The sequence below is a fragment of the Musca vetustissima genome, unplaced genomic scaffold (assembly GCF_032173495.1).
Source record: "Musca vetustissima isolate MV318-11 ecotype Yass unplaced genomic scaffold, APGP_CSIRO_Mvet_v1 utg4443, whole genome shotgun sequence".
Lineage (NCBI taxonomy): Eukaryota > Metazoa > Arthropoda > Insecta > Diptera > Muscidae > Musca > Musca vetustissima.
Window position 1 is genome coordinate 96,925 of NW_026876823.1, and position 72,089 is coordinate 169,013.

The following is a 72,089-nucleotide window of genomic DNA, read 5'->3' on the forward strand; positions in this document are numbered from 1 at the left end:
GAATTTTGGCATAGCGTAATGAATTAAGTCTAGAATGATGTGTGTAAAGTTTCGTGAAAATCGGTTCAGATTTAGATATAGCTCCCATATATAGTTTCGCCCGATTTTAGGTAAATGGGGCAACAAAGTCTCTATATATCTTTCGATTTGCTCAAAATTTGGCATAGCGTCCTGAATTGGGTATAGAATGATGAGTGGTGAGTTTCGGGAAAATCGGTTCAGATTTAGATGTAGCTCCCATATATAGTTTCGCCCGATTTTAGTTAAATGATGCACCAAAGTCCCTATATATCTTTCGATTTGCACGAAATTTGGCATAGCGTACTGACTTAAGTCTAGAATGATGTGTGCAAAGTTTCGTGAAAATCAATTCAGATTTAGATATAGCTCCCATATATATTTTTGTCCGATTTTAGGTAAATTGTCCACCAAATTCCCCATATATCCTTCGATTTGCACGAATTTTGTCATAGCGTACTGAATTAAGTCTAGAATGAAAATCGTTTCAGATTAAGATATAGCTCACATATATATTTTCATCCGATTTTTAGGTATATGACATTATCTTTTACATTTATTTATTATTATTATATTTTTTACGAAGTTGCATTAAATCATTTTCATGACTAATGCCCACAATATTGACTGGTACAAAAGTCAATGCAACAATCGATCATATCGACTTTCGATAACAAATCAAAAAAAAAGCAAAATATAAAAAACAAGCTACTATAAAGATTAGATTGTCTTATACACTTCAAATTGTAGTTATACAATGACTTTTGAGATAAGAGTTCGGAATGAACGAACAACAGCTGTCATTTTTACCACTAATGATGATATCATTATTTTTATTACTAGTTGCCAGAGACATTTAATATTTGTTATGTTATGAAAATAAATCCTATTAAATAAAATTATTGGCATTATATTGCGGAATTTTTTTCTAACTTTATTTCTACCCTTTAGAAATTGAGTGAATTATAAAATTTTAATTATATGAGAGAACAGTATCATAAATAGTCGTAAATATTGTTATAAATTTTTGGCTACTTTTTTTATTGGCCATTCACAGCTCGAAGGACCATTTATTTTATGGTATCTACCTTAAGATGATTACTTAAATCATTTTTGTTTGGCATTAATAAAATCTGGTTTCATAAAATCACAATCTGAATAAAATGAAATAAATTTAATACCTCCCAAATCTATCTAAAGGAAATAGTTGCATCTTTGATATATTTTCAAAAAATGGAAATGTCTTAAAAACTGGTTTTGCAATATTCAAATCGAATGGCAATAATTCTACTCAACATTTTAATAAAGTCGAAAATAATTACCAATTATATATTAAAAACATTAATGAATGACATTTCCCAAATCGTTTTATTGTCTAGAATTACCTTACTTAAGTATACAAGTTCTATCCCCAAAACAAAACTAAATTTATTTTTGAAAAAAAAACTAACAATATCATAAATATCAAACACACGCCTTGCCCCATTAAGACCGACCATTGGCCATCAACAAGTTATTTTTTCCATGACTGTTTCATTTCGCTTCGAGTTTTTTTGTTCTATTCTCTTCACCATTATTCTTAGTATGGAGATTTATTCTAGAGTACCTCCTCCTACTACTTTATACTGCCACTACTTAAGTTTGGTCATAACTACTTGAAACCAAAAAAAAAAACAAATTCCAAGTCATTAAATAAAGTATCAGAAAAATGAAACACAAATAAACAAAACTGTATAAGAAAGAACAACTTGAAAGCAGATTTGATTTGAAGGAGGTTAATAAATTATTTTTTATGTTGTTTTGCGAAAGAAGTCCCACACACACACACAATGAACTGGGGAAGCTTGAATGAACAAACGTGCAACTTTGCATGTTTAAAAAAATGCAAAAAAAATAATAATATATTGGACTCTAATAAAGTTTTTGGATATCGTAGATGAATTATCCACGTTGTCGTCTTGATAAATTAGATAAATTATCTTCGTTGTTGAGATAACAGAAATACTTTATCTACGTTATTTAGATAAAGTAGAAATATTATCTGCATTAAAGGGATGATGTAGATAAATTATCTAACGTAGATACTTATCTATGTTACTTAGATACATTATCTATGGTATGTAGATAACGTAGATACTATATTTATGACATTTAGATGCAGTAGATACATTATCTATGACATTTAGATAATGTAGATAATATATTTATGATACTAAGATACAAAAGATACGTTATCTATAGCATTTAGATAACGTAGATACTTTATTTATGACATTTAGATGCAATAGATACATTATCTATGGCATTCAGATAATATATTTGTGTCGTATAGATACACTAGATACATTATCTATGACTTTATTTACGTTATTTGGATAAAATAGATACATTATCTGCATTACAGTGTTGATGTATATAAATTATCTAACGTAGATACATTATCTATGTTACTTAGATACATTATCTATGGTATATAGATAATGTAGATACTATATTTATGACATTTAGATGTAATAGATACATTATCTATGACATTAAGACAATGTAGATAATATATTTATTGCATATAGATACAATAGATATATTATATATGACATTTATATAGAGTAGATACTATATTTATGACATTTATATGCAATAGATACATTATCTATGGTATTCAGATAACAAAGATAATATATTTGTGTCGTATAGATAAATTGTCTATGACTTTATTTACGTTATTTGGATAAAATAGATACATTATCTGCATTACAGTGTTGATGTAGATAAATTATCTATCGTAGATACATTATCTACGGTACTTAAATACGTTATCTATGGTATTTCGATAACGTAGATACTATATTTATGACATTTAGATGTAATAGATACATTATCTATGACATTTAGATTATGTAGATAATATAATCATTACATATAGATACAATAGATATATTATCTACGGCATTTATATAGCGTAGATACTATATTTATGAAATTTATATACAATAGATATATTATATATGGTATTCAGATAACACAGATAATATATTTGAATCTTATAGATACACTAGATAAATTATCTATGACATTTAGGTAGCGTAGATACCATATGTATGGCATTTAAATACACAAGATACATTACCTATGGTATTTAGATAATGTAGATACTATAATTATGACATTTAGATGCTATAGATACATTATCTATGGTATTTAAATGTCGTAGATACCGTATTTATGACATTTAAATACACTAGATACATTATCTATGAAATTTAGATAACATAGATACAACATTTATTACATTAAAATGTTATAGATACATTGTCTATGGTATTTATATAACGTAGATACCATATTTATGACATTTAGATGCAATAGATACACTACCTATGCAACGTTTATGCATTATTTATAATTTAACGCAACGTAGATACATTATTTATGATATTTACATAACACTGATAAATTATCTATTATATTAAGAAAAGATAAATACATTATCAATGGAATTTAGATAAACTGTCTTCGAAATATATGCTATTTAGATAATGTATATAATTATCTATAATATTAAGGTGGCCTAGATACATTCTATGTTATTTAGATAACGTAGATACATTTTCTATGACATTTAAATAACGTAGATAAATTATTTATGATATCTGGGTAACTTATATAGATTTTTCTATGATTTTAGATAATGTAAATAAATTATTTTGTATATTTAGATAACGTAGATAAATCATTTATGATATTTAGATAATGTAGATAAATTACTCCTTACATTTAATATTCCTCAACCACATGTTCCCAATAACTTGAATGTTTTATCTAGAGTATTTAGGTAACGTCGCTACATTAAGTATAAAATTTAGATAAATTATCTATCCTATCTCCAATTCCAACCATGACCAAACACCCTAATTCGCATATTTTCAAATGTTAATAGCATTGGTTTTAATGTCATTGTTGTTGGTTGTTACGGTTTCCATTCTTGTCCGCATTGTTGATGTTGTTGTTGCTGATTTTTTTTTTTTTTTTTTTTGCTATTGAAGTTTTGCATTCATTTAACAAAATATTTTTTAACTGTCACTTGAGTTGACATTAACAAATTTGTCTTTTTAAGATTAGACATACTCTCAATCTTGGCTGAGATGGAAGTAAATTTCGTTGCGGGGTAGACAGAGACACAGACAGACTACAGGACAGATGACTTCATTTAAAGGTTTTTGTGTTTCTGCAACAAATTCTTGTTCTTTGCTGGTAACCTAAGACGACCGAGTCATAAGAACATTTGAATTTGACGGTAATCAATTCAATATTTTGGGGTTTTTTTCTCTCAAAAACTAATACCAACCGAAAAAACGTTCTCTGGTCATTTGTCTAAGTTTTTTTTGTCAGAACAACAAAAAATGTTCACTCAATTTTTTAGCCATTTGTCAAATGTGTTTTGTTTACATGGCCATGTAGCTGCATGCGCGCCTGCGCACATAATCTACAACCTGTCAAATTTGAAAAAAATCACTGTCAATTTGTTTTTCGGTTTTTTCGAAGTTAGCTTCAGAATGCGGACTTTTTCTCAAAAATTGAAAACACTGTGGGTCGGACAGTTGGCTGTGTGTTGTTAAATTGTAAACAAAATTCAATTGTTCTTTGATTTAATGGCAGACCGACAGACAGTAGTGGTGGTGGTGGCGGATAAGTCCAATATGTGGATTAGATTTGTCAAATAAATTATTTAAATCGGTTAGTCAAGCAGGCAGCCAGCCGGTGGTTGGTTAAGATTGTCAATTGTTTTTGTTGTTGTTATTAATTCGTTGGTAATTTTTGGGGGGTAAAGTAATTTTAAAAAATTACGGAGGCGTGCAATTCTTTGTTTCATTAAAATAATGAAAATAATTTAAACCCCTAAAAGTATGCAACATATTTTGTGTATAGTCTCAAATGATGAGGTACTTTGAATCGATCTACATTTTCTTACATATCCTTACGAATAAGGTATACGATGTGTTCCGAATTATTATTCAGAACACTGAGAGGTATATTTTTGTAAAATATATTAACCCTCTAGGGGCAACCGAAATGGGTCTTTTAGGTTATTTTTCTTCAAAATCGGTCTTTTAGGTCCTTTTTTGATGATTTGTTTTCTTATTTTGTCTTGAGCCCAACTTCCTAGAGGTCTTTACAAATTAGATACAGGATTTGATAAGGAATTTTGTCATCAACACTAAGAGGAACATTTTGGTAGAATATCTTAACCCTGTAGCGGTTCATTTAAAGGAGGGATCGTTTAAGTAATTTATTGAATTGTGCCTTCATTTTTATTTCTTATAAGAAATTATTCAATATTCCTCGAGATCCTTAAAAAATAGCTACTGGATGTGTTCGGAAATATTGTTAACAACACTAAGAGGAATTTTTTGTTAAAATAACATAACCCTCTAGCGGCTCATTCTAAGGGGTCTTTTAAGTACTTTAATGAATTTTCCTTTTAATTTTCTTTCTTATTAGAATTGAACGAAAATTCCCCGAGACCCTTACCAAATAGCTCATGGATATTGCTAAAAACACTAAAATAAATATTTTGCTCAAATAACTTAACCCTCTGCGGGATCATTTTAGGGGTCATTCAGCCCCTTTTTTAAAAAAAAATTAATTTTCGCATAATTAAAAATGTTAAGAATCCATTAAAACTATGGATTTGAGTTTTCGTCAAATAGACCCTCAATGGTGTGTTTTAGGAGGGAGGGTGTCAATGGAAAATATATTCTGCATACAATTTCACTAGAAGTCCCCTCGCACAAGAAGTCGGTATTTATAACGTACCTCAAGAAAACATCAGCTATAAACTGAACAGAAAAGTCTTGAACATTGTTATTGCTAATTTTGGGGTTATGTTCAATCTGACGTTTAATTCTACATTTAACGAGAAGAGTGTCAATAGAAAAAAATATTCTGCATAAAATTTCACTACAAGTTACCTCTTACAAGAAATCGGAATATATAATATAGCTTCATGAAATTCTAATATTAAATTAGGCTTTATAATCTTGAAATTTTCTAGTACTATTTTTGGGGTTATGTTATATTTGACGTCCATTTCTCCCTTAACGGTATATTTTAGAGGGGAAATGTCGGTGGAAAAATTAATCTACATCAAATTTCACTATAAGTCCCCTCGCACAAGAAATCGCTATATATAATATAACTCAAGAAAATATCAGCTATAATTTCAGCTAAAAAGCCTTCCACATTGTTATTGCTAATTTTTGGGGTTATGTTCGATTTGACGTCAATTTCTCTCTCAATGGTACATTGGAGGGAGAGGATGTCAGAGAAAAAAAATATTCTGCAGCAAATTTCACTATAGGTGATCTCTTACAAGAAATCGGTATATATAATATAACGCTATACAAAAATCAATATCAAATTAGATTTATAATCTTGATAATTTATTATTAATGATTTTGGGGTTATGTACGATTTCAGGTCAATTTCTCTCTCAGTGGTACATTTTAGAGGGCGTGTGTCAATGGAAAAAATATTCTGCATCAAATTTGACTATAGGTTACCTTTTACCAGAAATCGGTGTATATAATATAAATCTATAAAAACATTAAATTGGCCTTTACAATCTTGGAAATTTGTATTATTAATTTTTGAGGTTAGGTTTACGTTGGCCCCAATTTCTCTATTAAGGGAACATTCTATGGGGATAGTGTCAATGTAAAAAATATTCTATATAAATCCACGAAAAATCGGAATGAATATAAGAACAAACTCATATATAGGCATTTTTAGGATTTGTTTTCGAGTTGGCTTCAATTTCCCCACCCAGAGGGCATTTTACGGGGAGGATGTCAACTGAAGAAATATTCTACATTAAATTTAACTATATGTTACCTCTTACAAGAAATCGGTATATATAATATATCTCCATAAAAAACTAGCATTACTTTGGACTTAATAATCTTGACATTTTATATATTAAAAATATTGAGTTTAGTTTCGATTTGACGTCGATTTCACCATGAGGAATACATTCTAGGGGGGTGATGCCAACAGAAAATATATTCTACATAAAATTCCGCTATAGGTTACCTCTTACAATAAATCGGTATATATAATTTATTTCAATGAAATATAAGTATATATCTAGGACTTAAACAAACAAATTTATTTAGAGACATTTTTGGGGTTAGTTTCGATTTGACGTCGATTTCACCATAAGGGATACATTCTAGGGTGGGGATGTCAATGGAAAAATTAATCTACATAAAATTTCACTATGCGTCACCTTGTAAGAAAAATCGGTATTTATAATATATCTCAACTAAATAGCCTTATAATTATGGAGCTTAAACAAACAAAATTATTTATTTAATTTTTTGGAGTTAAGTTTGATTCGGGTAAATTTACCCATCAAGAATCCATTCTAGGGGGGTGATGTCAATGGAAAAATTATTCTACATCCAATTTTACTATGAGTCACCTTGAAAGAAAAAATCGGTATATATAATATATCTCATCTAAATAGCCGTATAATTATGGGGCTTAAACACACAAAATTATTTTTTTAATTTGTTGGCGTTAAGTTCGATTTGGGGTTAATTTAGACATCACGAATACATTTTAGGTGGGTGATTTCAAGGGAAAAATTATTATACATAAAATTTCACTATGAGTCACCTTGAAACAAAAATCTGTAGCTCTAATAAAACATGCAAAAATATGGGTTACAATATTTAATTATATAATTTTCTAAAACCATATGCCATATGGTCTTTCAACATTCATTCATACATTTTATTCGTAATAAATATATGTCTATTGCAAAACTAATTCCTCTACTCCCCTTCTTCTTCTTCTTCCTCAACTCCTCTTCTCCACCCCTTCCTTTGACGATAAAAATTGATAAACATTTTATTAAATGTATCACAGTTTATTTTTTGTTACCATCATCATGAATTGTATACCAAATGACATGACATACATTGCGATATTGGATTTTCCACACAAACACACACATACATCTATGTGTGTCTTCTTCTACCTCTTTTGGAGGTTCATTGATAATTTCCAATATGCAAAAAAGAAATAATAATTTATGAATGACAAAAATGGTATTTAGTGGGAAATAATTATGGGGGTTTAAAACCTGTAATTATTTTTTTATTTGAATGTGTGAATTTAAAAAAAAAAACTTCGGTACGATGTCTTCGATCTGAATTGAAAAAATATATATATTTCGAAATTCATATTCGAATTCGATAAATGAAATAACACCTTTTTTGAATTATAATTTCATAATCTCTTAATTATATGTCTCTTTTCTCTTAATTATATATTTTTCCTCTCTCTCTTTTACTCTCTTTTATTATAGATTATTTTTGTAATTCCTATTATTTGTAAAATACAATCCACTAGTGTAAACCCTTAACTAACTTTATTGTTTTTGTTTGTGTTTTTTGTCTCTTCCCTCCCAACCGACCAATCACCACCTCCATCATCCCGAATCCTGCATCTCACATCCCAACCTACTACTCACAGATCTTGAACAAAGACATTTAAACAAAATGGAGAACGGCCTGCATGTTCTGCCACCACAGACTACCCCGATAATTGTCAGTGACTATCTAACCCTAACATCGCCACCCACCTATTCACGTCTACCCCCGGATGGTCATGAATTTCCGCCAAATTTCTCGGAACCATTGATTATGCCTGGTGGATCCGCTAATGTCATGAAGACCACCAGTTTGATGCAAAGTGTGATGACGACCACAACAAAGGGTTCGGCGCCGGGTGATAGTAACACCGTTTATACCGAGAAATTATATGCTGCCTCTAAAGTTGGACCCACAATGATGGCCAGTAGCCGTAGCACACATTTGACCAGCACAACCACAAATGGTATTACCCAAACTATGGTCGAGGTGGAGAAACAAAAATCCGGACCCATTACAATGGAAATGGGAGGTGGAAGTTCTGATGCCGTACCACCACCTCTGCCCAAATCCACACCACCAGCCACAGTGCCACGCAAGGTCTATCGCCAAGATTTGGTGGTCAATGTTGAAGATGCCCGGCCCAATCCGATAAGCGTGGCCACAGGGACGCCCACAAAAATCATTATCGACACACGTAACAGTCGCTCCACACAAAACCTTTCCTCTGGGAACAGCAGTGGCAGCAGCACACCCACAGCCCACAAATTGGAGGCCTCCTCCTTCAGCGACTGCCCTGACTATAAACGTTCCTTAAGTGTACCTCGTCGTTCCAGTGATTGGCGCAAGGATGAGAAATCCGAAAAGAGTGTTCGCGACAAAATTGCCATGTTCTCCAATGATGATGCTGCCCAGCCGCTTGAACCTGCCGCCAAACCGATTAGCTTCTCACGTTCCAATAGTTCCACAAAGCCCTTGAATTTAAGTACCGAAAATTTACTGGACACCTCCTCCTCACACACACCCTATCGGGCGGGTTCGGCCTCTCTACAGAAGACACGTGCCATGAGTGTGGAAAATCTCAATGATGTTGCCCGACTCTATCAGCTTAGCAAGCCCTTACCGGCCCAAAGCAACTTCTCCGACTCATTGCAGTCCTTGAACTCCATAAATTCCGATTATACCCAAAGTTATGCCTCGCTGCCCCGGCGCCATGCCTCCACCCAACATTTGGATAGGCGTATAAGCTTCTCGGGACAGCCGGCCTATGTGCCGGATGAGGCCTCAAGGAAGGCAGCCATTACCAATATTTTAGAGCAACGCAGACGTAGTCTGTCGAAGCTGAGAGGTTTGGTAATACCTGATCGGCCTCATGTGCCCCTCGAGCCCATATTGGATTTGCCGGAAATTAAAAGTCGGGATAGTGATCAAATGAAGGCATCGGGTAATACCTCCTCCACCGATTCCACAGATAGTGGGGTGGGTTCAGTAAGCGGAGGAGTTGGAGGCCTTAACACCATTCCCAGACCAGCCAAGCGTGCCGAAATGAGCATGACCACAAATACCACCTCTTCCTCCTCGATGATGAGTTCTCCCCTGAGGCCCCTAAATGTTTCCACGCACAGCAACAGTGTCAACATTGCCAACAATCGGGGATATTTGTCACAAAACAACACCAGTAATTCCCGACACATGGCTCCCTCAGTGGCCCAGAGACGTATGGAGGCCCTCAACACCATCCCTCCTGCAAAGCCACCACGCACATCCCTTGTTGCCACACCCCGCCAGATGTTACACGAAGAAAGCGATTCGTGTGATTCGGTATTCTCCTCCCGCATATCCTCACCACCCATGTCACCCTGTGTACCCCAAGTGCCGGAGAAATTTGCCCTCACACGTACCCTCTCCTCGGAGACGAACACCTCCATTGCCAGTTCCACCACCTCAACATTAACCTCGGGTTCTGGTTCACAGGCCAGCTGTTCGTCGGTAGGCAGCACCCCAACCGTTGATCTTAGTCGCAGAGTTTTGAAATCCGGTTCCAATGAATCGGCCACAAATCGCAAAAACATTCTGGCCTCGGCCAAGTGCCGCAACGGGCGTGGTGATACCTCGGCCCTAATGCGTAATCGTCCCTATGATGATGAGGACAGTACCGATGGCTATGATGATGATGAAGTTAGACGGCATCACAAATCCAAACCCAGATCTCTGGTGTCGAGCAGTTCATCCCTGATCACCCTACCCTCCAAGGCTGCTTCACCCACGGCGCCCATTAATTATAAATTGGTAACAAAGAATGATCAGAACCTTGTGGACAAGGTCATCAATGTGGCAGCCTATGTTGAGATCACCTCCGACACGGATGATAGCAGCCGCAAATCGGCCGACAGTAGCTCGCCCCTCAAACTCAGTGCCATGTTCATCGATGAAGAACGCAAACAAAGTTTCAAAGCCGATCCCACCCAGAAAGCAGTGAGTAAACCCAAGACCAGCAATATCATTCCAGCCAAAGTGGTGGCTCCCATCAGCTCCCAACCGGTGCAGCCTCTAAGTCCCCAGAGGGCCGTGGAAGCCATTTCTCCGTTGAGCAAAAAATCGGGCGATTCCTCTTCCTCCAGTGAGTTGAGTCAATGGATGCATGTTGAGGTGGCAAAATCAAGAACCCTGAACTCCTACTCGAGGACCCCGGAGCGAACCCTCAAACCGGTATATGAGGCCACCACCAAGACAACCTTTAGCAGTTTGTCCAGCAAAACCACACCGAAAATCTCAACCGCTGAGATCCGTGAGAAATTTGAACGCACAGCAGCAGCTCAGGCTGCCAACAACAACACCACAACCATTTCTCCCCTCATCTCCACTTCGAGTAACATAAACACCTCCCCCACTGCCCCCTCAATGACCACAAACCTACTCAGTGTCAAGTCACAACAACAAAAACAATCTACCTACCACGAACGTTTCTCATCGTTGGATTCGATTGCCTCCTCCTCATCAGGTGTCAGTTCCACTACACAAAATGTCTCCTCGACCCAAGAGAACACTACGGAATTTGGTAGTTTCTCATCGCTTGGCAGCAATCAGAGCCTGATCACTGCTCAAGATATACAACAGATAATCGAAGAAGCCGATCCACCACTTAAAACACCGGAAGCCTTTATTATTGTCCTGCAAAGGGATACACCGGAATCGAGTATTGGCATAACCTTGGCCGGTGGTTCCGATTATGAAGCTAAGGAAATAACGGTGAGTTGAGAGGGTTTGATGGGTTGGAACTTTTATTAATTTTGGGGTTTTCTTTTTTAAATTGCAGATCCACAAAATTTTAGCCAATACCCCGGCAGCTAAAGATGGTCGTTTAAAGAAGGGTGATCGCATATTGGCCGTTAATGGCATGAGCATGCGCGGTTTAACACATCGTGAATCAATAACGGTGCTAAAGGTAAGTTTTCGATACTCGAACCTCAAGTGGCCTTAGGGGTCTCGAAGAGAATCTCAATCTTTTCTTTATATTAAAGGCATATAACGGGTTCTTGTATCCATAAAAGTTCTATTACGAGCTTTTTTATACACAGAATACCTCTTAGAACCTCTTATAGTGATAGAAGACCCCTTAGGTGTTTTCTATATTTAAAAGACCCCTCAGTAACTCCTCTATTGACAAAAAATACTTTTCAGGGTCTCTTCTATTAATATTATACATTTGAGTAGAAATTCCCTTAATAAAATACGTCTCATAAGCTAATTTATGGCTAGAAATCCTCTCAGGAACTCTGCTATTTACCTCTCAGGTGCTCTTTCAGGGAATGCTCTTACTAAATTTTCTATATACCTCTTATTAGCTCTTCTAAGTCTTATATTCTCAGGTGCTCTTACTGACTATAAGTCCTCTCTGCAACTCTTATATGGCCTCCACCGCTCAGAACCTCTTCCATCGTCAGATAACCTCTTGCTACCTTATTCATTCACCTCTCAGGTACACTTTTTTGGCCAAAAGTTCCTCAGTAACTCTTTTGCGGTTAGATGTCCTTTCTTTAGCTCTTATATAACTTGAAGACCGCTCCGAACCTCTTTTGTTTACATCCAAGGTGCTGTTTTTTGGCTAGGTGCATTTCAGGAAACCTCTCACTACCTCTCATTAGCTTTTCTATGTATATTAGACATTTTCTATTAACCCCTCAGGTGCTCTTTCTGACTATAAGTCTTCTCTACAATTCATCTATGGCTCCCACCTCTCAAAACCCCTTCCTTGGCCAGATAACCTCTTCCTACCTCATTCATCCACCTCTCAGGTGCTCTATTGGCCTCCCAACCTCTTTTGAGGTTAGAAGTCCTCTCTTTAGCTCTTATCTAACTTGAAGACCTCTCAACACCTCTTTTCTTTACATCTCAGGTGGTGTTTTTTGGCTAGAATCCTCGCATTAGCTCTTCTATGATCAAAAGAACTCTCAGAACCTCTTATATTTACCTCTCAGGTACTCTTCATTGGCTTGACGTCCTGTCAGGAACTTTTTTATGAATCTATCTGGTGCTCTTTATTGCTAGAAGACCCCTCAGGAACTCTTCTTTTGACCTATCAGAGGCTCTTTTATGGCTAGAAGATCCCGCAGGACCTCTTCTATTTTTCTCTCAGCTTTTTTTTTCTAGAATTCTTCAAATTTGTCAAAGCGCCTGAAAGTCTACCTCAAAAATGATGATGTTTTTTGTCTAGAAGTTCTTTGGACCATTTAAAAGATCTTTTATGCATAAAAGTCATCTCTTTAGCTCTTCAATGTCATGAGACCTCTTATCAGCTCTTCTATGGCCAAAGGAACCCTCAGAACTTCTTATATTTGCCTCTCAGGTACTCTTCTTGGTTAGAAGTCCTGTCAGGAACTTTTTTTATGGATCTATTTGGAGCTCTTTATGGCTAGAAGACCACTCAGGAACTCTTCTATGGACCTATCAGAAGCTCTTTTATGCCTAGAAGACCGCTCAGAACCTCTTCTATTTTCCTCTCAGCTGGTCTTTTTGTCTAGAAGTCCTCAACTTTATCAAAGCGCCCGAAAGTCCGCCTTAGAAAATATTTTTTTAAAAGTCTACGCCTGAAAGTCCACCTTAGATATTTTTCAAAATATTTTTCAAAAATCTACGCCTGAGAGTCTACCTTAAAAAATAATTATCTGAAGCTCTTTCATGGCTAGAAGACTCCCAAGGACATCTTCTATTTTCCACTCAGCTGGTCTTTTTGTCTAGAAGTCCCCAAATTTATCAAAGCGCCTGGAAGTCCGCCTTAGAAATCTTTTTTTTTTTAAGTCTACGCCTGAAAGTCCACCTACCTTAAAAATATTTTGTTTAAATCAAAGTTTAGTTTCTTAGGAAATATTTTTTTTAAAAATCTGCGCCTGAAAGTCTACCTTATAAAATGTCTTTCAAAAATCTCTGCCTAAATATCTACACTAGAAAAAAAATTTCAAAATCTACGCCTGAAAGTCTTCCTCAGAAAATGTTCACGCCCCTGAATAGACGCCTTTGAAGATACCTTCAAAAAAATATTTTTAAGAAATCCACGCCCCTAAATAGACGCCTTTGAATAGACCTTAATTTTTTTTTTAATCCACGCCCCTGAAAAAAATCCACGCCTTCAAATAGGCCTTGAAAATGATATTAAAAAAATTGTTTTATTTTTTTCTTCCTTCCAGACTCCTCGTCCTGAAGTCGTCCTTGTGGTAACACGTTCCGAATCGATCATCGTGAAACCCTTGACAAAGAAACGTTCCTCTTTGGGTTCCCTGTCCAGTTTGAACGAGAAGCCGACAGAAATTGATTATGAAAAGAAACGTAATTATCACAAAGCTTCAAGATCATTGGATTTAGATTTGGATGTGATCTCGAATGAAGAGGCCACATCGCCAACAAGTCGACACACCCCGTCGAGTACAAGTTCCAGCAGTCGCAGTAGCCCACAGCCACCGGTTAGCCTTTCGGAAGCTGAAACCTTGGCCAGTATTAGAGCTAGACGTCAACTGTCTAGACCGGATGTTAGTAAAATTTCAACAAGTGAGCTGCTGGAAAGGGCTCAAGAGACAAGGAATGCCTTGCAGGCGGAAATTAGGGCACAGGGTAGGTTCAGAATCAAAATAATTGAATGGGAGAATTGTTATTAATTTTTTAATTTTTTTTTTGGTGTAGAAGAGGCCACACCCAAGGGTGCCCGCTGTGTGGAAATCATCAAAGATAGCTGTGGTTTGGGTTTCTCCATTGAGGGTGGTTTCGATTCCCCCCTGGGTAACCGACCTTTGGTGGTGAAAAAGGTGTTCATGGGTAAGTTTTTTCTTAAAGAGATTTCTTTCCTCTGGATGGTTTTTATTAATCTTTATTTTTGTGTTGCCTATTTTCAGGCGGTGCTGCCAAGAAAACCAATCAAGTGCGCAATGGTGATGAAATCCTTAGCATCAATGGCTGTTCCACAGCCAAAATGACCCGTGTCGATGCCTGGAATTATATGAAACAGTTACCTTTGGGACCAGTTAAAATTGTATTTGCCTAAAAAGTGTTATAACGAGAAAATTAAAATTTAGGATTAAGTTTAATTTTAATTGAATTTTTAAATGTTAATAATTATTTTAATATAAAAAATATATTTTATTTGTTTTCTATTATTACTATTATTAAATATTTACTTAGAAAGTAAATTAAAAAATATTATTATTATTATTTTTAAATTTAAAAATTATAATATTTGTAAAGTTATAAAAAAAAGTAATTCTTGCCATTGCTCAAAACCTTAAAACCTAAATGGGAAATAAAACCAAGTTTTATTTCTTTAATTTTAATAACTTAAATAAAATGGCTTATTAAAATAATTTATATATAAAAATTATAATTCTTTGGGGAAAACTAAAAAGCATTTAAAATTATAAAAAATAAAAACGAAACACGTTTCTAATTTTTTATTAAAGAAAAATTAAAATTAATAAAAGCAAAGTGCAATTGACATGTATAAATAAAAAAATTTAATATGTTTTAAAAAAAATTAATTATTAAATTGTTAAAAATATATGAAAAAGAAAAATTAAATTGATTTTAATGAAAATTACAATGTTATAAATTATTAAAAAATTACATTTAATTTTTTTTTTAATTATTAACTATTATAAAATATTAAAAAATAAAATTTAAAGAAAATGTTTTTTATTTTTCAAAAATTGAAACATTATATTTAAATTTTGTTATTTAATTTTTTATTACATTTTTTTTTTAATTATTTTTTCAAAATTAAAAACAATGTATTTAAATTTTTTATTTATTTTTTTTTTAATTTTTGTTTATTATTTTTTTTTTTAATTTGTACTTAATTCTCAAAAAAATTGTGTAAATTTGTCACCCTGTAATTTATTTCTATTTTTTTTATTAAGTTTAATATTTTTTTATTTTTTTCTTAAAAGTAAAAGCCATAAAAATATTTTTATTTTAAAATTAATCATTTAAAAGATTTTTTTCTTAAAACAAATTATATATTGTGCTTTAACTTTTGCATTTAAAACAAACAAATGGATATGTGTATATTATTTTTTTATTTCAAACTTAAATATTTTATTTTTTAACCTTAACCCTTGTAAACTATTAAAAAATATATTTGTAATTTTCGTTTTATATATATATATATATATATATATACCTACTTATAAATTTTATTTTATATATACTTCATCTCTTTAATTAATATTTTATTATTATAATCTATTTTTATATTTACTTATAATCAAATCAAACAAAATGTATGATGATCACAATCATATATATATAAAAACACAACGAACATACATTTATATTTATATATAACCATAAAATATATATAACATATAACAATGAAATAAATATAAAATTTTATAAATAATATATATATATATATATTCATATATATGCAAAAATATTAAATGAATTGTTTTTTTATTACTAAAATATCGACCTTAAGTCTGTCAGACCTTAAGGTCTGTCAAGAGGCTATAAAAATTGTTTAAAAAATCCACGCCTTAGGGTCTGTCAAGAGGCTATAAAAATTGTTTAAAAAAATCCACGCCTTAGGGTCTGTCAAGAGGCTATAAAAATTGTTTAAAAAATCCACGCCTTAGGGTCTGTCAAGAGGCTATAAAAATTGTTTAAAAAAAATCCACGCCTTAGGGTCTGTCAATAGGCTATAAAAATTGTTTAAAAAAATCCACGCCTTAGTACCTACCTTAGGGTCTGTCAAGAGGCTATAAAAATTGTTTAAAAAAAATCCACTCCTTAGGATCTGTCAAGAGGCTATAAAAATTGTTTAAAAAATCCACGCCTTAGTACCTACCTTAGGGTCTGTCAAGAGAGTATAAAAATTGTTTAAAAAATCCACGCCTTAGTACCTACCTTAGGGTCTGTCAAGAGGCTGTCAAGAGGCTATAAAAATTGTTTAAAAAAAATCCACGCCTTAGGGTCTGTCAAGAGGCTATAAAAATTGTTTAAAAAAATCCACGCCTTAGGGTCTGTCAAGAGGCTATAAAATTTAAAAAAAAAAATCCACGACTTAGGGTCTGCCAAGAGGCTATAAAAATTGTTTAAAAAATCCACGGCTTAGGGTCTGTCAAGAGGCTATAAAAATTGTTTAAAAAATCCACGCCTTAGGGTCTGTCAAGAGGTTATAAAAATAGTTTAAAAAATCCACGCCTTAGTACCTACCTTAGGGTCTGTCAAGAGGCTATACAAATTGTTTAAAAAATCGAAAGATATTTAGGGACTTTGATGCACCATTTACCTTAAATCGGAAGAAAATATATATGGGAGCTATATCTAAATCTGAGCCATTTTCACGAAACTTAGCACACATCATTCTAGACACAATTCAGTACGCTGTGCAAAATTTCGTGCAAATCGAAATATAAATAGGGACATTGATGAACCATTTACCTTAAATCGCACGAAAATATCTATTGGAGCTATATCTAAATCTGAGAGGATTTTCACGAAACTTAGCACACATCATTCTAGGCTTAATTCAGTACACTGTGACAAATTTCGTGCAAATCGAAAGATATTTGGTGTACCATTTACCTTAAATCGGGCGAAGATATATATGAGAGCTATATCTACATCTGAGCCGATTTTCACGAAACTTAACACACATCATTCTAGACTCAATTCAGTACGCTATGCCAAATTTCGTGCAAATCGAAAAATATATTCGGACTTTGGTGCACCATTTACCTTAAATTGGACGAAAATATATATGGGAGCTATATCTAAATCTGAACGGATCTTCACGAAACTTAACACACAACTTTCTAGACTCAATTCAGTACACTGTGCCAAATTTCGTGCAAATCGAAATATAAATAGGGGCTTTGCTGCACCATTTGTCTTAAATCGGACGAAAATATATATGGCAGCTATATCTAAATCTGAACCGATTTTCACGAAACTTAGCATACATCATTCTAGACTCAATTCAGTACACTGTGCCAAATTTCGTGCAAATCGAAAGATATTTAGGGACTTTGGTGCACCATTTACCTTAAATCGGACGATGATATATATGGGAGCTATATCTGAAATCTGAAACGATTTTTCCCAATTTCAATAGGGCCAAATGAATGAACTGTGCCAAATTTCATCCAATTCGAATAATAAATGCGACCTGCACTGTGTTTACAATTTAACATGGACAGACAGACGAACGGACGGACATGCATAAATCGACATAGAAAGTGATTCTATGCATATTCTCAAAAGGAACCATGTGAACCACGGAGAACCTTGGATAGGCTATACGATACACCATGAGGTGGTATATTGAGTTACCGGTAATTTGAGTCATCATTGGATAGCATTTGTGCGGCAATGTAAGGTTTAAATAGCTACTAACTGAAATTATGGGTACAATCTGTGGTGGCAGAACATCCAAACCCATTCTCCATGAAAGTCCACAATCATATCTAAAATCGAGTAAAAGAATTACACAAATATCACTTTTAGTTCCGGAGATATGGCCATTTGAAGTTGCCCTTCATACCAAAAATATCCCTGCTGCTGACTTCTGGGTACCTGTTACCAAAAAATAAATTCCCCTTGTAATTTATGTTTTTAAAATTTCTTAAAGTTTTGCTAACGTTTCTACAGCTAAGGGGGGGTGTTGTAGAGAGTGGTGGGGAGGCTCAGCATGTCCACCCATACATCTACAATTATAATAACTAACACACGAATATTTTCTCACAGACGATGAATGTTGTTGACATTGTTGCCCTGGAAAGTATGCTACATTTTTCTGCTTGCTACTTCAGTCGTAGAAATTTTTTAGCTAAATTTTAAAAATCAAATTACAAAGGGAAGTCGGTTTTTCGGTATCAGGCAAACAGAATCCAGCAGCAGAGGTGTTTTTGAATTAAAGTTATTTTCAAATTGTAATATCTCGGCAATGGAACAACATTTCTTGATGGAACTTGTGGCAAATGAAAGATTCGAATGTTGACTTTCATACTTTAATCAAACCAAATCTTGACAACCAGTGTTGCCAGATTAGAGAAACCTCGATATTTTAGATTCTTCATAACTTTTGAATGCTTAAGGCTACACACAAAATTCTAATGGCTATTAATGGCTTAGAACATACACTATCCAAACCAAATCTTGACAACCAGTGTTGCCAGATTAGAGAAACCTCGGTATTTTAGATTCTTCATAACTTTTGAATGCTTAAGGCTACACACAAAATTCTAATGGCTATTAATAGCTTAGAACATACACTATCCGACTGTATCATCGATTGTTTGCCAGGGTTGCCACGTTTCCGGAAAATTACTGTTTTCTGGGATTCTTCATAACTTTTGATGGCGTAACGATACAAAGACAAATCTAACGGATATTTTAAGCTTAGAAGTCAGCAATAGGGATATTTTTGGTATGAAGATAAACTTAAAATGGTCATATCTCAGAAATTAAAAATGATATTTAAATAATTCTTTTACTCAATGTTATATATGATTTTGGAATTTCATGGAGAATGCTCTGCCATCACATATTACAGCCGTAATTTCAATCGCCGTCCAATCCGACGATTAGTGTGGCCACAGGCACCCCCCACAAAAATCATCATTGATTACATTAAAACTCATCAAAATCAAAGAAATGAATACAAATCTTCATTATTTTAAAAAAAAAAAATATTTATATTTTTAATAATTATTAATAAAACAATTTTACAACAAATACTTAATTACCAAAAAATTTTAATGAAAAAATAATAATTAAAAAATATATTTATAAAAAAGTAAAAAAATCAATTAATAATAATTATTATAATTTTACTTACAAATTAAGTACTTAACAAAAAACACATGTTTTTTGGGGGGAGGGGGTTTGGACAATCAATAAAAATGAAGCAAATTACAATAAAACATTGTAATGAGAATAAAACTTAAATACTATGTGTATATATAAAACTTAAATGAATATAATAATAAAAATTAAAACTTATATACTAATAATAAAACTTAAACATTAATAAAAAAATATAATTTTAAAAACACAAAGAAATTAAAGCAATTAAAAAATTGGAAATTAAAATTAAAAGAGATACATTTTAAAGTAAAATGTAAACAATAAAAATTTTCAATTTTAATATAAAGCCGAATTATTTGAAAACAAAATGAAGATCCTTTTTTTAGAAAAAAGGTTTTTAATAATATTACAGTTAGAAAGAGAGAGGATTGGGGTCTTGAGGCATTACATTACAAATAAAAAAATGTCGATTGTATGAAAATTACTTTTGTAAGAGTTGTAAGGCTGTGTAGAAATGTGAAACATTCATGCAGATTTTCTTCAAAGGCAGAAATTTAGTTTTATGATCTATATTTTAAAACTCATAATTATTTAAATATTGAGTCCTAATCTAGAGGAGATGGAAGGAAATTTTACATGATATCTGTATCCCCTGCTTGTTATAAGACTTATTGTCTGTTGGAGTTATAAGGATATGAAACATTCATGCAGATTTTTAGACACAGAAGGGCAAGTTATATAAAATCTGCCTCTCAGGTTCAGTATGGTTTATTATTGTCTGGTTAAGATTTTTTTTTTTTTATTTTTCCTTCATTAAAGCTTTTTAAAGGAGGAAATATTCTGAGGCCATGGACTAAAAATTAACTTATTTAGAGGATAAAAAACTTCTGTTAAAGCCATCATTAACTGGTATATGTCAATGTTGGTACAGATTTAAAACAAAAATTATGAAACATCTCATTTACCAGAGTCATTCTTGCTTAAGATGTATACTATTTTTTAATAAACATTAAAGCCAATAAAAATACACAAATTTATATATAAAAAATAGAAATTAACAGAAAAGAACAAAGTTTTCTTAAAACGTCTGAATAATTTATAACAACTTATAAAGGTATTTTGTATATAAAGGCAAATTTTTAGAAACCTTTTTTCGAAGGCATTTTACACAGCGAAACTCTTCTCAAAGTCTTCCATACACACAATACCGTATTTTTCTATATATTTTTTTATCTAAAGATGTCCTGGTTTTCTTTTTTTGTATAGAAAAAATTCGTTTTTTTTCATTGTGGAAGAAAATTCTGAAAAATTGTGGAGGAAATCTGAACATTAATGACTTTGGATATTTCTTCTATAGTTTAAAATTCCCTTTAGATCCATATAAAATCTAGAGACAATCTATACATTGATGATCGATTTTTTTGGGGACCTCTCTACAAGGGTCTCATAAATAGAAGCCCTACTGAAGCCCTAGAAAATCTTCTTTATATGATGTTCAGAACATGAAAGGCCTTTGATAGTTTTTCTATACCTAGATACTGCCCATAAGATTCATATAAAACCTTGAGACATTATTGATATAGAGAAACGATCTATTGGAGAGTTCTCTACAGGGGTATCATAAATAACAGTTCTACTGGGTTTCTAGAACATATTCCTTATAAGAGATGCCTATAGGAAAAAATCTACATCTGGATAGGAAGTCTCCTAGCTGTTTTCTAAACCAAAAAAAAAAACACTTTGGAAGGGGTTCTCTACAAAATTTCAGCCTCCATAGACCTGGGATTCCTCATAGTAATGATTTTTTTCTTGAAATATTCTGCAGCTAGAAACACTTATATATTCTTTTATGGGTCTTATGTATATGGAACATATTTTGCTTGTAATCCTCTAGAAATAGAAATCATTTCTTTGTGGTTTACGTCCTACGAGACCTGCAATAGATCTTCAAACCCCAATTTTTATTAACACCAGTAATTTTTTTGATCTTCTGTGAGGACAAAACTTTGAAGAGGTCTACGGTAGTAAATTAAGTTCTTCCAAAAGGCTTTCTACAAGTTGGAGACCCATAGATCGTTTTTACACAGCGGCACCTCTGGAAACTTTTTCTACATAAATGCTTTCTATACATAGAATACGACAATAGATGCTATTTTTATAAAGAATATCTGACCTTCTGAAGCTTGAGATTCTTTATAGACAGGAATATTTATATAGTAAAATTCTGGATATTATCGATCGATCAGGAGGTTTTTTATAAAGAATCGGAGCCGTAGATCCTATATAGATTGGAATCGAGTTAGATATATGAATTTTGTCAGATACCTTTGGTATAGAAAATAATTTTTTTTATTTTTTATATTCAGAGGTCCTCCCAGCACCACACCATGAGGCCATGGTGTGGTGCTGCGATGCCATGAGGGGCATTTGGATGTTGAATGGGCATACACAAATCTGTAGACCTTATTTTTTGTATACGGAGACTTAGAAGACCCTCTAGTCAAAAGAGATTTTCTACAAGATTTCCAGAAGGTCTTCATAGAAACGAAGGACTCCAGAGGTTTTTCTGGGTATTGAAAGGTATTCTACTCCATTTTTAGTACTTCTATGGGGGCAAGACTTCGTAAAGATCGTCGTTTAATTAAAAGACATATCTACAAGACTTCCAGAAGGTCTGTATTACAAGAAAGGAAACTAGAAGATTCTATGCACAGAAGACCTTCAGTAGGGTTTCTATGTCAAATTTTCTCTGTTCCTCCTTGAGATCTCCAACAGAAAATTCATCAACAAGTCCCACAACAGACCTTTTTCAGGGGGAATTCATTAGGCAAATGACTTTTTACAGAATTTCTATGTATAAAATGTCTTCTTAGAGGTCTTATGTATATAGAAATTTCTATAGGTCCGAATATAACTAAACCAGAGGGGTTTCCAGGTATAGAGAATGTTATATGTAGAGCCTTTTGGGTCCATTCAATAGATATTCATAGAGAGAAGACATTCTTGAGATTTAGGGAATTTTCTACATTTTGACAATCTTTTAGAAGTCATCTAAACATAGGAAGTAGCTCATAGGAATTTGTTTGTTCGGAATTTTACAAATACAGATTCTTAATATATAAGGCCCCTACTTAGCTATGGTTTCTAGAAATTTAAATTTTCTAAATTACATTATTTTCGGCCCTCACTTAAGATATCCTATCTTTTTAACAAATATACGTGGTGGCTCTGAGCCTAATGTTTCTGCTGTTTCTCCTTCTTCATCAGCAACTTCTTCACTTCCTTCTTCTTCGTCTTCATCTCCTCCCTGCAGTCTTGGTCAATCGATATCCACATCTTCAATTTCATCTTTAATAGCAATTGGCATTATTTGTGTCCATGATCCCGAGGTGGCTGCTGCTGACGTGGACGATGAGGATGACGCGGCCGTGGTGGTACCATTGGTGGTACTAATGCTCGTGACAGATGATACAGTTGGCAACGTCTGCTGTTGACTGTTCAGTTGACCGGGTGTTGAGGTGGTTGAATGGACATTAGATGTCATAATGGGTGCAGCTGGGGTGTGATGTATAGTCGTCGAAACGGTACCAGTGTTAGGTGAGGTTGCCTTATTCACCATGGTCATGTTACGCAGTGAGGCCGGTGGTGGACATGTCACCTTTGTGATGGTAATTTTCGGTGTCGATTGTAGGAGGCGTGCAGCAGCACTACTTGCCGGTATAATGGTGGCCGGGTTGCCATTGCTCAACCGCGTGGTGGTGATATTTGTTATATTGTGAGAATTCAGCGAATTGTTGGTGTTATTGTTATTCTGATTGTTGGTATTGACAGAGATGTTAACATTACGCAGCGAGGACTGCAGGAAGCCATTGACCTTTTGCAGTTCAGCTTCATTTAAATTGGCAATGTTGTTGATTAAATTCCGGGCCGTGGAGGAGTTGACGGTCAGCACAGTCTGCTTGACCTGGGAACCACCCTGCATGGTAGTGGTGGTGGTTGAGGTGTTGCTGTTATTCAAATTGTGACTGTTGTTCATGATGTTAGCAGTAGAGGAAAATGATGCCAAGCCAACTCCTCCCCCTCCGCCACTTAATCGAGTGGTAGTTGTCATATTTGTATGCTGCTGCTGCTCATTGTTGATATTGGGAAAATCATTGACATTTTCAAATACCTCCTCCAAGGTCTGATAAATCTTCCTTTTGAAAATAATTTTCTGCCTTGTATTCATGAGAGCCATATCGGGCAGCAGGGCCTCCAGGAAACGCAAATCCGCCTCACTCGTTCCCACCGGAATTGTATTAAATTTCAAACGTTTCATTTCATAGGTCTCGGTATCCAATTGCATTGGACGTTTCAGCGGATTATTACCCTGATGTGGTGTCATAATGCGACGATCATTTTCCGTTGTCTGTGACATGGTGTCATCATAACGACCATCATTAAACTCATGTTCTGCATCACTTGTCGAGAAATCTCCATGGGTTTCGTAAATCCCCGAATTGTTATCGAAATCATTTCCATTATAATGCTCCCGCTTCTGACTATTCTGATAGTCTTTCAGAGTTTTATGTAATTTCCCCTCTGTTTGTATGGTAATATCCGGATTGAGAGCCTCGAAGGCCGATTTGATATCAATGCTATTATTATCATTCTCAGCATCTTCATCATCGACATCTTGCTGTTGATCATCATCTTCGAAATCGACATCCTCCTCATCTTCTTCACCTTCGGTATATTCTTCTTTTTGTATACCATTCGCATCGGATATGTCATGTGTCTCTTCGGTACGATCACGACCCTCCATCATGGGTTTCACCAAGAACGAGAGTTCTTTATGCAAATAATAGGGTTTTATACGATTCGGACCACTGTGTGTCTTATAGATGTTGATCGAACGGGCAAAGGCTGCACGAATATTACGCCAACGTTCCTTGCACGAAGCAACTGGAAGGAGAAAACAAAAAATTAAAAATTATGAGACAAAATTTGAATATTTTTGAATAATAAAAAAAACTTTTAAAGAGGGTCCCCACAAAAACGACTTCTATAAATTCCATATTAAGGGTATTTTAAAGGAATATTTGGAATACGCATGGATAGAGAAGACTTATCCAGTCTTCCATGTATAGAATACCTTCTAAGGGCCTTCTATATTAAGGAGGATTTCTAGACAATACTTCGGATACAGCACCCGAAGGCCTTGTATGCGTATAAGAAATAGGGTCCTTCTGGAGATCCTCTATACATATAAGACCTACTGGAAGTCATATATACACAGAAAACCTGAAAATCTTCTTCTCTTTAAAAGGCCTTCAAAAGCTGTCCTTTTTATAAAAGATCTGCAGAGAGTATTTATTTATAGAAGACCTCTAGAGGTTCTTCTATCCACAAAAGATCTCCAGACAGTCTTCCATGTATAGAATACCTTCTAAGGGCCTTCTATATTAAGGAGGATTTCTAGACAATACTTCGGATACAGCACCCGAAGGCCTTGTATGCGTATAAGAACTTCAGAGGGTCCTTCTGGAGATCCTCTATACATATAAGACCTACTGGAAGTCATATATACATAGAAAACCTACCGAAAATCTTCTTCTCTTTAAAAGGCCTTCAAAAGCTGTCCTTTTTATAAAAGATCTGCAGAGAGTATTTATTTATAGAAGACCTCTAGAGGTTCTTCTATCCACAAAAGATCTCCAGACAGTCGTCTATTTGTGGAAAACCTGCAGAGGATTTCCTACGTATATAATAACTCCAGAAGGTATAGAAGATCTCCAGAGAGCCTTATATGTATAGAAGTCCTGAGGGTCTTCTATGTATAGAAGATCTCCAGAGGGTCTCATATGTATAGAATAACTGCAGAAGGTCTTCTATGTATAAAAGACCTCCTGTGGATCTTATATGTAAAGAAAATCTCCAGAGGTGTAGAAGATCTCCAGAGTGTCTTATATGTATGGAAGACCTCCTGAGGGTCTTCTATGTATAGAAGATATCCAGAGGGTCTCATATGTATAGAAGTCCTCCAGAGGGTCTTCTATGTATAGAAGACCTCTAGAAGGACTTCTATTTATAGAAGACTTCTAGAGGGTGATCTACGTATAGAAAAACTCTAGAGGGTCTCATATGTATAGAATATCTCCAGAAAGCCTTATATGTATAGAAGACCTCCAGAGGCTCTTCTATGTATAGAAGACCACCAGAGTGTCTTTTGTGTATAGAAGATCTCCAGAGACTCTTATATGTATAGAAGATCTCCAGAGGCTCTTATATGTACAGAAGACCTCCAGAGGGTCTTCTATGTATGGAAGACCTCTAAAGGGTATTCTATGTGTAGAAGACCTCTAGAGGGTCTTCTATGTATGGAAGACTTCCAGCGGGTCTTCTATGTGTAGAAGACCTCTAGAGGGTCTTCTATGTATAGAAGACTTCCAGCGGGTCTTCTATGTATAGAAGAACTCAAGAGATTGTAAAATGTATAGAGGACCTCCTGAGGGTATTCTATGTATAGAGGACCTACAGAGAGTCTCATGTGCGTAGAGCATCTCCTGAGGACCTTCTATTTATAAAAGATCTTCAGAGGGTCTTCTATGAGTAGAAGATCTGCAAAGTGTATTTTATGTATAGAAGACCTCCAGGGCAACGTTTATTTATAGAAAACCTCTAGGTGGTCTTTATAGAGGACCACAAAAGGGTATTCTACGAATAAAAGACCACTAGATAGCATCCTATGTATAAAAGACCTGCACAAGGTGTCATATTTATAGAGGATGTCATGAGGGTCTTCTATTTATAGAAGACCTCTAGAAGTTCTTCGATGAAGAGATGAGCTTAGTTAGGTATTCTATTAATAGAAGAAATAAATATTTGCAAAACAACAACTTTGGATTTAACCGAAATGTGTTCCCATAAAGATATTCTGCACATAAAAACCTCTCCTTACACTCCAGGGCCATTATATGGCTTCCTCTATTACCCTGTTATGATTTATATCCACTTACGTTACAATACGTTCCGTACCATAACATTTCACTAATTACATTCTTACCATTTCAGATTATCTTGAATACAAAAACAAAGAGCATTGATAAATAAGAGACACTCAACTACTCTTCCTCTGTAAATTTTCTCTTTCAGCCTTTGGGCAAGAAATCCCCCCTCTCATACGTCCTCATCATCTTCAATGCAGCAACTGGCAAACATCGTGTTATCGTTTGCACGAAGAAAAAATTAATCGAACCTGTTTCTACGTTCGACTCTCCCTCTCTCTCAACTCAACACACACACACTATTTCTCCTCATTGGAGAGAACCAAACATTCGGCAATATCTCAAATAGACAGCGTTGCCAGTTTTTTTTTAACTGAAATCCCCAAATCAAGATATGTTATCCCCAAAAATCCCCAAATTTTATTTATCATCCCCAAAAAAATCCCCTATATATTTCAATTGTTTTGTTATAATTGTTTAAGAATTCAATTCATTTTATTGTAATTTTTATATTAATTTGTACATATTTAGAAGTATGTTTATAAAAAGTCTTAGTATATATATATAGAAATTTACAAAAAATTAAGATAGATTAAATTTTTTAATTGTCAATGATACTTATTATATCAAAAAGCTCAGATTCAAAGTCTTCCGACTCACTAACATCATGAGTTGTTCTATACATATTTTTAGTGTTAAAAAGTTTTAGCATTTGTGGAGGAGGATTAAAACTTTCACAGCACATTGAATTATTTTTTAAATATTGAGTTAATTCTTAAAAGGGCTTCTAATAATTCATATTGAATTTTATTTCGAAGCTGTGATTTTATCGTATTCATAATGGAAAAAACGCGTTCTACGCAAGCATTACTTGTTGGAACACAAAGCATATTTAGTACTAGTTCTGCAAGTTCTTTAAAAGGTCTTGACTCAGCAGCATCCTGATATAAATAAACTTTTGTCCAAAAAGAACACAAACTGATTGAAACATCATCTCCAAACAATTCCCTCCATTTCACAAATGGCATTTTTCTTCATTGAGATTCATATACATCCTTAGGAGCATCTACCTTTAATTTGGGCAGTACGATTTTCAAAATACAACTAAAGTTTGGTTGTCCAACTGAATTACAACATACTTGTGGTGAAAACTGTTTATACATTTTGAAAAAGCTAATGTTGGGTGGAAAGCGTTTTAACATTTGTAACAGCAAATTTTGTAAATACTTAAAACATGTAGTTTTAATTTTTAGCGATAAAGACTCAGATTGCGATTTTATTTCCTCCTCAAAATCATATCCCAAGTCCATAGATTGTATCGGGAGATATGAAGAATCATTTTCCATGACTTCGATTATTTTCAGAATATCTTCTTCATCTTTTATGTCAGAAATTATTGATGGTTTTAAAATTCTAGTTGCTAACGATAGTAGACTTATAAACAATTTGTCATAAATAGTTCCAGCATCCATTTTGTCGCTTTGAAAAGATAGGTTTAGACTATTCATTTCATTTAAAATAGGATTCATGAAAATCAAGTATAGCCTAATTTCATCATTGCACATTAAGTTGTAAATAATTTGTGCTGTTTTCTCAGAATCAGCTGTGGAAATAATTGAAAAATGATATTTAAGTTCAATCCACTGCTCCAGCACTCTTTTAACAGCCAAACCATAGGACAACCACCTGGTCGCAGATATTTGGACGAGCTTTTTAAATTTGATTGCGTCAAAGCCCGAATTTATTAAATCAAATGCACGTTTATATTTTAATATCCTTAGAGGACTGTTGCTAAAGTAATTATATACTTCTCTTATTAGAAATTCGACATCTGGTGGAAATTCTTTAGAAGCCTCGGAACAGCATAAATGTAAAGAGTGGCATGAACACTTTATAAGAATTAGGTGCGGATTATCATTTTGTAATAGGGTGTATAAACTTTTATGTTTACCGCATAAATTGTTGGCACCGTCTGTGCCAATGGCTAGTATATTATCTGATTTCAGTCCTACCTTCTTCAAATATCCATTTAAACCTTCGAAAAGTTTTTCTGCTGTTGCCTCCTCCACAAGAAATAATCCCAAGAATTCTGTTAATATTGTCCGTTTACCTTTACTTAAATAACGGACGCAAAGGCTCATCCATTTGTGTCTTGATATGTCTGTTGATTCGTCAACTATCAAGGAGTATTTAGAATCACCAATATCGTTTACAAGTTCAGCAAGTAATGTGGGAGCTATGACATATTTTATAATAGCACTACATTTTGTGCGATGCAGTCTCAATTTTTCAAATTCCTTAATTGAAAGAGATTTGAGCATGTTTGTTAAATGGTCAACAGACAGTATAGAAGCATGCTTGGCTGTAAAAATTGATAATTTTATATCAATAATTCTAGAGTCATTTGTCTCAGGAACAACACCTGTAATAAATATGTATTTATATCGAGCATTATTAAAAGTTATGCGTAAATTATAAATATTACAAATTACCATAGTTATCTAATGTATTTCTTGCATAAAGTGAATCAAAATTCTGTTTATGTTTGTTTGATTCACTATGCCTCTTCAGATCCTTCTTTTGAGATTTTAGTGAACTTTTGCATGCCACACACCAAGAATTATTTGCAGAATTGCTGGTTATTTGAAATGGTTCTGGTGCCGAAGCAATGGATTTCAACCATCCTAAAAACAAATTCGTTTACCAATAGAAAACAAATATTCTCAAATTGCATACCTTGAGCCCAACTTTCACGTTCCCATGCTATATTATGCTTTTTTGTGCAGTGACCAACTTTTGCAGCCATTGTAAACGATTAAATATAATTTTACTATAATTGCGTCAGCCGAAGTGTTTCTATGAATTGGACCAAACAAATGCATGTGTTACTATGATCATTTATTTTTGAATTGTTGCCATCATAAACAAAAACCTGTCTTAGTATATGTGTTTACAAGACAGTTGTTGTAATTTTTGATGCCATCATTACCAACATTTGCATACTATGGCAATAGTTGCCAAAAACAAACACATAGACTTGCCAGTCCAAAATTGTTCGACGTTATCGTTGGTTAGTGTTAGAAAATAGAGACATTGTCCAGAATTGCCATCACTCTTTTTAGTTATGGTAAAATATTTTGCACCAACCTTTCAAATTTTAATCCCCATAAAATCCCCAGATCCCCAAACCAAAAAACTAATCCCCATTTTCAGAAAAAAATCCCCAGTTTGGGGATAAATCCCCTAAACTGGCAACACTGCAAATAGAGGCCAATCACTACGAACCAAACGAACGACCAACAATGAATCATTATCACAATTCACGACAGACTTGGTATAACGAAACTGTAGAGAAGTACACGAACAAAAGAAACTGACAATGAGATGATGAAGAAATTTGAGGTAATGAAGAAATAGAAAAGATTGACATATAAAAGGCGAATGATAGTGAGAGAAGGGACAAGGACAAAAGCTAATGAAATCACGAAGAGGAAAAACGAATGAATATCATTGTCTTGAAATAAATAACGCTTAATGGAAAATGGAAGTGTAATGAAAGAAAACAAAATATGATAAACGAGAAAGAAAGGAAAACAGAGAAAATTGTAAAATAAAACGCAGTTGAATGATTTATGGATGGATATCTGTAAACCGACTCCATTTATTGAAAAAACTACTACTTACTACAAAATCCGACCAAATTCAAATTTAATTAAAAACCAAAAAAAATCGTAAATGGACTAAAACTCTTTTTTTTTTTTTTTTTTTTGCTAATCGACCATTTTTTTAAATTGGTCAAATATAAAAACAATTTTTTTTCCAAATCGACCAATTTTCTTTTAAATTGGCCAAATATAAAATATATCCAAAATCCGACTAAATTCAAATTTTAATAAAAAAAACGAAAAAATCTCGTAAATCGACTAAAACTCGATCATCACAAATCGACCAAATTTTTTTCAATAAATACCAAAAAATAAAATTCATGAAATCGACCAAAAACTGGCATTTTTTAAAAATCGATCATTTTTTAAATTATTTTTTATTGATTGCAAAAAATAGCTCGTAAATCGACAAAAAAACCCGACCATTTTTTTTTTAATTGACCAAATATAAAATATATTATAAACGAAAAATTGAACAAAATCCGACTAATTTTTCAATGAAGCTTACTATTTAGAAATGGAAATCAACATTTTTTTTTAAATCAAGAAAATACCCTGACTCCAATTTTTAAAAAATCGACTATATTTCAAAAATATATCCGAAAATCGACTAATGTCGGTCTGATGCAATTACAATTGTTTAGTAGTAAAAATACATCGATCCACGTTGCCAATCTTTCGTCTAAAAAAATATAAATATTGGCTCTAGTTTCAGGGTAGCCTTTATATATGGTTTTCCCCTAATATGCGATTTTTATAGGGATGTAGAGCACAATTTTTATCCGAATTAGTTGGTATTATGGGTTCTTAATGTATAGTGAACCTCTATGCTAAAAATTATTAATATTGGCACTAGTTTCGGGGTAGCCCCCATACAACGATACTCCCTAATATTCGATATTTTCCGGGTTGTTGGGCACGATTTTCATGCGAATTGGCTGAAATTTCGTATTTGGGTGATTAATATTGACTCAAGTTTAAGGGTAGCACCCATATAACGGTACGCCCTAATATTCGATATTCTGGGTTTGTTTGGACACGATATTCGATAATCTGGGTTTGTTGGACACGATTTGTCCCGACTAAAAATGATTAATATTGACTCATGTTTCGGGTTAGTCCCCATATAACGGTACCCCCAAATATTCGATATTTTTGGGTTGTTGGACAAGATTTTCATGAGAATTGGTTATAATTTGGTATTTGGGGTTCTGAATGTACCCTCAACTTTGGCTCTTTTTTTATTTTCGACTCAAGTTTCGGGTTAGTCCCCATATAACTGAACCCTCAAATATTTGATATTGGCTGCATCTTTTTTTTTGGATTTAAATTGGATGCCAAATCTCACAACCAAAAATGATCAATATCGGTTCTCATATTTCGTTGTCTCCTGAAAAATCCCATGGGTTCGAGTATAAAACGGGAAAAAGTGGAAAATTTTACTGGTCAAAAGTCAGAAATTCGACTATTGGCCAGTAAGGGGTTTCCGATCCGATTCTGACCAAAAAAAAAACATTAATAAAAAAAAGCAAATAGCCCACAAATTGGCAACACTACTGAACCAGCAACAGATCCAAATATTTTTCTCTTGATTCCATTTCTCTTAAAGCTTGGGATTTCTCGTCTGCACACACACACAAACTCAACAAAAAGGAGATAATTTGTCTCCCATTATTCCATTCAAGTGACACTGCCACAATAATAGAGTTACCACATTTATTTCACCTCAAAAATCGCAGGCAACTTACCCGAATCATTACATTCTCGGGCAATTTTACACCATGACTTATCCAAAATATGTTTCTTGGCATAGTTGTGGTGATTACGATCGTACATCCAGGGGCATTTGCGTACCAGCCGGCATAATTTTGCATTGGCATGAAAGGCGACGGTACGTTGTTCGGCTGCCGGCGATTCAACCATTACGGGCAGAACAACAGTAGTACCAGAATTGTTGGTGTTGTTGTTGGACGACGACGAAGCACTTGTTGGGCTCTCTGTCGATGTAGTATCGCTGTTGTTGTTGTGGGCGTTTGGATCTTTTTTTGGCGGCATTTTATTTTCGTTGTTATTGTTATCACAGCGGCTTTGATTTTTGTTCTTTTGTATTTTGTTTACTCTTTTTGTTGTGTTATTTTGTTGTAATTTTTTTTGTTTGTTTTAATTTATTTTCTTTTATCACACGTGTTTTTTATTTCACTATTATTTTTCGTTTCTTTTATTTTGTTTATAAAATCACGTTTTTTTGTTTCTTTATTCCTTTTTTTATATATTCTCCATGCATTTATTGTTATTATTTTATTTCTGCTTTACCATCATCTTCGTTCGATTTAAGCATCGGCATCGGCGGGCAATAAAATATCCATTCGTCAGCTAACACCGTTAAACACACTCTGAGAGGTTTTATTTATATTTAAGATACAATTGCACTGTACTACTCTTCCTCTTCTTCGTTTATTATTTACGGATAATTTACCGTTGTTCTTGTTGTTGCTATTGCTGCTGTCGATAAGTTACTTGTGGGGGAATTGCTCTCCAGAGCTTAGCTCCACCACTGACACAACACAAAATTGAAAAAAAAGCAACAAGTCAGTCAGTGACTGAATTACAGTTTTCCCCTCTCACACTCTGCCGCGCGCTCTCGCTCTCACACACAATATTTACTCAGAGTAAGCAAATGATGATCATCATGATTTTTCTTGGTTATTGTTGTTGTAGTTTGCCTACTTTTGCTCTTGTTTTGTTTCTTTTTTATTTCTACTTTGTCTTAATTTTCTTTAACACCAATAAACGAAAATTAATCACACACAAATTAATAGCAACAACAAGAAAATCTATTCACACTAATAATAATGCCAACAACAATATGCAGTTAATAGACTTTCAGTGATCCACACACATAATAAGAACAAAAACAACAACAACACATCATCATCAGTATTGTCACCATGTCCTCCACATCAAACGTTGCTAAACTAAACTAGGCAGCCAAACTGCCAGACAGCCAGCCACACGAAGATATTCAATGAGCGAGCACACAAATGAGTACCACAATTGTCTGTAAAAAACAGCGTCGGGGCGATAATCACACACAATAAGACGATGACGAAGACAAACCACGAGACGTAACCAAATCAACACTTCTACTCCATGCGAGAGCCAAGAATTAACTAAAAATCGAAGTTGTTTTTGTGTTGTCCATTAATGAAAAACACACGAAAGAAAAAATCACAAATCAAACGCACAACAGCAGCAGCACCAATAACAACAACAACAAGACAAACAACAAATGCAAACACAAGCACAACTAACAATAGTAGCAGCAACAACAACAAATGTAAGCTCACCTCTGTGGAGAGCAACTGGTGAGTGAGCAAGCAAGTGAACGGTGAATGAGAGAGTAATCATTAGCACACTGGCACACTGACTCTCGCTCTCGTCTCCATTGTACGAATGAATATCAACAAATGTCCCCACTCGCTCGCTCACAATACGAATAGTCATCAACAAGAAGATATTTTCTGTGTGGTGTGCTCACAATTGAATTGTTATGCTCAGCATATAGCTGGCTGTTACTATCATCCAGGGATGGATGTTTAGTAAAGATTGAAGATTTATTGGGTAAATTGAAAGCAATTAAGTTGATCATATTCGTTGTTATGAAAAATTGTTAGTTATGAAAATTAATTTAATTTGTAATTGAAACGTAGAAAATGTTAAAATAGGAATTATTTGCAGGTGGTTATAGGGAAAATGTTTAAGAATTATTATTAAAATTATATATTTATGGACTCAGTTAAAATAGTGCAATTCTAGTTCGATTATAAAATCAGTGTAGAAGAAAAATCTCTAAGAATTTATTGATAAACTATTAAAGAAAAAAGTTGACCTACTTTCGAACAAAAATCAACGTTAAAGGCCTTTTTTCCTTTCTAATTTTGAAACCTGTGAGCGGAGCAGTATAGTCGGACGGGGCCGATCATATAATACCCTACACAACTTAAACGAAAATCTAACTTTCTGTGGTTCTATATTCTGAGCTTGGACAATATTTGCACCCTCTTGACCCCTAGAGGTCAACAAATATTACTAATATTCAGTACAACCAAACAACATCTTGGAACGTGGTCTCTCCAATTGGAGGAGATGCACACGCTTCGAAATCTGTTTTAAGCTCTGCTTATGGAACAACCGTTCTGTAACAAGCCAGCTAAGTAAGTAAGTCAGTACAAGCCTTCTAATTACTTGTCCAGACTCCCTTCAGTGTGGGTTGTGTTGTAATGTTCGGCTTTCAATATGGCCTAAAATTAAGTTTACGGTCCACTTCATCCCAATATTATTATCTGATCATCACCGAAAATTATAGGCGTTGTCCTTGACCATAACTGGAAACTCTTGGAAAATTTAAAGCAATCAGTGGTATTTTTCTGCTATCTAATGTTAATGGGTTACTAAATAATATCTGAATAAAATCTGAATACGTAAGCATAAATATTTAAGTTTAACTCCCACATCCGAAAACATACGACAATATAATTGGTTTCAGTTTAAAGGCCAACCAATCCTCTTGTAGGGAGTCTTCATTACAATTGGGGTCTTCATTGGCCAGAACCCATCCTAGATGCCAAATTTTGTGAAGATTGGTCCATAACTGTAGCCTGTATCGTGTTTACAAATTATAATGGACAGACGGACGGGAGGACACACATGTCTAGATCAGCTAGTCGAGATATGACGATCGGTATACTTAAAGGTGGATCTATAACCAATATTTCGCGACGTTACAAATTTTTAGTGCTGCACAAAGCTATAATACCCTGACAACATAGTTGTGAATGTCGCTCAAGAACAACTTCTAATATTATTGCTGCTGAAGCCCCCAATGTTCAGATTCATACATTCAAATTCAGTCATTGTAATTGAAAATTTCACAACCGTAGTCAGCGTGTAAAGAATCGGGTCTTAAGAGTTATGGAGAACTCAAAGGGTTCATCCAATCGTCAATGTATTGGTCTATGATCTTAACCTATCCAAAGATGATTGGTGTGGTCGAGGGCCAAATCTGACTTAGATGCAAGAAAAAAATCATTGATCTCTCAAAAAGATTATCACAGCTGGCCACCGAGATCTTGTGATTTACCATCTTACAGTCTACGTCGATTTAAAGCTTCAAAGATACAATTTGCGAGACCATCCAGAACATGCACAATTTCTTGAAAAGGATATGATACTGTAAGCGAGCTCGGTCTTTTTTCCACTATTAACGGCACAGCTTCATTTTTATTATGAAATAAAAATCCGACCTTTTATCTAAAATCATTTGTTTAATATTAAAATAATCACCTCTAATTAGAAAATCCTGTACTTCAACTATTTTTGTAATGAATTTAATAAATTGATCCTAGGACGAAACCTATCAAAATTTGTTAGAATCGATTCACTTCACTACTTTATATTTCTTTAATATTTTGGCTTAAAAATAGTTTCATGCACGTTTTTTCAAAGAGATTTCAATGAAATTTTCTGAAAAAGAATTATATTTTATGAATTTTTATTTTTATACCCTCCACCATAGTATAGAGGGTATATTCATTTTGTCATTCCGTTTGTAACTCATCGAAATATTCATATCCGAATATTCATTCTTGAGCAGGGTAAAATTCTAAGACGATCTATCCATGTCCGTCCGTCTGAAATCTTCTGAAGGAATTGAGATATGGTGCTGAAAATTTGCATAGGTTTGCCTTTTGTCTGCAGGCAGGTTCGAAGATGGGATATATCGATCCATATTTAGGGATACCTCCCATATAAGGGTACCCCCCAATCATATTTTTCCATCGAATTGGCTGTAATTTAGTATTTGAGTTCATAATAGGTACCAAATCTCCCCACAAAAAATTGTGAATATAGATTATTTTTTTCGGAAAGCCTCCATATAAGGGTACCCCCTATATTTTTATTCTCATATATTTTTTATTATTATATTTTAATTTCACATGTTTTATTATATTGTTTAATTAATTTATTTATTTATGGTTTTTTACATTCCCTATTCGTTATAATATATATGAATTTATTATTTGATTTTATTTTTTAATTTATTTATTATTCTATTTTTTAATTATAAATTTCCTAATTTATTTTTATATTTTTTATTAATTTATTTTTATATTTTTTATTAATTTAATTTTAAATTTTATTATATTTTTATTTTTTCAATGATTTTGTATTTTTTATATTAATTTCAATTCCATCTTTCCATCCCTGCCATCATATGCAAGACCCCACAATATGTGGTCGGTCGCACATCCAACCAACACACAGATATTGAGAGGGAGATAGGAGGGAATACCAAGTATCTATCTCTTCACCACTTACGCTTATGATTTCCCCCCTCAGCTAGCAGCAGCAACAGCAACAAAGCAACCTATTTTGTTGTTGGAGATATATCAACATTTTTTTTTTTGTTTTGTGACCAAAATTCAATGGCTGAGATATTAAAAACGTTTATTTCTTCGTCTCTTTTAATATCGTTCTCCGATATTTCTCGGTTCTGTTTTATCAAAAAATGAAATAAAAATACTGTTGATGAAATGTGAAATGTATCATTCGATTGTTGGTCATTCAAGTAAGAAACAGCAGCAACAACAACGAAACCCAACAACTCACACACAGCCATGTTGCTGTGTGTGTGCGTGTTTGTGTTGTTATGTACTACATTGGCAAGTCTCACTGCCGTTGGAAATTCCGTCATAGAAAAAATAACAACATGACGAGTTATTAACTCAACTCTCATGATTTCTATCTCACGGAGGGCCGCTCTCTGTCTCTCGCACACTCACCTTCTCTATCTCCCATATTGAGAGAGAGTCTCATTATCATTCAGCAACAGATATGTGTTGAATTGGTTGGTAGATGTGTGCTGGCATGGAGAAAAGAACCAGAAATACAATGAGAAAACAGTGAGGGAGAGAGAGAGAGAACAGTTGAGCAAAGTTGGGGGAAAAAGCCAAGCAGAGCCAAATGTGATCAAGTTTATTTAATTTTGTAGTTGTTGTATTTATTTCACAATTTTGTGATGTTACATACTGGCATACATACAGCCATACATACGAGAATAAGCACACAGATACAATGTAATGGGCATGGGCAGACATGAACACGAAGTAATGAAGCACAAAATTAATAAAAAAAAAACCTTTTTAAAAGGAAAACTTAGAATTTTAATATTAAAATAAAAGAAAAATATGTGGGATGTTGGGGATGTAATTTAAAGAAAAATTTAAAGTTTCGTTAAATGGAATTCCTTTATAAAATTTAATTGAAATTTGTATGAATTCTCTCAACTCCTCGCCGTTTTTTTTCAATTTCAATGTATAGTTTTTTTTATCATTTATGTAACATTTTTTCTTTGAGATTTTCATTGAAATTAAAATTGGCTTTGCCTCTTGTGGTGAATATTTGTGTGTGCGTGTGTGTGATTAAGTATCTATCCACTTTGCTACACACAACGATACAAACCTACATATCTATGTATGTTAATTTATTTCGCCTTAATTATCATTGAACTGTTGCTTATAATTTTTTTAATATTCCTTTTTATTTTTTGCTCTCTCTCTCCCCACTTACCCGTACCGTTTTCTACAGCAACGTCTTTGGGGAGCTCTCTCTGCCTCTACTCTTTTCTCCCCCTCTCATTAAAATGGTGTTGGGCAAAAATAAATTGAAAACAAGTGTGTGCGAGCGTAACTGAGAATCCACCATTAAACACGACTGACGTTAAGAGAAAGAAAGAGAACATGTGTTTACCCATCGACCCTCAGTTACGGTAGCGTATATGGGTGAGCATGCCTGCATTAAAACGTTTTAAAGGTGGTGAATTCTCATTATTTCTCTTTGTTTGCTTGTTTATTTTTCCTGATTCTGTTATGTTCCCAAACATTTGATCTTGTCATCGTGGCATAGAACAGAGTTGTATTTTGCAGAGAAGGGAAATAATCATCATTCACGTGCTATAAAGGGGAAGAAAAATTCGAAGGGTTGCCAATGAGGGAGAAAATGATTTCGATAAAAAAAATCGGTAAAAAAATCAAAGATTACCAAAGGCGTGGATTTTTAAGGTATATTCAAAGGCGTGGATTTTTTAAAAATATTTTTTCAAGGTCTATTCTTCGAAGGCGTCGATTTTTTAAAAATATTTTTTCAAGGTCTATTCTTCGAAGGCGTGGATTTTTTTAAAAATATCTTTTCAAAGGTCTATTCTTTTAAGGCGTGGATTTTTTAAAAATATTTTTTCAAGGTCTATTCTTTTAATGCGTGGATTTTTTAAAAATATTTTTTAAGGTCTATTCAAAGGCGTGGATTTTTTAAAAATATTTTTTAAGGTCTATTCAAAGGCGTGGATTTTTTATAAATATTTTTTCAAGGTCTATACTTTGAAGGCGTGGATTTTTTAAAAATATTTTTCAAGCTCTATACTTCGAAGGCGTGGATTTTTTTTAAATATTTTTTCAAGGTCTATACTTCGAAGGCGTGGATTTTTTTAAAATATTTTTTCAAGCTCCATTCTTCGAAGGTGTGGATTTTTTAAAAATATTTTTTCAAGGTCTATTCTTCGAAGGCGTGGATTTTTTAAAAATATTTTTTCAAGGTCTATTCTTTGAAGGCGTGGATTTTTTAAAAATATTTTTTCAAGGTCTATTCTTTTGAAGGCGTGGTTTTTTAAAAATATTTTTTCAAGGTCTATTCTTTGAAGGCGTGGATTTTTTAAAAATATTTTTTCAAGGTCTATACTTCGAAGGCGTGGATTTTTTAAAAATATTTCTTTAAAGGTCTATTCTTCGAAGTCGTGGATTTTTTAAAAATAAGTTTTTCAAGGTCTATTTTTCAAAGGCGTGGATTTTTTAAAAATATTATTTCAAGGTCTATTCTTTGAAGGCGTGGATTTTTTTAAAAATATTTTTTTCAAGGTCTATTCTTCGAAGGCGTCGATTTTTTAAAAATATTTTTTCAAGGTCTATTCTTTGAAGGCGTGGATTTTTTAAAAATATTTTTTCAAGGTCTATTCTTTGAAGGCGTGGATTTTTTAAAAATATTTTTTCAAGGTCTATTCTTTGGATTTTTTTTAAATATTTGTTCAAGGTCTATACTTCGTGGATTTTTTAAAAATATTTTTACGTTTTTTCGCAGAATTTTTGATATTTTGAAGGGTGTAGCCGACCCTTTGGTCTACTATACTATAGCTAATCAACCTTAAGAAACAAAATCGATCAGTTTTAAAGTTTTTTTTTCTTATATTAAGTAATTTTTCTCTTTCAATTTTTATTAGTATTTAAAAATCATTACAAAACTAATGACTGTAGATGTATTGATTTAAGAATATACATACTAAATATATTTTAAACTACATAGAGAGAACATACACAAAGAAATTTTAGAATAATAAAAATTTGTTCTTTTTAATTTAAAAAAATTTCCAAAATTTAATTTTTAAAATACCAATTCTGACTATTTTTAAAAAAATGTTATATAGATAATCTCTTCCAAATATACATGTGTGAATTTTAACTTACAAACTACACATTTTACATATAGTATATATACCTAAATATTTACATTCGAAAATTCATACTAAAGAGAGACAGGCAGACAGACATTTACACTCACTGACACATACATACAAAATAAAAATTTACTATAACTATTATTATAATAATATTAAACAATTTCTCATATTAAACTTCTATAATCTATATATAGGTTGTAATATAACATAACCTCAATTGGTGTCGGGTTCTTCTTTAACGGCCGCTGGTGGTCCCACCAACACACCATTACCACTACTGACCATACGTAATCTTGTTACATTGGCTGCCGAGGATCGTGTGGTGGCACCTATCTTTGCAATCGGCACTGTTGTTGGTGTATTGGGTGAGGCAGCTAAGACACCATTGCTAATATTTACACTGCGCGGTGTTAGAGGTGCTGGTGTTTGTAATGTGCTGTTGTTGGCGGTGGTGCTTGTGGAGGCTGATGGATCCTGTAGCAGATGATTTAGACGACGCAGCATATTTAAATCTGATGAATTTACCATGGCTATGGGTGAGGTATTTGTGGAGAAGTGTTGTTGGTGGTGGTGATGGTGTTGGGAATTCGTTGTCGATGTTGCCTGGCTGGAGGAGTTATCAAAAATCTCGGAGAGTACCTCATAGATGCGACGTTTGAATAGGATTTTTTGTCGAAAATCCATGGCTTTCATTTCGGGGAGGAGGCCTTGCAAGAAAATGTTGTCATAGTCGTGTGGAGGTACAATTTCAACGGGCTGGAATGGGGAGGAAGAAAATAGATTAATAAAAATTCATGAAATAAGAAAAATCGTAAAGTTCAGGTCAAGCCAACACTTTTTTATAACCTCTACCATAAATTGGACCTTAAAAAATATCTAAAATCGTTGGAGATCTTTATATGAAAACATGACAATATTTTTTGAAGAAGTTTTCCAGCCTTTAAGAATCTAGAGATGACAAATTACAGACCCTTCGTTTAGAAGATACATCCAGTACCTCCTTATTATGGTAGAGTTTATAAAAACGAAATAAAAATCAGATTTCATTCTCACCTTAACATCTGGATATGAGTAGTTATCAATACCATAAGCACTATTGGCAACCCTCAAACGTTTCTTAGGTGGGGCACAGGCAAAATTAATGGAATCCCGTTTCTCTTCCTGTGTCATATCCAAATGATCCTCTTCAATTTGTACCATGGGTGGGGGAACAAATTCATCACCACTAACCGGGGCCGTTGTTGAGGTGGCCCTTTCTTCCATATGCGACTGCTGCTGTTGTTGACTATTAGCCTCAACAATGGACACCTCCGGTTCTGCATCATTTTCCGTCGTCGTCTTTTTCGTCGACGATTCACTAGTAACACTATTGCTACGTTCTTCACGATCCTGTGATTTATCTTCATAATCCATCATGGCAGCAGCATAACTATCGATAGATTCTTCTCCCAAAGCCACTTCGATGTGTTCGCCTTTTTCGCTGCGCGGTGATGTGTGATAGGAGTTGGAGACGGAGCGCCTCGAGACAGGTATACCAGGTGTAATGTGCCGTGACAAAAATTGTAATTCTTCATGCAAATAATAGGGTTTAGTGCGGTTCGCACTGGCAGGTACTTTATTCACGTTTATCGAACGGGCATAGGAGGTGCGTATATTTCGCCAACGTTCTTTGCATGAGGAAACTGTAAGAAACAAAAGAAAAATGATTAATAAATAATAGAAAAAACTTAAAAAAAACGAATTATAATTATAAAAAATAATCATCCTTTAGAATTTGCAAAAGAAATACAAAGCTGTCCACTATTAAAATTGCGTTAATTTAATTTTAACGGCGTTGTGATTATGTGTTTACAGCCTTTGGTTTAAACATATGGCAACAATGACATTATGTCAACAATTTGGCGCCAATTTCCAATGACACCTTCTATACTTTCTTCTCTCCATTGTTTGTCCCTTCAAAACATTAAAATCACCGCAATTGTATTTTAACGGCGTTATGATGCTTTATTAACAGCCTTTGCTTTCTTTCATATGGCAACAATGGTATAACGTCAATAATTTGGCGCCAATGTCGTTTGTCAAATGTACATTTTGTCACTTCCATTTCTCTCTCTCTACCTCTTTCAAAAACATTAAATTGCGGTTATTTGATTTTAACGGCGTTGTGGCTGTGTTAACAGCCTTTGTTTTTGTCATATGGCAACACTGACATTTCACATGTCAAGAATTTGGCGCCAATTGCATTTGTGTGTTTTACACTCTAATCATTTGTGCTTTTCAAACTGTAAAACTCCGCTAATTTGCAATCAATAAGGAATGTCTCATTTGACAACTGAAGAGAAAATGGCAAGAATGCCATTTCACAACAAAAATCATAACAATGAGCAAATTTAGCGTTTTTTAAATAAATTGGCGTTTTAGTATGAATTTGAATTATGAAAAAATAAGATTTTTGGAAAAATAGACCCATTTAAAAAAACAGTATGCCAATTTAGCGTTTTTTTTTAATCTAGGTCATAGTCTAGAATCTCAAAACTGAGGCAATGATTACATTTTGGGAACATATGAGAAGAATTATTTTATGCAGAAGCTTGATGTATAGAAAATTTCTGACTTTTAAGATGCATTGTAAGTAAATCGGCTTTCTTAGCGTTCTAGTATGGATTTGGATTATGAAAAAAAAATACTATTACAACAACAAAGTTCCAAAATTTAATGTTTTTATTATGAATAAAAAATGGCTAAATTTGTATTATTATGCAACATTGGCATATTTTTGCTGTCTCCTATTTTAATAACCTCATAAAAATCTGCCCAAAACACGCCAATGTCAGTAAAAAATCAAATAATTTTGATTATTTTTCCAATAACCCTACCTCAACCATTCTTGATTGTCCCAAGAGCATACATGAAATATAAGAAATTACATTAAAGTTATTAATTAAAACTCTCATTTTTTTATTTGGCACAAAAATACCAATTTGAGCGATTTTGAAATGGCGCTTTTTAATATATTTTCACATAGAATTACAATTAGCATCACCGAACCTCTTAATTCGTTTTATTACATATCGGCAATGATTTGTTCAAAAATATTAATTGTAGCGATTTTCTGAACCTCATATAATTTTTGTTAAAATTACGTATTATAACATACTATTATATTAGTAAAATTCCCATTTAGAAAAACGATGAATTAGCATCACAGGACCTCATAATTACATTTTTTCAATCGGCAAATTGCGACATTATCGAAACACATTGTGATATAATTTTTCATTAGCATTCAGTTCCATTTCAAAAAATACGAAATTAGCATCACTGGGTGTAGTTACAAATAATTTAATTTTTGTGATTTTTCAAAAAATTTGGGGCAACATCGTCGAATAGGCCATTCCTGCCTGTTTTTTATTTACTTTTTTATACAAATTAATTTCTATTAAAAAAAAACGCTAAATTAGCTACACTATGTGAACTAAATTATGTTTTTAACAGATGAAATAATTGGGTTAATTTTGTCTAATGCGTCATTCCCGACAATTGTTATTTAACATGTATAAAGATTTTTTTGTGCGAAAAAACGCAACATTAGCATCAATGTGTCAAAAGTATTTTCCTAAATTATATTCACTCAATTTGTTTTGTCCCGTAACTTAATAGTTAATCTGTCCGCAAAAACGCCTCATTGTCATCACAGTTTGCACAAGTGACATCTGAGAGAAAACTACCTTTTATTTAAATTGGATTGTTTGTGGATCGATTGTTACGGGATCGATTTTTATTTATTTTTTTTATAAATTTCTTATTCGACATTCTTCATAACTTTGTCATAAAAAACGCAAAATTAACATCACTGTGCTAAATGACGTTTGCTAATTTTTTTGTCGTTAATTATTGCTTTATCTTTTATTGCCTTCTTATCTTAAAAAAAACTAAACTTCTCAATTTAATTCCGCCATTTACTTTCTTCCATTAATCCTTCAAGAGTCCAAAAACACCACATTGGCATCCTATCCAAAAGTAATACACGTTAATTTATTTATTAAATATACAAGTAATTAATTTCCTTAATAATGCATCAGTCAAAAAACGCCACATTAACATCACTGTGTGCACAACGAGCAACATCCCAGCAAAAATCAACCTTTTGTTTTGATTGGGATGTATACAACAAAAAACAGGGATGATTGGTTGTTGTTGGTAGCCTGCAATGTTATGTTTACTATTGTTTTTTGGCCATACACTGCATACACACACGAATGCACGACAGCAAATCTGCCTACTTTTGTTGTTGCTATAGTTCAAAGAAGCAAACAAAACAAACATATGCCTGGTCTGTGCATTTTGTTTGTTTGCTACTACACAACGGCAACAACAAACGACACAGTTACCAATTGTCGGCGTTGTTGTTATGTATTGCATTCCTTGTTATTGTAACAATGGGGGTTTTCTTTTTTTGCAAAACTCTCGTTTTCTTGCTCTCTCTGCACACACACTGGTCTCTGTCTCTACCTCACCCAATGGCCGAGTGCTGCAATACAACACGACATATGACGACAACGGTGGTCGCCGTCTCTTTGCACCGCCATAAAACAAAAGCAATGTTGCCCCCTTGTCCAAACATGTTTGCCTTGTTGTGTGTGTATATGTGTGTGTGGGGGAAGTGGAAAACAAAATAACAGCAATATTGCACAGAGATGAAATGTGAGAGAGAGTACTGTGTATATTGGAGAGTAGCCCCACTGTGGTACTGTATTTATAGTGTGGTTGAAAAACAAAAGAGCTTAACTTTGCGAGACGAAAGAAAACTACTATAAATAATACCACGGCGGCAGTGGCAAACGGCGGGTTTTTAGTAGGAGAGTATAAATAATAATAAAAACGAAAAGAAGTAAAAAATAATAACAACAAACGAAAAAAACTATTAACAAAATAACAACCAAGCAAGCAATGCGCTGTTTTTGTTTTTCTTTTTTTTTGCTTGTGTTAAAAGAAACACAAAAACAACAAATTGCTCATAATTAAGAATAATATGAGTTAAGTTGTTTTTGTTGTTTTTTCTCATTTTGTTTTTGTTATTACATGATGATGTTGGTGACAGACCACGGAACGACGATGATGGCTAGTTTGTTGGGTTGGTTATTGGCAATTACAAAACTAAGGATGGAATGGCTGGTGGTGGTTGGGTGGAACCAAAAGCAGAGGAAGGGGCTGATTAGGAAATAACCCCCCTCCACTCTCACTCTTCGGTGATTCAAAAAACGTGTATTTTCTTGGAGCCACCAATCAAAGTGTTGTTAATGATGTTGTTGTTGCTGCTTACTGCAGCATACTACTTACTTGAATCATTCATTTCTTTCGAAATCGCTATCCATGCCAGATCGACAACATCTTTCTTCAAATAGCTGGGATGTGAACGATCATACATGCAGGGATACTGCTCCACTAGGCGACAAATTTTGGCATTTATATTGTAATTTTCCGGTTTATTTTCCAACATGGTGTTGCTGCTGGTGCTTCTGGTGGCGGTGATGTTCCTTGATTTGTTTATTGTGGGCCGAATGTTTCCAAATTTGTTGTTGTAGGGGGAGAGATAAATGGGCAGGGGATGTTAAGGCCCTTCTTTTTGGACACTTAATTCTCTTTTTGTTTTTATTATCTTTGTGCTGTTTTTATTGCAATTTATTTCTGCAAATATTTTTATTTTATTTCATTTATTTTTTTCTATTGTGATTATCGAACACTATTATTTTCTTTTTTATAATTTTATTTCATTCAAATACTATACACAACGAGCAGGCGAGAGAGAGTCGAGGAAAATAAAAACCCAACTGCGACGCGCTAAAAAACTGATTGCCAACACTCCTGGCTGAACGCAAACAACAGACTGACGGCAACCGACAATCATGGATGATGGCAAAGAGCAGCAAACGATGGCAACAACAGCAGCAGCACCAGCAAAACAAAGCAGGCAACCAAACAAGCAATACTCTGCACTCTGTTGTATTGTGTGTGGTGTGTGGTTGGGGAGGTATACAAAAACAACAACAACAATAGTAGTAGGCAACAACAGCAGTAGTCGTTCGTCGTCGTATAGTTGTATAAAAGAAGAATAACAAAAACAAAAAACACACACACACAAATATGTCTGTCCGATTGACGACTACGATGATGATGATGTTGATGAAGATGATGGTGGTTGGTTGGTTTGTTTGGTTGACGGTGGTGGCGGGTGCGGGTAGGTTGGCAGGCAATCAGCCACACAAACAACGTTCGTTGTAGCAGGCCAGCTAAGCAGGCAGGCGGCTGTTGTCGTTGTAAAACAACTGCTGTGTGTTGTTTTAATAGTGTTGTCACAGAGTTAGTCGTTCCATCGTTCGTCTGTTCGTTATTGCTGCTGCTGTCGTTGTTGTTGTTGTCAAAGACCAACCACAGCAGTAATACTACAGCTGGGGTAATGAAAAACAAAAACGAACAAAAAAACCGACTCACAAAAACAACCAAATGCGATACTATGCCGTTGTTGCCGTTGTCGGCGTCGTCAACAACAACAGCACACAGTTGGTTGGCTGACTGGCCGGTCAGTATCCATCCAACTTGTGAGAGCATGTAAAATGTGGTTATTCATCGTTGTCGTTGCCTGGCTGGGGTCTTGTGTTGCTGTAACCCAGCAAAACATTTTAAATTCAATTAAGGGAATTACTTTTTTGAAGGGAACAAAAACATTTAAACTAATGTTAAATAAAATGTTTTATAAAAACAACAAACTCGGATTCAGCCTGACTATGACTATCAGACAGTCAGCCAGTCTTGGATTTTTTAAAACTATTTTTTTTTAAGTCAAAAAAATCAGGCAGTCAGCCAGGTGTGAATATTTAAAAAAAATATATTTTTTTCAAGTCAAAAAAATCAGCCAGGCGTGGATTTTTTAAAAAATATTTTTTTCAAGTCAAGGCGTGAATATTTTAAAAAAAGGCGTGAATATTTAAAAAAAAAATATTTTTTTTCAAGTCAAGGCGTGAATATTTAAAAAAAAGGCGTGAATATTTAAAAAAAAAATATTTTTTCAAGTCAAAAAAATCAGACAGTCAGCCAGGCGTGGTTTTTTTAAATTTTTTTTCAAGTCAAAAAAATCAGACAGTCAGCCAGGCGTGGATTTTTTAAAAAAATATTGTTTTCAAGTCAAAAAATCAGACAGTCAGCCAAGCGTGGATTTTTTAAAAAAATATTTCTTTCAAGTCAAAAAAATCAGACAGCCAGGCGTGGATTTTTTAAAACAATATTTCTTTCAAGTCAAAAAAATCAGACAGCCAGGCGTGGATTTTTTGAAACAATATTTCTTTCAAGTCAATAAAAGCAGACAGTCAGCCAGGCGTGGATTTTTTTAAAAAATATTTTTTTTTAAAATATTTTTTTCAAGTCAAAAAATCAGTCAGCCAAGCGTTGATTTTTTTAAAAAATATTTCTTTCAAGTCAAAAAAATTAGACAGCCAGGCGTGGATTTTTTAAAAAAATATTTTTTTCAAGTCAAAAAAGCAGACAGACAGCCAGGCGTGGATTTTTTAAAAAAATATTTTTTTCAAGTCAAAAAAGCAGACAGTCAGACAGGCGTGGATTTTTTAAAAAAATATTTTTTTTTTAATATTTTTTTAAGTCAAAAAAATCAGACAGTCAGACAGGCGTGGATTTTTTAAAAAAATATTTTTTCAAGTCAAAAAAATCAGACAGTCAGCCAGGCGTGGATTTTTTAAAAATATTTTTCAAGTCAAAAAAATCAGACAGTCAGCCAGGCGTGGATTTTTTAAAAATATTTTTCATGTCAAAAAAATCATACTGTCAGCCAAGCGTGGATTTTTTAAAAAATATGTTTTCAAAGACTAAATATTTTTTTAATTTTTTTTCATAGTTCCCAAAACATTTTTTTACTATTTTTGTAAATTATTTTTTTATTTTCTTAATTTTCAAAAAATTATTTCAATCCCTTTGCAAAATGTTTGCTGGGTATGGTAGCCGTTAAAACGCGGTTGTTTGCTGATTTTGGGTTTTGCTGTCTGGATTTGGCATAGCATTTTGTTGTTGTCGTTGATGGTGGTGGTGTTGTCATCGTAGTCACACAGTCATCATCATCAACGCTATTGACAGTGCCATTGTTGTTGTTATTGCAGGGTAGTAGTTTTGCTTTTATTCCTCTTATTTTTGTTGTTGTATGTAATGGTTATTATTACAAATTTTTTGTGTATAGTGGCGATGGCAACACAACAACAACAAAAACAAAACACGAAAGATTATGCCGACAATGGTCGCTGTGTTGCTGCCAGTGGTGGTGGTTGTGATGTTTGGGACCCCGTGCACACACACAAATACAAAATCCGAAAAAAAACATTATCACAACAAAACCCAATCAAACGTCATCATGATCACACGAAGTTCATTATGAACGTTGCCAGTGCCATCCATCTCGTTACTCGGCCAACAATTTGTTTTTGTGTTACAATCGGCAACACAAACACACACACCCCTTACATACAAATCCCATAAAGAAGAATAGCAGAAAATAAAACCCCCAAAAAATAAGAAGAAAAAAATTTCAGACAGTCAGCCAGACACAATATAAAAAGCAAGCAAAGCGGCAGCACAACAAAAACAACAACACGAACAGCAGCAGACAAACAAAATGAGCAATCAAAAACCCAGCAACAACAATGAAACCAATCTGCCATCGGCCCAGCCAGCCAAACAACCAACCATCCATCCATTCAAACCAAGCAACGAGCAAAGCCCAACCGAATGGACGAACGGCGACGATAATATTTCAAAGCAACCACAATTTTACGGACAGCAGCTGCACGGTTAATACTAGGCCATATAGCCAATATAATGAACATCATCATCGTCGTCGGCAGTAACAACAACAACAAAAGCAACGACGACAAGCAAGATTTAAATCACCACCACCACCATTGCCATATCCAATCAACCCGCCGCCGACACACCACCGCCATCAACATCACACACAAAACAACAAAAAAAGAGAGAAAAAAATCAAACGAAAGAAAACAAGGCGACATCGTCATTGCCACCACCACCAACAAGCCAAGCAGGCAAGACAAGGCAGGCAACCAACAATGCCGTTAACAAGACATCATCAGCAGCAACAAACAAACAAAAACCCAGCAACGACGACGACGATATCCAAACGAACATGATTATTAGTGACGCGAATACAAAAACAACGGTAAAGACAGACGACACTTTACACGGGTTGTATGGCTGTCTGTCGGTCGTTCATTCGTTTGGTCTGTCTGTCATGCATGAAAGAAGATCGACCGGCAAACTTAACAAATGTTTACGTTTTTTGGGGCCCCAAAAAAACTAAGGGGATAACTTTGGCAATATCCACCACCAGCAACATCAGCCTCACCCTCTATACCCCCTTTACCACCACCCCCGTTTTTTCCATGCCAAAAGGAAACCAACAACAAAAATATTGCATTGCTTTTATTACAGCTGTCACTACGCTGCAACACCAGCAGCAGCCTTAACATGATTATCCCCTTTCTCAAACGTCATTATGATAATGATTTTGTTGTTATTGTTGCCCTCTTAAACTACCTGCCAGCGTTTGTGGTGGTTGCTCACCAATTTTTTGATAACCATAACAGTTTGACTGCAGCAGCAGCATCAAAACCAGAAAAACAAAACAGCTGCTGTTGTGTTATGACATATACCCCTGGACCACATACACACGCACACACATGCATAACCCAATCGTGCATGCATAACACAAAGAAGAAATGCAACAACACAATCGTTTTTTACAATGTTGCCCTCTATTTTATTGTTCGGCAGCCAGTCAGGCAGGCAGCAACGAGGCTCGTGATGATGATGTTGCTGGTAATACGAGTGTCTCTCTTTCAAAGTCGTGTCGTCATTGAACAACACAAACAACAACAATGATCAGCTCAACCTTTGCAAATGAATGGTAATCCCATGGCGGGTTGTGCGCTCTCTCTCTCTCATTACATATCTCTCTGTTGTAACTTTTACTGATGTGCTGCTGCTGTTGTGTTTTTTGACAACACGGGGATGGGATATTTGATTGATTTTGCAAGAAATTAAATGGAGATTAAGTGATTGAAAGAAGACCTAGGTTTTTTTTTTTAATTTTAGCAAAAGTTAGTGCCAAAGTTAACCAAAAAATTTACGTATAGAAATCTCATTAATGCAAATTATCTTTCTATCCTTTTATATCTCTTAGTAGATGCATATAATTTTCAAGCAAGGCTGCCTTTAGTTTTTGACAGCAGATCAAGCCAGGAATGGGAGGTATTAATTGTTTGCAAATATTTCAGAGATGATAAAAAATGAAATAAGGGGATCTGTTTAAATTTTAACAAAAATAAAAATAAATTAATAAACAAAATTATAAATAAAAATCTCCGAATTTTGAAGAGCTGTTTGCCAATACTTTTATTAACATTTTCTACAATAATTTGTGTAAAAAAATCTTTTGAATCTGTTTGTTTTGGCAAAATATTTTTGACATATCAAAATACAACAATTGATGTCTGTTGCAGAAGTTCTCAAATGCGGCTACCTTATAAATATGCATTGGTTTAGGGGTTTATTTAAATTTTTACAAAAATAAAAAAGCTCTGTTCACAAAAAAAAAAAAAAAAACATATTGCAAGAGGCCAATAAAATGTTGCATTTATGTTATGACGACACATAAAGGTAGATATGGAATGTATGAATTCTTTGCAAATAATTTAGAGATGATAAAAAAATAAATAATTCTTAGAGATTTTTTTTTAATTTTTACAAAAAATAAAAACAAATGATCACCAAAAATGATTAACACAGGGAAGTCACAATAAGGCTAATTCTCTCTCTATCCCTTTTTTAACTCTCAGTTGTATATTGCAAGAGTCCATTCGTGATGCTGCTGTCGTGTAAGTCGGGGATGAAATGTCTGATTCAAAGAAAATAATTTGATTGAATGAATACCTAATGTTGTAGGAGTTTAATTTTATGTCGAAAAATCTATGGGAGTTTTTTATGAAAATTGTTTCAAAAGTGTTTAATATTTTCACAAAATAATTTTTTTTTTGCAGTTGGGCGCCATTTCTGAAGCTGAGTTTTTTTTTCTAAATATTTATTTTTAGTTTTTCACATTTGGGCGCTATTATCCTAAAAATTCTATACGATCATCGGATATTGATTTTTTTTAAAATACAATTACAGAAGACATCAATAAATGGCGCCCAACATTGGAAACAATCGCTAGTCATAAATATAAAATGGTAATAACTCCTAATTAGGATATTGTGGGGTATTAATCATAAAAAATGGAGTTAAAAACATTTAACAAATCTGCAGAGAATTTCTAAAAACGGCGCCCAACGTTGGGTACAAATGTTAGTCATAAATATAAAATTAAAGTTAGCTCTAGTTGACATATTGTAGTGTACCCATCATAAAACCAATCTACAGAGGAATTCTATAACTGGCGCCCAACGTTGGGAGCAGCCTAGTTATATATATGTTAACTAAGTCTTAGTATACCATCATAGGAAATTGATTAAAAAAAGACTGCAGAAGAATTCGTTAATGACGCCCAACATTAGGGCTAATTAACATATTATTATAAAGTGTCAATCATAGAAAATTGATTTTTCCAAAAAAAAAAGAAAAAACATGGAAACAGGTGTTGGATATAAAAATAAATTTGTTGCAAGTCGTAATTTGCATACTCGTATTGAAGGGTCTCCACCATAGAACATGGATTTTACGCAGAAAGCCTAAGAAGAAGAATTCAATAAATGGCGCCCAACATTAGAATCGTCGTTATTACGAGTCTCCAAAGTTGAAGGAAAATTGCAGTCATTACACACTCAGATTTCTATGGCTTCTTCGAAGAGTCGACGAACAAATGCAGGAACTATGCCAGAAATGGTGGAAGGTGAGTAGAAATTGCAGACGGATTGAAGAGGAATTCTATAACTGGCGCCCAACGTTGGGAGCAGCCTAGTTATATATATGTTAACTAAGCCTTATTATACCATCTTAGGAAATTGATTAAAAAAACTGCAGAAGAATTCGTTAATGGCGCCCAACATTAGGCCTAATTAACATATTATAGGGTGTCAATCATAGAAAATTGATTTTTCCCAAAAAAAAAAAAGAAAACAACATGGAAACAGGTGTTGGATTTGTTGCAATTCCCAATTTGCATACTCGTATTGAACATGGATTTTACGCAGAAATCCTAAGAAGAAGAACTCAATAAATGGCGCCCAACATTAGAATCGTCGTTATGAAGAGCCCCCAAAGTTGAAGGAAAATTGCAGTCATTACACACTCAGATTTCTATGGCTTCTTCGAAGAGTCGACGAACAAATGCAGGAACTATGCCAGAAATGGTGGAAATATCTAAATCGCTTTAAAATATTTTGCTCGGCGTTTCGTTGGCTTTTTTTCTCTACAATATTTTCAAGAGCTGTTTTCAATGATCTACTGACAAATAAAAATTAGAATTTCTTGTCAATATATTGCTTATTCTGAACATAGCATTTTTGATTACTGAAATTAAATTGAAATTAAAAATTTATACTGTTTAATAGATCTGGCGATCCAAAACTTCTAAAAGAAAAATGTTTGACATTTGCCAATTATTATTTATCGAGATCGATGAGGTCCATTTCGATTACATTTTCAAGTAGGCGGCTGGGCAGATTCCAAACAGTAATCTTGTGATTTTGACACCTAGTTTAAAGCTGGTTCATCGTACTTACCCCTATTAGCTTGGAGGACCGTTTTCCGTTTATAAAAAATATTTTTTTTAATTTATTTTTTAATATTTATTCAATACAAGTTTTTTTTAACACGAAAACAAAAATTAAGAATATAAATTTTTCTTGTATTTGGAAATTAGTTTTGAAAATTGTTTTTCAATATTTTTTTTTTCAAAGTCAATAAATGTGAATGCTGATTAGGAAAAGAATAATAATAATAATTACAAACTAAAATAAAAAAATAATAATTTTATGCAATGACTTATATCTACTTCTTTCAATCTTGAGGTTCATCTTTAATGTAGGGAGGTTTAGGGAATTCCGGCTCAAATGAATCTGCAGCAATGGTACCGGCTGTTTCTAAAACAGGAATATCATTTGCATTGTGTGAGAAAGAATCGGGTGTAGGGCCATCGGCCAATGGATCATTTTCTGTCGATGAAGTGGGTCGGCCATCACCCGAATTAGAGTCCTGATTTTTGGGACTATTACTGCGCGAGAGGTACACTTCATTGCTGAAGGATGAGTTAATGCTACGGGGTTCTAAGATTTGAAATGGTGGTGAGGAATTATTATTTGATGCTGCTGATGATGAGGAAGTGGTGGTGGTGCTGCTGCTGGTGGCGCTTGGGCGTGCAGAGCTTGGAACGGGGCGAATTGTTTGCATTGTGGGTGGTGGTCGAGACGTCGAAGAAGATGACGACGACGATGATGTTGCTGATGCTAGCCTTATGGGCGTTGATGATAGTCTAAATGGTTGCTGATGCTGCGGCTGCATACCCTGACGCATTTGCTGTAAATGTTGCTGCAATCCCTGCCTCATCTGCTGGATATTTTGTAAGGGCTGTAGGCCCAAGGATTGCCTGCCTGTCTGGCCTGAGGAAGATGGTGGTGTTCCGCTACCACCTCCATTTGAAGTAATAACTCTACCTGCCATACCCGAGGAGCTGGAGCTGGAATTTGGTGCCGGGCCACATATGGAATAGCGCCGGCGAAATATATTGGCACTGGGTACATGTGTGGCAATGCTGATTTTCTGGCCCATGACGGAGGTGGAGGAGGAATTTGTGCTGCCCGACAACACGGGAGAACGATTTGTTATGGGTGGCATCATTGTCGATGACGAAGTAGATGAGGAAGAACCTCCTGTCACCGCTGATCCCGGTGTTTTGCTAACAATTTTCGGATACTGAATTGCGGTACCTCTCATCGGAGCTGTACTTGGCTTATTAAGTGGCTGTGTTGATAGAGAAATATGATTTTGTGGTTTCACTGTACCCAAATATGTGGGTCCACGATTCTGTGGCGGTTTGGAAGGGGTGACAAAAAATGTTCCCGCACTACTGCTATTTTGTTGATGATGGGAACCAGACATTCTCTCCCCACTAGCTCCCAACGACGACGATGAAGATGAGGATAATGGAGAATTGTTAGCCGAACCAGGAGTACCTGAACCAGTAGGAGCCTGATTTTTAGGATATATACGATAAATGCGTCGTTTTTCACCATTTTGAGCCAATAAAGTACCACCACTTTGCCCTGTAACCTTGACAGCCTTGTGTAGAATATGACGTGGTATACCCAAGGAATCATGTGACTTGGAGTTCACCACAGGCGAACTTGTGGCACTCTCATCATCACCAAGTAACTCCTCAAGGCCATTGGGTGTTGGCGAGCCGGCATCATTGCGATTTGGTGTCGACAAATTCGACTCCGAAGCAGGTCGAACAATTGTCACCTTCCGATTGGCATCAACAACTTCCGATGACACCTTAGCGGCCTTGACCAGCGATACCAATTCCCTCATAAGACGCAGCTCTCCATTTGTTGCGGATTCAAAATGTTTCGCCAAGGGTGGTGGCAGTTCGACTATGTCATCTTCATCATTGGGGAAATTCTTGGCATCATCCAAAACATCCATAAGAGCCAGATAGACCCGTTGCTTAAAATTGATTTTCTGTCTGAAATTCATTACCCGAATCTGGGGCCTTAACGAGTCGAGGAATTCATCATCCAAGGTACGTGGCATTTCATTGCTTTGTATGGACTTGTCATCGGTTATTTCCATCCTATCTGTTAGGGTACTGGCATCCAGCATTTCAGATTTAACACAGACCTCAGCATCTGTGGTAGATTTTGGTTGGGATTTCTGTTCCAAATTGCCGCCATCTAATTTTTTTACTTTCTCAAAGGGTACACCTTTCTTGGGCATCTCAATTTCCGTCTTGAAAACTAACGGTTCGTCTTGAAAACTAACGGACGATTTTCTCGGTTCCTTCTCAGGCTCATCAAGCGTAATGTTATTCTTGTACATAAATTCCCGCAAAACCAAACCCCCAACCGATTTACGTCTCTCCATAAGACGCCGTGGTTTCTTTCCCACCTGAATCTCCGGAGCGGAGGTATCCAAATCCGCATCATAAATCCTCTTCGGTGGTTTACGTATTCGTAATGGCCGAAAATCCTCTGAATGATTTGTCGGACTAGTTATTGGTTGAATTTGTTCAAGTTTTGGCATTTTTGGTGATAGGGGTCTTAGGGGTGGCGGTGATGCTTCACGATTTTTATTTTCATCTGCTGTTGCGGTGGAACCACTTAGTATCTCACCACCATTACTGTCAGGATCTAAATCGATGATAGATGAACTTCGTCGTATTTTTTCCGTCTTAAAATGTTCATCGGCACTTTTCGTGGTGTCCGTATCATTGGTAAAACTAACATCATCAGTTATTTGGGAGACGGAATCATCCTCCTTATCCAATTGCAGAGGATTTACTTCATCCACAGGACCAATACTCTCATCGTTTTTTTCCATTAGCGACATATGGGGAACCAAAAAATCCAAATGTTCATAGAGATAATATTGGGAGCTGGTGCCGAATTTACGAAATGATCGTGTGAAGGAACTGCGTATTGTCTTCCATCGAAATCGGCAATTGGGGGCTATAGATTTTTTTTAATGGTTTAAGATAAAGTCAAAATTCAAATGTGATATTTTTATGTAGATAATACAGATATTTTGTTAGTTATTAAGCTACTCTAATTCTGATTAAAAAATATTATCGGATATATAAACACAAGAGCAAGTTTTTTCAGAAGAAGGAAAAGGAGTACCGATCTCCTATGGATTTTGGCGTATTTGAATTTAAAGTTAGTTTATTTCTTTTGAAAATCGCTACAGAACCTCAGAATCGACGATCTCATCTTTATACGTCAATTTATTATACGTTCTTTAAAGATATGAGAACAAAACACATTCTCTAGGCTTCAGATCCGTGTGGCAAGTTAATTCAAACGATGACAATAAAACTTTAATTGGACATCAAGATGTCGAATTCTCCAGATCTGAATTTCATTGAGTATTTTTTTCTCAGATCTCGAAAGAATATTCGCTGGGAATCAAAGCTAAGGTCAAATTCGAAGCACAGGTCAAATTATATTATAGATATAAACAGGGAAGTTGAAGGTTCGCTATATTCAGTGTATTATCTTCGAAGAAAGTAGTGTGGAATACAAAAATATTTTCTCTATGTAAGTGTGTCCTCTGACTGATTTCTGGGTAGGTAAAGCTTAAAAATGTCGTATATATACGAAAGATACATGCCTATGATCTTCCATCTATAAAAAATTAAATTGAAATTAACCTTACCCTGCAGATTAATTCAAGGCAATCTATCTAAGAATGTTTATTACATATGATCCCTAGATATGTCCCATTAGAAGGTTCTCAAGTTGTATTCTATACAATTAATTTTCACACAAATATTTGTATAAATGAACCCACAAATGTTTTTTTTTATAAAGTCTATAATTTTATTTTAAAATATAAATATTTTATTAATAATATAACATTTTTTTTGAAATGGGAGACTATGGGAATCTGCAATACATAAAACAAACACATTTACATAAATAACGGTTGTTTTCTAACTGTATTGCCGCTCTTCAAACGACGGCGGCGATGACGAGAATTATTGAACTATGTTATTACCTTACGATACGTTAGCTACGTCTTTGAGTAATTCCACACACTACATTGTTATTACGTGACTATCAAACTGTAAAAACATATGTTTTGGCAGTATGCATGCTATTTGAACTAGAGTAGTTGGTAAACGAAACCGGTTTCTTTAGTACACAAAATAAAGTTATCAAATGCAGAGATGGGAAATATTTATCATATTTTATTGGACAAATACGTATTGACAAAATTGTTGGTGGCATATAAAACAAAAGTATCACGTTTTTTTAGTCGTTTCAGAGACCACAATTATAACACGAAGGTAACGGCTAGGTCAACATTTAGCGTGATAAGTGAATCGAAACTTTTGAAAAAATGACAACATTTTGAACTGACAAAAATGTATTCTACGAATCATGCGCTTTCTCCAGGGCCTGAATATATTCCTTTGATTTTCATAGTATGGAGGGTATATTAATTTTGCCATTCCGTTTGTAACTCATTGAAATATTAATTTCCGACCCTATAAAGTATATATATTCTTGATCAGGGTAAAATTCTAAGACGATCTAGCCAAGTCCGTCCTTCTATTGTAATCACGCTAGCTTCTGAAGGAATTGGGATAGATCGCCAAAAATTAGCATAGAGTCGTCTTTTGTCTGCAGGCAGGTCAAGTTCGAAGATGAGCTACATCGGTCCACGTTAAGGCATAGCCCCATATAATGGTACTTATTGGACACCATAACTTCTTCACTAAAAATTATAAATATAGGCCCATTTTTTCGGATAGCCCCCATATAAGACTCTCTCAATTGTCAGTATTTTGGGTTTTTGAGCTCGTTTTAAAACTGATTTCGCTGTAATTTGGTATTTTGTAATTGCATATGGTAACAAATCTTCCAACCAAAATTATTATTAAAATTCGCCCTCTTTTAAGGGTAGTTCCTATATAACCCCCTTTTTGTATTAAAATATTTAGCTGATTAGTACCGTGTGAAGGGGTTGTCCCCATATAGGCCTATTCTACAATAGTATAGGGGATAGTCGTTACTCGAAATTGTGAATTTTACCCTACAAATTATGGAATTCTAAGATGATTTAGCCATCGGTTGTAATCATTACGCTTTCAAAGGAAAACGTGATAAAAAACTCAAACAGGACGACAATGAAATATGTCGGCCAGCATTTAGGCATCTCCCTTATATAATTATATCTCCTGAAGGAAAGAAACACCAAACAAAAATATTGGGTTCGAAACTGACATATGTTGGTCATTAATTACGCATAGCCCTCATATAATTATAACCCCAAATATTCGCTAATTCCCATACTATGTAATATAAATTGCAGTAGTTTGAGGGTTGTATATTCTACCATGCGTTATTAGTATCAGTCCACGCTTTGGAGTTTTCGTTAAAAATTGCTGAAATTTGTATTATTTATATTTATTACACATTAGGTCATTGAATTGTTATAAAAACGATTTTCAAATCTGTTATACTGAACAAAAATCTGTTATACGTGTCTTTGCTAAATGGGGTGGATTGAGTCATTGAATTGTTATAAAAACGATTTTATCTTCACGCACATATATAAGAGTGAACATTTTTTCATATAATAGTAAAATAACAAAAAAAAAACAACCTTAGATATATTTATATGTAAATATGCCATTATGGGACATTACACTGGACTACAGATTTTATTAATTTTGTCAAGTAATTCTACATTTATTGTTATGTCATTATAACAAAATGAAAAATATTTTTAACCATCTAAATTCAAGATTGTATTTGAAAACATTTTTTTAATACACGTCTTCGGTTAAACCATGCAAAATATTATGATTCCTGCTTAATTTGGGACAAGACATTTGTATACTCTCATTCGTAGTTAAAGTATTTGTCTCTCTATTTTTTGATTAAAAAAATAATGTGTTTATATCAATTCAAATTTTTTGTCTCATTCAAAAGGATAATTTGAAATAATTTTTTGTTTTGAAATTACTACTTTCCATCTCTGACATATGCATCTGTAACGACCTGTTAATGATTTAAGCCGTTGCAAGGTTTAACGGCGTTGTAAGTCCCCGTCGTTTTGATAACGCCGTTGTTTTTTTGTATTGCAATGTTCTCTCTTCCTTTAAGATGAGTACTCATTGAATTATGTGATATGAGAATTATTGAATGAGATTGCTTATTGGAATTTTACGTTTCCATACTTTTTGATTGTAAAACCAGTAAAAATAAACTCAAGTGCAATATATGTGATTTAAGTTTGGGATTGAAAAATTGTAAAAAATTTGGAAATGCTTCAAACATTGCAGGGCAAAAATTATTATTTAAAAAAAAACACGTCATTTAAAATGTCATTATATAAAGCAAGGTAGATATATAAATAATTTCTACAACAAACAAGTGCAATATATGTCAAAAATATTTTGCCAAAACAAACAGATTGGCTAGATTTTTTTACACAAATTCTTGTAGAAACTGTTAATAAAAGTATTGCCAAAAAAGCTATTAGAAATTCGGAGATTTTCATTTATAATTTTGTTTTTTAATTTTTTGGTTCAACATTACAACAACAAAATTTGTCCAACAGCTCATTTAAAATATACCTTGATATAAAGCTAGATGTAAAAGTCAAAAATCCACGAATAACATCTACATTTTCTACTAAAAAAAAAAAAATACTAGAACAAACCCAATATTATTTATCGAAAGTAATTTTGTATAACTCCGAATCAATTTTATTTTCTAATTAATGAAAAAATTCTAATAAGAGTAATAATTTAATGTCTGTTCCACAACCTGCAAGCAGACAACAAATCGGAACGATTTTTCCGACGGCGGCGCATCATATATAAGCCTATTGGCGGCGTTTTCATTTCGAAATATGAAAACGAACTTATAAAATTTTGCAAAAAGTAAACGGTTATTCCGTGCTGCAAGAATCTACTATTTTTTACTAGGATAGTAAAAGCTAGTATATTCTTGCAGCACGGGAAATGGTATTGAAAACCCAAAGCTAAAAATCGGTTACTTCAAATAAAATTTAATCGGCGCGCCACTATTTTGAAAAGCCGGTTTGAGCCGACAAAATCGGCGGCGAAACGATCGTTTATGAAGAGCGGCGGCAGCGCAACGCCGATTCGCAGTCGGCTCGCTTCCACATCTGCCTGCAGAGTGTGCAATTTTTTACTACGATAAACATTTTTCCTTTATGAAATCGAAAGAAATAGTAACAATTATTAGATCCTTGCAATGCGGGAACGAAACATTATTGAATTCCATTTCTTAAACGGCATATACATTGGAACTTTTTACCGGGTTAACCTACTTTATGAGGATTTATTTGGCATATATGCAAAGGAACTGACAATTGAAACCCACTGGGTTAACGAAATCCGGTTAAATGTAAACGTACTATTAGAAAATCATAACAAAGCCTCTTTTTCATAAAAAAAACTAAAACGTATATTCCAGATAGCATTATTCAGGCAGATTCAAAAAAGTTTTTAATTATCCATTTCCTAAAAACACTACCCACGATACGATCATTTCTAATCTCATTCAACTAACTCCAACATTCGCATTAAAAACGTTCCAACTACCAAATAACCATGTACTCACTAATCAACATGAAGAAGAAGAAAAAACATCTGTTGCTGGCAGATACAACACTGGACAATATGGCGTCAAAGGTTTGAAAAGCATTGCTGGGCAATGCAACTTAATTATGGGGAAAAGCCATGGCCGCAAAAGCAACAACAACAAAAACCAATGGCAAAAAAATGATTGAATGACACACACACATTTATACAAACAGGAAAAACATACAAATGCAACATTTTTTCTAATAAAACCTATTTTCCAAATCTTCTGCAAAACCACTTCTTGTGTTTCCATTTCCAATATTTATTAGTCGATGTGTTATGCCAATTTTGTTGTTGTGGGGGACTTACCAGTATCGCAACATTCTTTGGCCACCGTTTTCCATGCTGCATTGACGATGTTTCTCATTTGATATCCCGATGACAGGGGATCGTAGAGACATGGATGCCGTTTGACGGCAACGCACAGTTTAATGCCACTCTGGAGTTGTTCATCGTTCATACAGGGAACATCCTTCATTTTTACCGAACCAACGAACAAACAACAGCAACAACAACACTATTCTAATTTGTCTTTTGATAGGGATTTCACTTTGTTGTTGTTAATTACACACACACGCACATAACTGCAAATGGCAAACAGGCAGTCTGTCACTCTGTCACTGAACAATTCCGTGTTGTTCCCTAAGCCAAATACGCACTGTTTGGGATTGTTGGTTATCCTCTTTTAAAATACCCGCACTCACACACGCACGCACATTAACATCAATCACGTCTTTGCTTGTTATGTTTTCGTATACAAGACCATGGGTATTTGTTTTATAAACAAAACCCCAATTTAAATACAATATCTTAAAAATTCAATACGCCAACCGCGATATATATTTTAACACTCTCGCTCAACACTGGAATACCGTGAGAGTCGAGTAATGAGAACAACTGTCGGTAATTTGAAATAACAACACAAAAACCAACAACAACATGATGACATTTAACTAATGTCAGTCAATGCCAGCTGTTTATGTTTTGTTTATCACATCGACAAAGATGCCAGATGGGGGTGTTGTTGTGTGCTGTAGTTGATCATTTGCTAGGGTATGGAGGAAAATGATAATTAAATCATAATTTAAATTGATTAAAATACCTGTTAATTTGTGAATATATGAATATAAATATGATTATTATATTTTAATTAATGCGGCATTTTTATTTCATAAAAAAATAATAATTTTTAGAAAAATAGATAAATATATTAACAGCTGTTTTCTCTGCCAAACGCTAACGCTGCGTTTACAACAGACAAGTCAGTAGAGTTTATGGATAAATTCGTGGTACAATCAAGATATATTTAATAAGATAGCCGCATTCGGCCCAACTGTTGATGCAAATAAATGTCAAAAATGTTGTTATAACGTAGAACCTAAATATTAAAAAACAAAATTATAAATAAAAATCTCCAAATTTTCAAGAGCTTGTTTGGCAATAATTTTATTACCATTTTCTACAAGAATTTGTGTAAAAAATCGTATGAATCTGTTTGTTTCGGCACATGGTATGTCTACATTTCGAAGGAAGATATTTTCATCTAAATTTTGAAAGCGGAGTACTTTCAACGGCAATTTTATGAAAAAATTGTAAACATATGACCGCATGAGATTACCTAGTATAATTATGCCATGGTGATGTATCAAAACAAAAACCTTTGTTTATGTCTCGACCATCTATCAAATTTTTCCTTATAATATTTGAAATGGTTGGCAACATTGCACATCGATTCAAGGAAAAATTACCCACTTTGACAGTCAATTGAGACATCAGCTGCGCTAAATGGACTACCTATTAATTGTGCCATGGGTCTAAGCAAGGCCTGTTTATAAAATTATCCAGTCAGAACAGCTGTTTACTTTCAAAAATCGGATTATTAGTAGGCTTTTCAAAAACTTGTGGGAGATGTACGAGAACGATGTGATCATTAAGTTCCATATAGGACTTGATCAAGGATTGACAAAATATTATGACCCTTTGTGGAGAAAATACTAAGACAGTGCCCATTTGCTTTCCGTCTCCACTATAAGTCGATTGGTAAATTTTTCGCCATATAATAAAACCCTCCAATATTCGGCATGTTGGGGATTTTGGCTGCCTTTTTCAACCGAATTGATTATCATCAGTATTCGTCCACTTTTTAGGTTAGTGCCCATATAATGATAGACTGTAATTTTATATTTTGGATTCTAATTGGATTTCGAATCTTCCTAAAAATTAAAAAAAAAAAAAATTACCCTCATTATTCGGTTTGTTGGGGATTTTGGTAAATTTTTTTAATTGGTTGTAATTTTATATTTTGAATTTTTATTTGATAGGAAATCTCCGTATAAACAAATATCAATCCTAACATTCATTCATCCTTTATAATATTCATATCATTAAGGGATATTTTCATTTCCAGTAATTGAGGAACTGTTCCACTGATAAAGTCAGACGTTTTTCTTCCGATTTATATTTTTAGGGCCACCACATGATCCACTGATATTCGTGGATGTTACTCATCAGACAAAACAGATTCCAAAAAAACCTTCTGAGGAAGTTAATTATAGAGCGTCTCGAAGTAGGCATATTGTGTGCATGAGGAAGCACAATATGCCTGCCTTGAGACGGACCCCAATCTGTATTATTATCTTAATTATCATCAATTAATTTTAGGACCCCGATTAATTATTTATACCTTGTTCGTGGTATTCAAAATTTCCGAAAATTTGTCTTCAAAATTTTTTCCTCAAATAATAAAACCCGAAGCGTTCATTATTATTCATATTTTTTTTATTAAAACTATATACGATAAATACTACATTTTAAAGTAAATTAGAAAAAAGTTAGAAATATTTCAAAATAATTGAATGTCTTTTAAAATGAATTTTGGGAAACAAAAAGAAAAAACTTAAAATTTAAAAGAAAAGAGCTTACAAAATTAGAATAGAATATAGATTCAACCGGTTCATCTTTAATAACCGATTTAATTTATAACGGATCAAATCCACCATCAACGGTTATGGTTTGGCCATTGGCATTTTCCTCCTCATCGACTATGCCGGCATCGGGTAGAATGGTATTGGGTGAGGTCTCACCGTCAACTTTGGATTTTTCTGCACCCTCAACAACCGAACCTCCTCCGCCGGCACCACTACTAGAGTTTCCACTTGATTCCAAATAAGCTTTCACATTCCCACCTGTGGCATTTGTAGCTGCATTAAGGCTCACCGGCTGGGAAATTTGTATTTGTGAAAGACCCGCAATGAAGTCCCCTTGGGTGCCGTTACATTTTGTGTAACCCCAGGGGCTTTTGTTTGATTGACATTTGTCTGCTGCTGCTGGGTTGTGGTGGTTGCCGTGGTTTTGGGTGGTAAATTGTTGCTGTTACCGGGAGATATGGGCAAGGTACCCTTAGGGTATATGCGATATACCCTTCTCCCCCTCATGAGTCAAAATGGTACTTCCAGTGGAAACGGGAACCTTTACCACCTTTTGGAGAAAATTACGTGGTAGACCCAGAGTCTCACCACGATTAGGATTTTGTATTTTATTCAGTTTTCAGTTCAGTGGGTATGTCCATTTTGTGATCTTCCTCATTGTTGGCCACCATCGAAGCATCCCACTGACCGCTCTGCGCAATTAATTCAGGGGTGGTTTCTTCCGTCTGTACCAAATTTACCAATTCTCCAATCAATTTCAATTCCCCCGTTGTGGTATTTTCATAACGCAAAGCCCCCGCCTCTGTCGGGGGTTCGATTTTCTCCTCACTATTGGGAAAATTTCTGGGATCATCGAAAACCTCCACGAGAGCAGCAAAGACCTTCTTCTTGAAATTGCATTTCTGCCGACTATTCATGTACTCCATTTGCGGCAGGATACTCTCCAAGAATTGCTGATCCATTGTCTTCGGCATCTCAGTGTCACATTGGGTGCTGCGATTAACCAATTTGCGACATGTGAAGGCCGCTGATTCTTGTGAGGCGCTCAACGATTTCTCTGAATTATTCGAACCGGTAATCAGCGGAGTTTCGACCTTCACCACATTATCTTTATATTGCAGAGTGTGCCTCTCCGGCCGATTGATGACCGGTCTTGTTTTGTAGGGTATTGTCAATTTCAAGGCTGTCTTTTCCTCACCCCTCAACTCTTTAATTTCCAAAGGGGAGGTGGAGTCAGCAACAGCAGCCGATTCATTTAACACCCATCCTCCAGAAAACCTTTTCATGTGCAGTTCTTCATGCAAAATTAAATGGACTCGATCATTTGAGATGCCCATGACTCTGGCAATTTCCCGAACTTTTATTCGTCGATCATTTAATACCATATCCTGCACTTGGGCTACAATTTCTGTTGTTGTTGCTGTTTTTCGACGTCCACTACGCGGCTGATCTGCAATGTTTGTACGGCCACGTTTAAAGACAGCAACCCAATTTTTTACGGTTGCATATGAAGGAGCTCTGTCACCTAACACATGCACCATATCGTTGTGAATTTCTCGTCCCGATAAACCTTTTTTATGTAAATATTTAATGACAGCACGAATTTGGAATTTCTCCATTGTAAACAAATTGCTGCGGATGCGTCTTCTTTTTTGAACAGCTGTTTTGACCTGTTTCTTCTATATGAAGGAGTTGCCAGATCGAATAAAAAATTTAACATGTGTTCATAACAGAGAGATGGATGTTGCCAAAACACTTAACTTTTTGCTAGGCCAAGAACTTTCCGAACTGCCTTTGGAGGCCTTATACAAGGCGTGGATTTTTTGGAGGCTTTGTACAAGGCGTGCATTTTTGGATGCCCAAAGTCCCAAGAATACAATTAACTTATCATGAAAATTAATAGAAGTATTTGTGGTTGGGTGGCTTTCGAACGGATATATAGGACTTTCTTCTACAATAATAAACTAAGATGTTTAAGAAGAATAAAAGGAATAAAGTTACGGTGCAGGGAGTTAATAACCCTGTACCGGCGGTAATCATTGGTGAGATCACAAGCCATGTGTCGTCGAGATCTGCTCTAGGTGTGGATGCCTTGGCACCTATAGCTGTATCTGCTACAAGCGCGTACATTTTAAACCCACATATCGTTGACGAACCGGTAATCCGATTGGTAAACGAGCAAGTCAAAACTGATGCAAATCAGTCTATGACTGGCAAATCAGTCTATGACTGACAGGACTTTTGTTCTGGGATGGGACGACCTACACGGGACCCCCTTAACGCTATCCGCGATAGTTTAGAGCAGCAGAGTAGGGAAATCTTCGACCAGTTAGACAGGCTTGTAGTGGGGATACGCTTTCGGAGGAACTGCTACTAAATCTTACCCTGACGGATGATGAGCTGGACACCACGGTGATTCCGGCTAAGTCTACACCGGGGGATTGTTGTAGCCTCAATGAAGGAAGCGTAGATCTTGTTGACCGACCGACTTCAAGTCTGAGTGCAACAGGTTCATCTCAAGGCAAGGGCAAGATGAGATTCATAAGGAAGTTCGAATGAATTTACCCGTATGCTCTCCATCGTGTACTCCAGATGGAGAGGATGATCTCCCTCCCGAATTTAACTATTCAATCAAAAATCTCCAAGAAGACCTCTGCAAAGTTGTGGAAACGGCGAAGCCCACTGTTTCTGACAAGGGTGCGAATAGGGCTCTGTCTCAAAGCCCGATTCTACGCCTAACAACAAAGATGAAGCGGTTCGTTCTAAAGCTAAAGAGTGGATCCACCAGTGGTCGGAATAGAGAGAAGGGCAAGTCGGGCAAGGAACCATCCCGTCTCCTGGGAGAGCAAATGCGAAGCCTATTTCTGATCAGAAGCCTAACCCAAGTCGAAATGCAAAGGAAAATGCTACTGAGCTCATTCCCACACAAACTGTCATCCATAAGGGTGATCAACGTTAGGAGGGCTCTGCCTCACAGCCCGATTCTATGCCTAGCGACAAAGATGCAGCGGTTGGTTGCTAAAGCTTTGAATGAATCCACCAGTGGCCTGAATAGGAAGGGCAAGTCGAGCAAGGAACCATCCCGTCTCCTGGGAGAGCAAATCCTCCCCCGCAGAGCAAATCTGTGAAGCGCATTCGCTCATCAGAAGGTCCCAAGATCCTTCACCCAAGAAGACGATGACTTCGCGCCTCTGACTGACACATCTACCTCATATGCGGCAACAAACGGCAGAGAAAAAGCCTACTACAGAGAAGCCATCAATCTCCTCTGGAAAAGCTAACTCCAAGGTTCGTGTTCAGAGACTGAGGAAGCCATATAATATCATTGACAAATCTAATTGGTAGTATTAGTGACAGTCATTGGCTTCTTTTGGAAGCAGCCCCGCAAAGCAAATCTGTGAAGCACATTCGCTCATCAGAAGGTCCGCAACCTTCACCCAGGAAGACGATGACTTCGCGGGTCTGACGGTTCCATCTACCTCATATGCGGCTGGGCAACAAACGGAAGTGAAAAAGCCTAGTACAGAGAAGGCATCAACCTCCTCTGGAAAGGAAGCCATATGACAGACAGACCACGTTAGCTACTGACGAAGACTTTCAAGTGGCAATCATTGACAAATCTGATCTTTATGGCGACAATGAGAAAGTTAATGACAATGATACAGATTATGGCCCGTCTCGATGTAGGCATATTGTGCGCATGAGGAAGCACAATATGCCTACCTTGAGACGGACCCAAATCTGTATCATTATCCTAATCATCAACTTCCTCCTTGTCGCCATTATTTATTTTAGGACCTCTTGTCATTTTTCTTAAATGGTTTTTGGTATTCAAAAATTCGAAAAAAATCCCCTTTAAAATATCCTCCCAAATTAATAAAACCATCGAATTTTAAATTTATTAATACGTAACTATACGTAAAGCGTTCTATTATTATTCATATTTTTATTAAATGTGAAATTTTTTTTTTTGAGGTTATAGTTTTATTTTAAAACTATATTCAATAACTATTTAAATATTAAAGTAAATTACGCAAAAATTAAATATTTCAAAATTATGTGAATGTCTTTTAAAAAGAATCTTGGGAAACAAAAAGAAAAAAAAAACTTAAAATTTAAATCCATACGCTTTACGTCCAAAAGAAAAAATAAGAAGAAGAGCTTACAAATTAGTATAGAAAATAGCTTGAAAATCTATTCAACCGGTTCATCTTTAATAACCGATTTAATATATAACGGATCAAATCCACCATCACCGGTTATGGTTTGGCCATTGGCATTTTCCTCCTCATCGACCATGCCGGCATCGGGTAGAATGGTATTGGGTGAGGTTTCACCGGCAACTTTAGATTTTTCTGCACCTCCAACACCCGAACCTCCACCGGCACCACTAGCGGAGTTGCCACTTGATTCCAAATAAGCTTTCACATTCCCACCTGTGGCATTTGCGGCAGCATTAAGGCTTACCGGCTGGGAAATTTGTATTTGTGAAAGGCCTGTGGAGTTGCCGGCACGCAATGAAGTCCCCTTGGAACTGGAACTGACATTTTTATTTTGCACCGCCGTACCAATGTTGCCCGTTGTGATGCGTTTCTGTATAAGCAAACCCTGGGGAGTGCGAACGGCAATTCTTTGGCAACCTTTGGAGGAGACCATTTGTGTGGTTGTGGTGGTGGGGGTTCCTGGGGTTGCTGCTGAGGATCCTGTGGGCATGTGGTTAACAATTTTTCCGTTGAAGACAATGGGTTTCGAATTTGATGCCGTTACATTTTGTGTAGCCCCAGAGGCTTTCGATTGATTGGCATTTGTCTGCTGCTGCTGCGATGTGGTGGTTGCTGTGGTTTTGGGTGGTGTCACATAAAAGGTACCAATGGGTGTGGTGCCGCTGTTGGAGGTAGCCGTGGTGCTATTACCGGGAGAGGTGGGCAAGGTACCCTTAGGGTATATACGATATACCCTTCTCTTTTCCCCCTCATGAGTTAGAATGGTTCCCCCCGTGGAACCAGCAACCTTTACTACCTTTTGGAGAATATGTCGAGGCAGACCCAGAGTCTCGCCACGATTGGGATTTTGTATTTTAGGGGTGGTTTTCAATTCATTGCTTATATCCATTTTTTGGTCCTCCCCATATAACGAATCCAGAGATTTCTCATTGTTGGCCACCTTCGAAGCATCTCCTCCCTGGCCGCTCTCCATTAATTCAGGTGTGGTTTTAGCCGCCTGCACCAAATTCACCAATTCCCGAATCAACCTCAACTCTCCCGTTGTGGTATTTTGATAACGCAAAGCTCCAGCCCCTGCCGGGGGTTCGATTTTATCCTCACTATTGGGAAAATTGCTGGGATCATCAAAGACCTCCATCAGGGCAGAAAATACCTTCTTCTTGAAATTGAATTTCTGTCGACCATTCATGTACTCCATTTGCGGCAGGATACTGTCCAAAAATTGTTGATCCAATGTCTTCGGCACTTCTGTGTCACATTGGGTACTGCGATTAACCAATTTGCGACATGTGAACGCCGATGCCGCCGATTCTTGTGAGGCACTCAACGATTTCTCGGAATTATTCGAACCGGTAGTCAACGGATTTATGACTTTCACCACATTATCTTTATATTGCAGAGTGTGCTTCTCCGGCCGATTGATGACTGGTCTTATTTTGTCCGGTATTGAAATTTTCAAGGCTGTCTTTTCCTCGCCGCGCAACTTTTTAATTTCCAATGGGGAAGAGGAGGCAGTGGCAGCAGCGGCGGCCGCTTCATTCAACTTCGTCTTCAATAATTTCACCTCCACCCGTTTGGCTGGTATATTTCCCAGCGATTTCCTTTTATCAAATTCCTCCACAGAGGGGCTGGGTGCCGAGGGTGTAGATTTCCTACCCCTTTCTACCGACATTCGTGGACGCTTCTCTTCCGATTTCTCTTTCTTACGGCCATCACATAATCCAGATTCCAAAAATCTCTTCGTGACCTTTCTCATACGCACAATACGCCTACCTCGCGAAGGGCCCTCATCTGTGTCATTATGCTGATCATCACCCTCCTCATCGCCCTCATTTGTGTCATTGGCCTTGGCGGCCATTTTACGACGTCGGGTAATTCTCTCCACCGTCTTATCCTTCAACGTTTCATCGGCACTTGTCGTATCACTTTCATTATCCTCCTCCAAGCGACGCTGACGTTTACGACCACGTCCGCCTCCACCCCCGCCACCGTTATCATGTTGTAGTTCACCCCTCCCGGTCTCCTGCTCCTCCTCTTCCTCTCCAACCAATTCATGATGCTCCTCTTCCTCCTCGTGATCGAATTCTTCATCCTCTTCATTTTCCTGTTCAATATCATCGAATACCTCATATTCTTCTATACCTTCTTCGGTATCATCTTCGGCTTCTTCCTGCTGATGTTGTGGCTGTTGCTTCTGGTGATGCTGCTGTTGTTGCTGTTCTTGTTGTGGTGATTGAGGGATTTTCTTCGAATCCGGTTTCTTGAGGCAACCATCATTGACATCGATGCTGGCCACGTGGGGTACTAGAAATTCCAAATAGTCCTGCAGATAATGTTTATTTTTATTACCATGTTTCCGATACGAGATGGCAAAGGATTTGCGGATTATACGCCAGCGGAATTTACAGTTGGCCACTGGGGGAAAAATAGATAAAATAAAGAAAGAAAATTAGATCAAGAAGTATTTATTAAAAAATCATGATATAGCTAAGCTTCCCTATCAAAAATTATAAAAATCGGACAACTTTTTAGGTTAGCCCCCATTTAAAGGTAACCTCAATATTTACTACTTTGAGAAATTTGGCACTTTATCCAACCAAATTAGTTCTAATTTGATATTTTGAGTTCCCATTGTGTAGAAAATCTTCCTATCAAAAATTATCTAAATTGGTCCACATTGGTCCCCATATAAACATATCTCTCAATTTTCGATTTTTTTGGAACTTGAGCACATTTGTTCATCGAATTGCCTGCAATTTTATATTTTGGGTTCTCATTTTGTGAAAAATCTTCTTACCAAAAATTAGCAATATTGGACCACTTTTTAGTATAGCCCCCATATAAAGATACCCAAAATCATGAGGGGCTTGGGCACGTTTTTCAACCGAATTTGCTGTAGTTATGTATTTTGAGTTCTCTATGTGTAGGATACCATCCTTCCAAAAATAATTAATGTTGGACCACTTTTTAGGGTAGCTCCCATATAACGATAACCTCCAAATTTCGATATTTTTTTGGAGCTTGAGCACATTTTTCCATCGAATTGCCTGTAATTTTATATTTTAGGTTCTCATTGTGTGTAAAATCTTCCTACCAAAAATTAGCAATATTGGTCCACGTTTTAGTATAGCCCTCATATAAAGGTACCCAAAATCTTCAGGGGCTTGGGTAGGTTTTTCAAGCAAATTGGTTGTAATTTCGTATTTTGGGTTCTCTTGGGATAGAAAATCTCCCCACAAAAATTTATCAATGTCGATCTATGTTTCGGGGCAGCGTCCATATAATGGTACCTTCAATTATCTATATTTTATGGTGCTTGGGCACATTTTCAAACCAAAATGGCTGTTATTTAGTATTTTGGATTCTCATTGTATGAAAAATCTTCCTGCCAAAAAATAAAATTTTTGGTCTATTTTTTAGGTCAGTCCCCCTATAAGGGTAACCTTTAAATTCCGGTATTTCAAGGCGCTTGGGCACATTTTTCAATCAAATTGACTCAAATTTGGTATTTTGGATTCTCATTGAGTATTAAGCCTTCTTACTAACAATTATAAAGATCGGTTGATATTTGGGTATAGGCACCATATATAGACCATCGCTATTTTTGGTATTTTGAGCATTTTTTTGCATGTTTTTCAACCGATTTGGATCAAATTTATTATTTTGAGTTCTCATTAGGTTTAAAATCTCCCTTGCAAAAATTATCAATATTGGCCCACATTAAATGGTAGCCCCCATTAACGATAACTCCTAAATGTCGATATTTAAAGGCGCTTCAACTCATTTTCAAACCGAATTGGTTCTAATTTGGTATTTTGTGTCCTCATTAGGTGTCAAACCTTCCTACAAAAAATTAACAATTTTGGTGGACTTTTTAGGTTAGGTCCCATTTGACAATAAATCAAAATTTCGATATTTTGGTGACTTTGGGAATGCTTTCCAACAGAATTGGCTACAATTTGATATTTTTGATTCACAGAGAGTAGCAAAACTTTCTATCAAAAATGGGTCGCTTTTTAGGGTAGTCGTCATATAAAGGTACCCGCAAATTCTCAGATTTTTTTTAAATTTTAGGGCTCAAATTTGATATTTTGAGTTTTCATTAGGTGTCAAATTGTCCTACTAAAAATTTTCAATATGGGTCCAGGCTTTTTGTATATTTCACATATTGAGGTCCAGCCGATTTTAGGCATTTCGGTAATCTCTGGTACATTTTTCAAGCGAATTGGCTCCAAATCGAGATATAATTAGGTGTCAAATCGTTCCAACAAAAATTATCAATATCGGTTGATATTCCGGTATTGGACCCATATAAAAATGTTCTCCAATTTTTGGTATTTTAAAAATTGTGAAAACGTTTTTTTCAACCGAATTTTTCTAAATTTGATATATGGATATTTTGGTAAATGCCCGATATATAAATCCCGCCCCGTTGTAGGTATTTTGATGTAGCTAGGAACATTTTCCTAAGTGAGAATATTTAAACATTACGAAGTTGTTGTAATTTTGGCATTCCTATTTAATAGTAGATTTTTGGCAACTCTTCATTGTAGAAAGTCTAAAAA

The 72,089-nt window shown here is 35.1% G+C and overlaps 3 protein-coding genes across 3 annotated transcripts; 1 reads left to right on the forward strand and 2 right to left on the reverse strand.

The window, feature by feature from the left end:
• The first annotated feature begins 8,582 nt into the window (after positions 1-8,582).
• LOC133321366 (pro-interleukin-16) lies at positions 8,583-14,988 on the forward strand. Its single transcript, XM_061530454.1, has 5 exons — positions 8,583-11,702; positions 11,770-11,898; positions 14,138-14,558; positions 14,631-14,759; positions 14,837-14,988. Exons 1-5 carry the CDS (start codon positions 8,583-8,585, stop codon positions 14,983-14,985), a joined length of 3,948 nt encoding a protein of 1,315 aa, XP_061386438.1. The 3' UTR covers positions 14,986-14,988.
• Positions 14,989-23,064: 8,076 nt separating this feature from the next.
• On the reverse strand, positions 23,065-32,451 carry LOC133321367 (hybrid signal transduction histidine kinase M-like). The gene is made up of 2 exons (XM_061530455.1): positions 32,145-32,451; positions 23,065-24,689 (listed from the first exon to the last, which is right to left on the reverse strand). The coding sequence occupies exons 1-2, from the start codon at positions 32,449-32,451 to the stop codon at positions 23,065-23,067; spliced, it is 1,932 nt and encodes a 643-aa protein (XP_061386439.1).
• Positions 32,452-40,174: 7,723 nt separating this feature from the next.
• Positions 40,175-45,503, reverse strand: LOC133321368 (uncharacterized). The gene is made up of 3 exons (XM_061530456.1): positions 45,302-45,503; positions 41,015-41,643; positions 40,175-40,717 (listed from the first exon to the last, which is right to left on the reverse strand). Exons 1-3 carry the CDS (start codon positions 45,459-45,461, stop codon positions 40,175-40,177), a joined length of 1,332 nt encoding a protein of 443 aa, XP_061386440.1. The 5' UTR covers positions 45,462-45,503.
• Positions 45,504-72,089: the final 26,586 nt, after the last annotated feature.

Coding starts and splice junctions, on each gene's coding strand:
- LOC133321366 (XM_061530454.1), top strand. CDS start 8,583: ATGGAGAACGGCCTGCATGTTCTGCCACCACAGACTACCCCGATAATT. Junction 14,559..14,630: donor GGCGGAAATTAGGGCACAGG/GTAGGTTCAGAA, acceptor TTGGTGTAGAAG/AGGCCACACCCAAGGGTGCC. Junction 14,760..14,836: donor GGTGAAAAAGGTGTTCATGG/GTAAGTTTTTTC, acceptor GCCTATTTTCAG/GCGGTGCTGCCAAGAAAACC.
- LOC133321367 (XM_061530455.1), bottom strand. CDS start 32,451: ATGCCGCCAAAAAAAGATCCAAACGCCCACAACAACAACAGCGATACT. Junction 24,690..32,144: donor CCGAGAATGTAATGATTCGG/GTAAGTTGCCTG, acceptor TTCTCCTTCCAG/TTGCTTCGTGCAAGGAACGT.
- LOC133321368 (XM_061530456.1), bottom strand. CDS start 45,461: ATGTTGGAAAATAAACCGGAAAATTACAATATAAATGCCAAAATTTGT. Junction 41,644..45,301: donor GAAAGAAATGAATGATTCAA/GTAAGTAGTATG, acceptor TGTTTCTTACAG/TTTCCTCATGCAAAGAACGT. Junction 40,718..41,014: donor ACTCATATCCAGATGTTAAG/GTGAGAATGAAA, acceptor TCCCCATTCCAG/CCCGTTGAAATTGTACCTCC.